The sequence below is a fragment of the Lithobates pipiens genome, unplaced genomic scaffold (assembly GCF_037356315.1).
Source record: "Lithobates pipiens isolate NorthernLeopardFrog02 unplaced genomic scaffold, aLitPip1_a1.2 Scaffold_10, whole genome shotgun sequence".
NCBI classification, from domain to species: Eukaryota; Metazoa; Chordata; class Amphibia; order Anura; family Ranidae; genus Lithobates; species Lithobates pipiens.
This window is the reverse complement of record NW_027507686.1, coordinates 103,184,699-103,256,787: the sequence shown is the minus strand read 5'-3', so window position 1 is coordinate 103,256,787 and position 72,089 is coordinate 103,184,699.

Here is a 72,089-nt window from a genome sequence, read left to right as displayed (position 1 = left end):
TTCCCCTCCTTTGAAGTAAAAGACATTAATTTCAAGGCCCAATGGGAGAAAATACTTAATAAATGTTCAAAAGAAATGATGCAGATGTTAATAGAGGCATATAGAAAAGAGAGGCTTGAACTTGATGGGGAATTGGACCAGGTCACTGGTCTTTTACAGCCCCTACAAGGCCAGGCTTCATACAATGAACGGGAAAGAAATATGATAGAACAACTGGAAAAATTTAACAAAGGGATTCTGATTAAAAAAGAGAAAAAAATGTCAAGAGATAAAAATGCATTTAGAGAGGGAAAAGCATATAAATGGCAGGCTTATCAACCTCAGAAACAAACGAACTTTAAAACAGCTAAAAATTTTGGGAATAACATGGGAGACTCTCCTTCTAAGACACTATGAAGACCCACAAGATCAATCAGTAAAAAAATCACTACGAGGACACAACACACATCCAACACCGATCTCACAGACTTCGGGCACATCTAATCTTTCGGTGACAGGTAAGTCACAGAGAGAGATCTCTGTAGAACTTTCTTCTATTTCCCCCTGTGAAGAGGCACAAGATTGCACTAACTTACGACAATACACTGATCGCAGAGACACGAACTCCACCCCTATGGCACCTATCTTTTCCTCTTCTTCTTTTCCAAGCCGCCCAAGCTCAAATATAATCAAAGGGAACAAAATAGCGTATGTGCCAACTACATAAATCACTCTATGATAATTCCTTTGAATACACAGATGAATATAATTAATTTATCTTCTTACACTTTAACTAATCTAGAAACAGAAGTACTTCTGAAGGGTCTGGGATTCTGCCCAAATGAAAATTTGAATAAATTTGAGGTAGCAAGGGACCTCAACCTCTTTATAAGAAAACTTATTTTAAAAAATATGTATAACGAGACATCTGATTCAGATAAACAACTGAGTAAGGAGGAGGAAAATGCGATCAACTTACTGGTCTCTCTCCTCGATGAAAACGATGATCAGGCTGACTTAATTGACAGCCTTGATATTGAAAAACTTTTATCCATACAAGAGGGCAATTTAGAAGAAAGGGCGAAAAAAACTAAATCCCTATTAAAGAAAAAATCAGACCAATATCCCTCACCTAGTTTTAATCCTAATGCAGTAGCCTTTTTTTCTTTTTCTTTTTTTTTTTTATGTACTTTTCTTCCCCCCTCGATTAGGTGAATTTTGGCTCTTCGAACACCATGGGGCTCTTCTGGATGGGATCCCGGCACGCTAAGGCCTATGGAGGGGAGAAGCCTGCCCTTGGTTGGCAGGTACCTTTTGTTTTTCCCCCCTGGTGGCCTTTTTTCTCGCTCATCGGTATACCTGTAATAGAAATGGGATGTGGGTCTGATCACCCCAGCTTCCCGTTTCTGTCTCCCTAGGTTTTCCACCCACGCTCGCCCTATAGACATCTCGGACGAACGTGAGGTTAAATGCGTTTACACATCCTACATGAATGTGCAGTTGCTGACACTTTTGCTGGCGCTGTGCTTCCTGGGGGATGTAGTTTAGTGAACAACACTGTCTGGCCAACTCCAGGGCTAAGGTACGATCTGCGCATGCGTGTCGGTGGGAGCCTGACGCATGACGTCACTCCTCCCACGGCGCCATTTTGGATGTGGGCATGGGGCGACGTCGTGCGCCGCACACCCGGGGACCGCGCTTAGGTGATAGGACTCACAGGTGAGTAATATTTACTTCACCTGGAAGGGGAGGGAAGGAGGTGGGGCGGTGAGATACTTTAATGGGCCAGGAGCAGTCTGTTATCAGTCTGCAATGGCCATGGAGGAGGTGACTTGCTGAGAGATACAATTTAAGGTAAGGAAATATATATATACTTTTTTATGTCGGTCTGTATGCAGCCTTATGGAAAAATGAAGGGGAATTAACGGATATAACTGTCCTTCCCCTTCCCATTTTAGGCTGGACCTCACACGTCTATCTCTGGGGGGAATCTTTTTCTCCCATAGCACCAAAATCCTTGGACTACAGAGAGATTGCGGCGACTTTAAGCCAAATAGATTGCCTTAAACATTTAAAAGAGTTGCAACATTTGGGCATCTCATTTTAACAATTCTAACATAGGAATCTCAGGTGTTTTCTCTTCGGGACACAGCAAACTACTCTATGAAACGCTTTTGGGTAAGATTTTTAAAAGATTTTGCAATATTATTATCTTTAGGAATGATCACTATGAGATAGCTTTTTTTTTTTAGATAAAGTTCCCCCCTTTCTTTAGGGGTGTTTCCCTCTTAGTACAAATGTAATGATGGAAGTCATACAAGAGGGTTAACATATAGAACCTTTATCTGCCATTATTGGCGCTGCAGTAAAATACATGCAATACTTATTTAAAATCTAGGCATGTGAAAATTTGACATGCATTTACTTTACTTGTACACCTCCTCCCTTACAGTCCGCCTATCACTGCGGTCCCGGTTCCCATCCAAGAAGGTGGTCAAACATCCCCCCCTCATTATGAGCCTAGACCTGCATCTTGGAGTGAAGATCGTATATATAGGTGGTGCGTTTTAGTGGTGCGTTGTGTTTTTTTTTTTTTTTTGAAATTGTACGTATATATAATTATTTCTTATGTTTTTTATAGATTCTACTATTTTGTAAATTTAAGTGTGCTAAAATGGATCATCCCTGAAGGGGTAAGATAACTCCGTAACGCGTAGGTTACATTGGATGCACAATATTAACGCAATTTTTTTTTTAAACAATCTTTATTTATAGGAGATAGGGTATTACAGCTTGATATACAGTAAAAGAATGAAAAAAAAAATGAAAATGAACAGAGAGGATAAACATTTGCTGTAGGTAATGCTGATACATAATACTCCAGTCGTTCCTTTTTCGTTTTTCACTTGTAGTGGGAACAAGAACATGAATAGTCAACAGTCATAAATTAACTTCGTACTGATTAGGTTACTAAGAGAGTATTTACCAGGTGACGGGTCAGCACGGTAGGTCAACTGATTGTTGGGCTGAGTAATCCCAGTCTGCAGTCTAGTTCGTGCAGTATAAACTGGTCTGTCCTCTTGTAAGAGGTTCTCACGCGTGATATGCTTGGTCAGCTTTAACGTTCAAGGTAACTCACGTGGGGCCGACGGCTTCCTAGACGACCGCGTGCTGGGGGAAGGGGGGCAGTCCTGCATAATAGCGGCACCAAAGTGCCATTTCCCTGTTCAAGTCAGGTTGTCCCATGGCGTCAGGTCGCCAAATTTTTGTTGGGCCACCCAAGTCCTCCATTCCTCACCCGTCACCTGGCACTCAACATATCAACCATCTGCCCGTAGGCAGCCATAACTATTCAAGTCATAAAGTATTAGAAAGTAGTTAAGTGAGAAAAAGAAGGGAAAAGAAAAGTGGTTTAGAGCATACCTAAAGCCTCTCTTCCGACTCCGCCTCCTCCCCGAGCCGCGTCAACCTCTCCATACATGTAGGATGATCAAGGGGGTGAGTGAAGAGAGAGAATAGCATCCTGTCTCCTCGCCCCTGATTAATAAAATGTTAAATTGAGTGTTGGAGTCTCCTCAGCTCCTGGTCCCTATCTGTAAGCCCTGGGGGCGTCCCCTTAGGGATGGCTCCGCCAGTTCCAGGAGGGCCACATCCAAACTGGATGAAATGTGTCCAGGGTTCGATATATACACTAGCCAGGGCTGCCAAATCGCAGTGAAGCGGTCATGGGCCCTTCTGCAAGTGGCAATCCACCCCTCTGCCTCCCGGATGTCACCCACCCTGCGGCGCCACTCCTCCTTACTTGGGATTTGCGGACGCTTCCAAAAAATAGGGAGCAGCCGCTTAGCTGCATTTAGCAAATGAGGCAGCACACTCTTCTTGTACTGGCTCACTGGCATGGGAGGAATGGGTAGCAGGAAGTGAATCGGGGACAGAGGAATATCTATGCCTGTGATTTCTTTGATCAGAGATTTAATGTCCTCCCAGTAAGGTCTGATCGCAGGGCAATCCCACCAAATATGCAGAAGAGTGCCCCTGTGGCCACAGCCCCGCCAACATTGATCTGACGTGGATGGGTATATCCTTGCTAGATCTGCCGGCACACAGTACCAGCGCATCAGTAGCTTGTAGTTCATTTCTTGCGTCTTGGAATCAATCGAGCTGGAGCAGGTAAGTTGGTAGAGGCAAGATATTTGGGCAGGGGTGAAAGTTATCTCCAAGTCCCTTTCCCAGGCTCTGATGTAAGCAGGCTTCACTGTGGGGGATGCAGAGTTAAGCAGTTGATAGAGTTCAGAGACCATGTGTGGTATTGGTTCTTCCGCTATGAAGAGACGTTCGTAATGTGTGAGGGAGGAGATATCCCGTATGGAGTCTCCCTGTGTTTTAAAAAAATGGTGGAGTTGCCTATACCGCCAGAAGTCCATAGGGAAGCTCCCCCTCTGATCTCGTAGAGTTTCTAGGGACATTAGTTTGCCATTCTGCATTAATTTACCACAACTAGCGTCTCCATCATCTGCCCAGGGGCCAAAGAAAGCAGCCTGTTCCCCCGGGGGGAACCATAAGTAACCCCCCAGTGGGGACACAGGGGGCGCCAGTGTCAAATTGGCATTAAGTCGGTCCCAGGTTCTCAGGGCCTGGATCGTCAGCGGGGAAGTAAAGGTGAACAGACCCCTGTATTCCCGTGCTAGCCACGGCGCATAGGTCAAATTTCTCCCTGCCATATATTTTTCAAGAGAGACCCATAATTTGGATTGAGTATGAAAGCGCCAGTTCAGTATTCTCTGGAGGACTATTGCCCTGTAGTATCTTTGGGCGTCAGGGAGGCCCAGGCCTCCTGCGTCTCTATGGCGACTTAGCAATCTAATTGCGATTCTCGGCCTCTTATTGTTCCAAACAAAATTTGATATTAGACTGGATAGCTGGGCAAAGAAGGTCTTAGGTAGGGCCACAGGTAGCATCTGCATAGAGAACAGCACGCGTGGGAGAATGTTCATTTTGATGATATTGAGTCTGCCCATCCAAGTGAAGGCTGTCTTAGTCCATAGGGCCAAGTCTTTATTCACAGCTTTTAGTAGGGAGGGGAAGTTAGTGGAGTATAGGGTGTCAAACCTGTCTGTCAGCCGTATACCTAAGTATTTTATGGATGCTTTGGCCCATGTAAATGGAAAGGCAGTACGCAACCTGTGAGTCAGAGAAGGCGTCAATTGGATAGGTAATATCTCTGATTTTGTATAATTAATTTTGAAGTTAGAAAGTGTCCCTAAGCGCTGGAGTTCCCTCATCAGATTAGGCAAGGAGATCAGGGGTTCCGTGAGGTGGAAAAGTATGTCATCGGCATAAGCCGAGAGCTTATGTTCCATACGCCCCACCGTAAGTCCCTTGATATCCAAGTTCGCCCGGACCGTACGAAGAAACGGTTCCAGCACCAGGGCGAACAATAGTGGCGAGAGGGGGCACCCCTGTGTCGTGCCATTTCTGATCGGGAAGCTGGGGGAAAGGAAGCCGTTCACTTTGACTTGGGCATTCGGGTCCGAGTACAGAGCCATAATCCAGGTAAGCATGTGTGTGCGTAGGCCCAACGTTTCCAGCACAGCACGTAGGTCCAGTCCACCCGATCAAAGGCTTTCTCTGCATCGGTAGACCGGATCAGGTAGGGGGGAGATTTGGGGGAAGCACGCGCCTAGTGAATTAAGTGGATTGCTCTGATAGAGTTATCCCTAGCCTCTCTACCTGTTACAAACCCTGTTTGGTCCGGGTGGACAATTAGTGGGATCAGGTGTTTCAGTCTGGTCGCGAGAATCTTGGCCAGTATTTTTATGTCCACATTAAGAAGGGATATGGGTCTGTAGCTCTGGGGCATAGTGGGGTCCTTCCCTTCCTTGGGAATTACAGATATATGGGCCAACAGGGCTTCACTAGGGATTGCGGTGCCATTTGCAATGGAGTTAAAGTAGTTACACATGGGTTCAGAAAGTAAGGGTAGAAATAGTTTATAATAAGCCTTGGTGAACCCGTCTGGACCGGGGCTCTTCCCGTTAGGCAAGGAGTTCACCGTGGTTATGAGCTCGGTGGCGGTGACAGGGGCCTCCAGCGCAGAGCACTGTTCGTCTGTCAGTGGGGGCAGGCCGGATGCAGTCAGATAGTTTTGAATGTCTTTCAGTCTTGCATCTTGGTTCTCTCGGGTTTGTGTGGAGTTCAGGTTATAGAGGGTGTTATAGTAGTCCCGGAAACCAGCGGCTATTTGGGAGGACCTGACCGTGTAGACCTCCGAGGAGAGGCGTAGCTTGTGTACGTGCATGAGAGCCTGTTTCTTCCTTAGAGCTCGAGCCAACATTCGGCCGCATTTATTGCCATGCTCATAGTATCTATGCGATAAGTATCGCAATTGCCTGCGTGCCTGCCTGTCCAGCAATCGAGAGAATAACTCTCTCAACTCCATCAGTTCCCTCAGAGCCTCAGGGCTGCTGTCCTGTTTGTGCTTAAGTTCCGCCAGTTGGAGTGCCTGGAGTACCCTATCAAAATCTGCTTGTCGGGCTTTCTTAAGTCTGGATCCCTGTGAAATCAGTTCGCCTCTCACCACTGCCTTGTGGCCCTCCCAAACAATCCCTCTGCTCATCCCCTCCGTGCAATTCTCCTTAAAGTAGTGGGATAGTACCTCTGTGACCCCGGAGACCACTGCTGCATCATCCAGCAGGGATTCGTTTAAGCGCCACGACCAGGCCCTACGGGTGGAATGTGGTAAAACCAATGTCGCCGTTACCGGGGCATGGTCAGAAATCGTAATGTTCCCTATAGACGAGGCCTGCAGCAGCTCCAGGGTCAAGTGGTCTACACAGATCAGATCTATGCGGGTATAGACGTCATGTACTTTGGAATAGTAGCTATAATCTCTATCTGAAGGGTGGAGAACTCGCCAGCTATCCAAGAGGCGGTGGGTTTGTAGAGATCTGCGGAAGTGTTTTAGAAAGGCATTTGAGTGGGAGGGGCGTTTGTGCGAGGTGTCCAGTTGTGGGTCTGGGCTGATATTAAAGTCTATAGCTTGAAAAGGGCAGGATTTGTGTATGGCAATAGCTGTGCCTCTAGATTTTGCTGCCGGTGAGTTACTCAAGAACCACTGGTTGTATATGTGGGTGGGTAATTTGGGTTGCGATTGAAGGGTGAAGTGTGTTTCCTGCAAGAGGACCACCTGAGCTCCTGTGCGTTTAAGTTCCCACCATAATTTGCTACGTTTACCTGGGGAGCAGAGACCGCGTACATTGTACGAGATTACCTTAAGTGATGCCATGTATGGGCCAAGGAGTAGAAGGGTCTCCCAGTGTGACTCTGGGCGCAGAGCAGGAGGCAGAGCCGGAGGCAATTCCTGTAGGAAGGTATGCAGTAGAAGGAGATAGAAAGAGAGGGAAAAAAAAAAGGAAACATGGTTAAAGAGAGCATAACACACATTCAACGTAGAGCACAGCAATAATAACAATATCGCAATTCGGAGTATCTGGGGGCCGAGCCATCCCCTACATGGGAGAGGGTCTCGAGGCTCGTCCCCACTCCCAAAAATAGAAAAAAAAAACCTAAATAGGTATGGCCTACGCGCGGAGCGCGGGCCATCACAAGAGGGAGGAGGGCAGGGGACAACCCCCACCCGCCACTAACTCTTATTCAGTAGGCAGTGTAAGGGGGGAGAGATCTCAGGAACCAAAGTTGGGGAACATAGTGCGAAACTTGAGGGGGAGCAAAATAAACCTGGGAACAGGGTATTCAAAAATTAAGGCCTATTGGTTTGGGGCTGGAACTGCAACTGCAACCTCCCAGTGTCCTCTCAGGGCATCAGTAGGAGTTCTTTAGCAGTCTCGCTGTCCGGAGCAGTTGCGCTTTTAGAGGGGTGCACAGCAGCGTACCATGCAGCCGAGTTCAGTCCAAGTCCAGGCCGTCTATCTATGTTACTGGGCAATGAGTCTCTGTAAAGTGTAGAGTGTATCCCCGCGATCAAGGGCAACAGCATTCCTCAAAGTGCAGAGAGCAGGTCAGAGGGAGGAAGTCTATGTTAAGCGTCGCGGTGACCCAGGATCCGCGGGGGAGGCAGAAGTGGGACGCCTGCGTCCTCGTCCGCGGCTCCTGCGCCTAGCCGGGAGCCAGGGCTGAGGGAGCTGTAGGTGCGGATGCTCCTGGGGGACCCTCCAATCCGGGAAGTCAACTGGCCCAAGGCCCAGGACATCCAAGAAATGTGGGAGGTCATCCTTGGTGCGCAGTGTAGCAGTTTTACCTGCTTTGGATGCCTGCAGGCAAAAGGGGAATCCCCAGCGATAGGGCAAGGCCGCTTTTTGTAGGGCCTCCAGCAAGGGTCGGAGAGCCCTGCGTTGCATGAGAGTGCGTCTTGATATGTCCTGATAAAAATACAGGTGGGCTCCATCAAAGTCAAAATACTGTCTCCCACGCATCTTCTGCATAATTCTGTCCTTCAGCGTGTATTTGTGGAGCTTACAGATGATATCTCTCGGATTATCCAGGTCCTGGGAGGGTGGTCTGAGGGCTCTGTGGGCGTGGTCTATCTCAATTGGGGCTGTGGCAGGTAGTCCCAATATCTCTCTGAAGACGTCTTCCAGGGTGGGCACAATATCTTTAGGAGCTGTAGCTTCTGGCAAACCGCGTATGCGGATATTCGCCCTCCTGCTGCGGTTCTCAAAGTCGTCTAGCTGACACAATAAGGCTTCAATCTTCTGGTCCTGGTGGCTGCACTTCTCCTGGAGCATAGAGATAGCAGGTAATACCTCGTCCAGCCTCTGTTCTACCGTCTCCACCCTGGCTCCCAGATGGTTGGTATCAGCCTTGAGCTGGGCTATGTCCTCTTTGAAGGCTTTCTCCACTCTAGTCGCAAATCTTTCAAGGTCGTCCCGGGTGGGGAGGGACCAGATATGGCGCTTAATGTCCCCTTCTCCCAGGAAGTCCGTCATGTCAGGGCCTTGATCGCGCGAGGCAGAGGATCCTGGGGAGAGTGGTGGGGCTGTGTCACTCACCAGCTGCGGAGAGGGGATCTGCGATTCCTGTTGTTGCTGCTGTCGCTGTAGCTGGGCTGCTGCTTTCTGTGCTGCCTTAGCCGCTTTCGGCGTCTGTGCCATTTTGGAGGTCGCTTGTCCCGGTCCGCAGGACGGGCCAAAGTAAGTATCCAGTTGTTCCTGTCGGGATCCCTCTGCTTTTGGTTGCTGCGAGAGTGCTCTCCGTCCCTGCGACATGCCCCCTGGTAGTGATCTCTCCCCCGTGTGGCTAGTACTGTAGCAGCGGACAGGGGTTTAGGAGATACATATCCTCACTCCTCCATATCCAGGCCGTACCCCCAGTAGGCTGCCTCTAAAAACAATAGCATCTGGTAGTAGTTGTCCAGTCTTAATGGCAGGTTGCTATGCAAAAAACAACACATCAGAGGGTCAAGGAGGCCTTGTATTACTGTGACTGGGTGTAGCAATATGGCCGCCCCACTGTGAAAGAAGCTATACTGAGGAGAGACCTGGGAGTACCAAGATGGTCACTGTCTTCAGGCCCTGATGGATCTAGGCAGTGCCAGGCTCAGGACAGTGAAATCCTCAATCTCCTCTGTCCTGCAGGGAGATAGGAAGCTGGAGGAGGCCCTTTGTTAGTGTCCCAGGGCCCCAGGGTAAGTGTGGCTGTACATATACAGGAGGATGGGGGTGGCAAGATGGCGGCCGTCACTAGGCCTCAGTAGGCCTCAGCCGACTGGACAGTTCAGGACGGCCTACGGGCCGCTGTGCCACTGTTAGGAGGCAGGATAATGTGAGGGGGGACTTGGGCTATGATCCTCTTCCCTCCAGGAGCCAGGATGGTACAGTCCAAGGGGGCACAGGGGACAGTGCGGCCGCGGGGGGGGGGGGGGCACGCAATGGCGGCCTCAATATCTCCGTGGATGGGCGGCAGAGCTCTCCAATTTCTTGCCCAGGGCCTCCAGGACAGCACTAGGGAACGATCCAGGGAGATTGATATGCTCACCAGACCTCCGGGTGTGCAGATGGCTCCAGATTGCCTTTGGGGTTCCCGGAGCTCTTCCCCTGCACATCTGCCTCCATTCACTTCCGGCCCCCCATATTAACGCAATTTGACCTTGTTTGTAGAATGCTTTGAATACGCCTATATACAATGTCATAGAAGTCTGTTCCTTTTGAATAAGATGTAGCAAGCAAATGTTTTCTGGTTCTATAAATATATGCACATGGAGGAAGTAATGTGTCCCTTTCTCCTGTTCGGAAATGTATGTTAATATATTATTCTTTGTTTATGTTGAAACAAAATAATTTTTTTATATCACATAGTGGGGAAGGGGGAAAAGGGAAAATTTGGGACTTTAAATGAGGTCATAGCCTCCATCCCTATCCATTGTAAGGCACAAAGTTAAAAACAGGAGCTGAGCGGGACTTTAAATGAAGTACGGGGTTAAAAAAGACAAATTGGTTTTTGAAAAAAAGGGAAAAATGTATTATTCGTTTTTCTAACAAGACATAATAACATGTATATTGGAGAGGTGCGCGGACAGACACATTATTGACATTAACATTTTGCTTTATACAATCATCATGACCAATATAGAATAAGTTAAAAAAGCGCACCTCCATTATATACATGGAATAACCAAATATAGTAATAGATTAGACAAATAATACAGTATAGGCAACAACTTTGAATCTATGACTTCTTGGTTGTTGCAATAAATTAGTAAAAAGAACATAATTAATGCAGTATTTCAAAAATTAATGCTGGTTAGAGTTGGGGTACCAAAATGCACGGCAACTATTATCTCTACGCGTTTCGTGGCTTACTGCCGCTCATCAGGAGAAAACTCGTGATTGGTCTGAAAATACAGAATAGTAGTAAATTAATTTTTGCAGTGATGGAACATAGGGAGGTTGAAAAACCCACCTAGTGGTCACTTACACATAGCCATGCAGTCAGAGGAGCCGTCTCGAAAGCCACCAGGCACCCAAAGCGATGGTACGGGAGCTGAGGAGGCCCATCCGGCGGCAAAGAGGCCCGCAGAATGCACACACAGGCAATCACCGGGACAACAAGGGCGTTTGATAAGTGAGAACAAAATCAGCATGTAAGTATGAGCCTAGTGGGTGAGAAAATACATGATAAGAGATACAGGTGTTATGTAAATTATATGGGGGAAAAGTGCAATAAAAGGAAGTGGGATGGGTATATGTGAGTGTAGGAGGGGTTGGCAGAGGGAGGGGAAGGGGGGGGGGGAAAGGAGTGGCCAATATATACCATGACCCAATCTGAATTCCAAGTGACAGAGTGATAGTGAAAGGAAAGTGAAAAGAAAAAGGGACACTGAAACTATTAGTGCAAAGATACCTTGTGTGAGGAGAAAACACGGAAACAAGAGGTAGCAATATATGGTAAGTGATTAGCCCCGGTCGTTCCGGTCCCGCCTGCCGCCGCCAACCACGGACACAACCACACCGCCGCCAGAAGGCCCCCAACGTCACACACTCACACACTATATATTTTTACCAAATCAATTGGTGTCACAGTCTATGCCTAAAAAGTCCCGCCTTTTTTAAGGGGAAAACTTCTATAGTATTTCATATAAACAAGTGGAGATATCTGCTCACTCAGCTGTCAAAAGAAAGCATCCCGGGCAATCTACACGTGTAAATGCAGGAAGTTTAACTACTTAAAGTCTAAAATCTATTTCTGACACTAAGTTAAAATCAATATTTTTTTGCTAGAAAATTACTTGGAACCCCCAAGCATTTTTTGGGAAAAAATACACTTCAATAAAAAAAAAAAAACAGTAAAGTTGGCAATATTTTTTTTTTTTTAGCTGAAAGATGATACGCCACGAGAATCGTGATCTTCTAAGCAAAAAAAATCGTGTTTCTCATTTTAGCCAGAATCGTGCAGCTCTAGGACTAGGCAGAACGTGTAAAACATGTAAAAACAGCAAGACTGCAATACTGCAGTACGGCTCCCCCTGCCTCAGCAGGATGGAGCAGCTGGACATTCCCTGGGAGGTCATCATCTACAAGGAATGGGGAAGCCCGCAATGGGCCTTTTCAGTCCCAAGAAGAATGACTGTGCGTTAACCCTTTGAGGAGAGCCTCCTGAAAAAATGGGTGTCTCCTCTGGTCGTTATCCAGGTTAAATAAAAGGTTAAATAGCTGGGTATCCAGGTTAAATATAGTAACCATGATTCCGATAGAAGGGATTCCTGTCTTCAAGGACCCTGCGCAGTGGCCCAGTCCATGTTTACAGTGGTACACGGCCTGGGTGTTGTGGACGCTTACAAAATTGTTCCACCATGAATTGGAGAAGCAACAGACTTCCTCGGTAAGCATAGAACTGGCAGATCAGTTGGTGCATGGCCCTAAGTATGTCTGTGATTCGGCCTGGGATACGGCCCCCGTGCTCTCTAGAGCATCAGTATCGGCAGTGGGGCTCAGTGGAAAGCATGGTCGGGGGGCCATTTTCCTGTCCTTTTGCCATTTTCCCTGTGATTGTCCCTTATACAGGGTGGCCAGCAGCCATTTTGTTGTAGCTCAGCGCAGGTTTTATCCTCAGCGCTGGTCCCTGTTGCTCAGAACAGCACTTTTTTGCTCTGGATGCCTGGGAGCTGATGAGTCCTGCGGTGGGGGCCCCTCAGTCTGCAGCAGCTAGGAGGGTGGGATTGTGCACCTGTCCTAAGTCCCCAAGGGTGGCAAACAGGGTGGGTCAACTGGTGTTTCTTCCCCAGAACTCCCTGCAGTTGCAACTGGCTCGTCTGCAAACAGTGCAGTGCTTTGGATGCTTTGTCGGAGGTCCTCGACGCGTTCCTTGCCAGGGTAGAGGCGTTGTGCAAGCTCAATGGTGTTAAAAAGCGGCCCACTAAAACCATCCTCTGGGGAGAGTTCTGACTCATACTCTGGCCCCAGCGACTGGCGGCCCCTGCTCTGATGTGTCGGATGATGCTGACTAGACCGATCTGACAGTGAGGATGATTCCCCATCCGGGTCCGCAAGACAAAGCGCTAGTTGGAGCACTTGTCACAGCTGTGCGTGATACCCTGAAAATTCAGGATACAGCAGGATCCTTTACTGAAGTAGCAGTCCCTTTTGGGTCCCGTAAGCCAGCCCGTATACCTAAGGTGTTTCCATATCTGACTTTATTTTGATAAGTTCATATACAAGGAATGGAGAAGCCCGCAGCAGACCTCCTTGGTCCCCAAAAGAATGGCGGTACAATACCCCTTTGAGGAGAGCCGCCTTAAAAATTGGTCGGCTCCTCCGGTTGTGGACCCCCCAGTATCCAGGTTAAAGTAACCACGATCCCGGTAGAGGGGAATCCTGCATTTAAGGACCTTACTGACAGGAAGGCCGAGGCAGTGGCCCGTTCCATGTTTACGGTTGTGAGGTCAGCAATACGACCAGTACTGGCTACAGCACTGGTGTCGCAGACACATATTGAATGGGCAAAACTTTTGCACCGTGAATTGGAGAAGCAGCAGGCTACTCCTGTCTGCAGGGAGCTAGCAAACCAGTTGGTGCATGGCCTTAAGTATGTTTGTGATGCAGTTGGTGCATGGCCTTAAGTATGTTTGTGATGCCGCTTCCTTTGCTCTCCAGGGCTACAGTGTCGGCAGTGGTGCTGCAGCATCACAGGTGGCAAGAGTAAGGGGCCACGCTGCAGGCAAGGGCCCTCATTTTCCGCTAAAAATAGGCTTTGTGGTCCACCCGGGACTTCGGCTAAACGCTCCTAGTCCGACAGGATGGCTACTGAGGGAAAGAAGCATCCCTGGACTCACAAGCCAGCGAGCAAATATGCTTCCGCATGAAGGTTTGCCACCCGTCCGTCACTTGGGTGGGGGGTTGCCTTCGGGAGTTTGCAGCCTGGTGGTCCTCTCTGCTGTCCGGCCAATGGGTCTGCAAACTTATTTCATCGGGCTACAAGATAGTTCCTCTTGGCCACCAAACAAATTCTTCCCCTCCATCATACTCTTACTCCCAGCTCACCGGGAGGCCCTGTTGGGGGCAGTAAGGGACCTGCTAAGCCGCGGGGTGATGGTGTCTGTTCCGGAAATGGAAAGGTGTCAGGGGTTCTACTACAATCTGTAGTCCTCAAAAACGAAGGGTTATGTCCATTCTTGGACCTAAAAGCCCTCAATTGCTTTGTAAAAGTACAGAGGTTCAGAATGGAATCGGTTCGCTCAGTTGTCGCTGCGCTCCAGGGGGATTCCCTGGCATCCTTGGACATCCAGGACAAGTACCTGCATATAGCCATATGCCTCAGGCATCAGAGGTTTCTGCGATTTGCAGTAGGGGAAGCCCACTACCAGTTTGTGGCTCTCCCCCCCTCCCCCCGAGTCTTTACCAAGGTATTTGTTCCAATTTTGGCGTTGTTGCGACAACACGGGATCGCAATCGTGGGTTATCTAGATGATCTCCTCCTGAGAGCAGCTTCTGCCTCAGAATTAGAGTAGGTTGTGGCGATCACCATGCAAACCTTGCAGGAATTTGGTTGGCTGTTGAACCTAAAGAAGTCTGTGCTTGTGCCGACTCAGCACCTGTAGTACCTAGGCTTTCTCCTGGACTCCGTGCAAGCGAGAATGTTTCTCCCTTCAGACAAACTGCAGACTCTCAGAGCTGCGCTGAAGCTGTTGATGAACCGCAGGTGGTTGTCGATGTGCTTTTGCATGCCAGTCCTGGGCCTCATGCTGGCCTCCTTCGAGGCGGTACCGTACGCCCAGTTTCATACCAGAGTCTTGCAGATGGAGATATTGACAAAATGGGAAAACTATCCATTATCCCTGGATCAGCAGATTCAGGTGAGCCAGTCAGTCAGGGACTCCCAGCTCTGGTGGCTGAGATCCCCAGCACTTCGGCCCGGGAAGTCCTTCCTACCTCTGCATTGGACAGTGATCACAACGAGCGCCAGCTTGACCAGCTGGAGTGGAGTACTGGGAGTACAGTCGACCCAGGGCCTCTGGTCGGGGGAGGAATCCAAGTTGCCGATCAATGTGCTTGAGCTCCGCGCGATCAAGCTATGCCTCTCCACATTGTCGATGAGACTAAGAGGGCGTCTGATCAGGATCCAGTCAGACAACTCTATGGTGGTGGCATATGTCAACCTTAAAGGAGGAACAAGAAGTTCGGCTGCAGCACGGGAGGTCGCTCACATCCTTCAGTGGGCAGAGCGTCATGTACCGGCCCTGTCAGCCATTTCCATCCTGGGAGTAGAAAACTGGCAGGCGGATTACCTAAGTCACCAGATGCTGGTTCGTATCCACGACAAAAGATCCTTGGGCAGACGCATTGGTGGACTCCATGGGCTCGGTACCGACTGATCCACGCCTTTCCTCCGCTAAAACTGTTACCATGTCTGCTCTGCAGAGTGGAGGCTGAGGGGATTCTAGTGATACTGATTGCCCCAGATTTGCCTTGGCGTCCTTGGTACGCCAACCTAGTACACCTGGTTGCGGACGCTCCCTGGCGGCTACCGATGCGAGAAGACCTGTTTCAGGGTCCGATTCTCCATCCTGCTTTACCATCGCTTGTTTTAACGACATGGCTGTTGAGAGCCAGGTGCTAAGGAACCGAGGCCTGTCTGACTCAGTGATTTCAACTATGTTGAGGGCACTGAAATCTTCTCTGAAGATTTACCATCGTACATGGAAAGCTTATATATCCATGTGTGAGGAGATGGGGGGGTGTCCGCAGACCTATTCCGTTTCCAGGATCCTGCTGTTCCTACAGTGAGTAGACCAGAAACTTGCTTTAAGCACCGTTGAGGGACAGATATCAGCCTTGGCTTTTTTTTTTTTTTTTCTTTTTCCAACGACCCCTGGTGTCTCACTCTCTAGTCCACCCTTGCCCCCATGGGATCTGAACCTGGTGCTATCGGCGCTTCAGAAACCGCCGTTTGATAACATCAGGGAAATTCCCTTGTTGATGCTTTCTCAGAAAGTGGTCTTCCTAGTGACCATTACATCGGCCATGAGGGTTTTGGAGCTGATGGCCTTGTCTTGCAAGTCGCCCTATCTTGTTATCCACAAGGATAAGGTGGTGGGTGTTGCGTCCGCAACCTTCTTTTTCTACTGAAGATATTTTCAGCTTTTCACATCAATGAAGACATTGTGTTATCCTCTCTGTGTCCTAAACTGACACATCCTAAGGAGACAATTGGGACCTCTTGAGCTTTCCGACATCAAGCGTCAGTCGCTCAAGTGTGTAAGGCGGCAATTTGGTCGTCCGCTCACACCTTTACAAAGTTCTACAAAGTGGATGTAAGCACATCGTCTGCCTGCTTTGGCTGCAAAGTTTTGCAGGTGGCTGTGTAATGTTTCAATTTTACACTTTTTCTAAGAAAGTTACCTTTTTGAATATCAATGCACTTTACTGGGTGGCGGACAGGAATCTGGAAGTAATATAGAGCAAAAGAAAGCACTCGCCACCCAGTGGATATGTGGGAGAGCACCCATAGTTGATTATATGCATTTGTTACCGATTACTGATGGAGGGAGAACAGTGGGGACAGCTCTAAACTTGGTTTGTTTTCTATATATTCATAATGTACTTTGCTGCATTTATTGACCGCAAGTTCTGATGCGGTTAGTTCAGATGGTGACTCCCCTGTTAGGGAGCACTGCTGGTTGTGGGTGAAGTTATGTTACTGTTCCCACCCCTCGTTTATGACACTGCTTGGGAACGTCCCTACGGTCAAGATTACTTGAGCTGTGTCCGTCCAATGAACGAAAGAGAAAATAGGATTTTTATACTCTCCGTAATCCTTTTCTCTGAAGTTCATTGACGGACACAGCACCCTCCCCTCCTATTGGTTTACATTATACTGCTTGTTGACGTACTGAGCTGCAGGAAGCAGGCTGAGGGATTATTACCAGAGGGATTGCCCCCTGGGCGGAACTATAAAGTTCTGTTGTTTTTCACATGTAGTACATGTTCTGCCTAGTCCTCTCCCAAAGGTGGTGTAATAACCCTACAGTCCGTCAATGAACTTCAGAGAAAATAATTTTACGGTGAGTACAAAAATCCTATTTATTTTTTTTTGTCCTGGATGATTTACGCCGATGAGGTGGCACTGAGATTTGGCACTGAAGGGCATTGATAAGTGGCCCTGAGAAGTGGCAGTGATGGGCACTGGTATGTTACACTGATAGGTGACACTGGCACCACTGGTGGGCATTGGCAGGTGGCACTCATGGGCGCTGGCAGATTTCAATGGCAAGGGCTACTGATTGGCATCCTCTTCGGGACCAATGTCCCTTGTCCATAAGCTGGTGATCAGCTTTTCTTTTTTATTTTCTCACCGTCAGCGCAAGAAAAATAAAAAGATTACCCAGCTTTTGTTTACACGCGTGATCAGCTGTCATTGACTGACAGCTGATCACATGGTAAGGGGCCGAGACTGGCCCCTTACTCGGATCTGTGATCACAGGGCGCGCAAGGGGGAGGTCGTCATATGACGGCCTCCCCGAAATTCAGGTCCGCACTGTAGACGTCTGCGCTATAGCCAAATGACAGCAAGAGGTTAAAGGGATGCATTTTTCTTGAGGGTTTTTTTATTTTTGCATGCCGATATACGCCGGAACAATGGCAGCGGTGGCCAAATGGGCGTAGCAGAACGGTGAGATGCCTATGTGAAATGGATATTTTGATGATAGGCAACTCCTATCCTCATATTGATTAGTGATTCCAAATTAATAACTACTGGAGTAGGGAACAGACACAAAAGATACGCTCAGCATCTTTCCAAATAACCGTTCTCCTTTATTATGACGCATTTGAAGGTTTTTATACACATGATTATGTAGGTATCACATTAATATTACAATTGTACGTTTATTGCATTACATAGGCAGGCTAATTCTAATCAGGACTCGAAAGAATGCAAAACATGTACTAAAAACATTATTAGGGCCGTGTGCACAGTGAGGGCATTGTGCAATACATATAAAATAGAATACAATTATATACAGAACCTACAAATTTCCATTAGTCTCCTCTCTTTTGATCAATATTTTGATCACTAATCATACCTGCTATCACCTTTAACCTGGAACCTCCACACGCTTAGGTGGAGGTAGTCCTGGCCAAAGAGGCAAAAACTCCATTGTGGAGAAAATAATAGCTGAGCAGCTTTTATTACAAAATTACTTTTCACTGTGAAAAACAAATGATTGATAAGACATATTTACAGAGTACTGGCTGTACACTCCTGTGGCCAGAATGGCCTTCTAGCTTAATTGCTGGTATGCTGACTTATCAGCATATGTAAACACAGACAATTCTACATAAAATGGAAGAGGTACAAAAGACAAATATGACTTCAACATGGCTAAACTACTTTTCAAATATATATATATATATATATATATATATATATATATATATATTTATATATCTCCCTTACAATTAAAGTAATTGAATCAAAAAGTACCCTAGACTGTGATCGCAAGAGGGAAACAAATCAAACACAGAGATTTCTTTCATTTAGTCATATTACAGTGTCTGGTGTGGATCCAGGTGACTTTTCCTTCCAGTTTTGCAAAACTGTACATGAAATAGATGCTGTATTGAGTCTCCAAACATTTCCTTATATATAAATGTCTCTTAACAATCCACATGTCACCTGGCTTTAGTTTTAGATCCTTCCAAACTTTTAGGATCTGGAATTGGGGAGAAAACACATAAGTTTGTCAAAAACCTTAAAAGATCAGCAACATTCTCTGTGAGATCCGAATGGAGGAGTTCAGCTGCTGAGACAAAATATAAGCAAGTGCGTAAAACACTCCCAACCCAAATCCCAAAGGGAAAGAGTCCAACATCCACTTAGGGCTTGATAAAATATAATAAAACATTCAGGCAAAGGTTTTCTAGTTTCTTACTCTACTTTGTCCGCTACATTGTAGACAGTAGGGGGAGAGTAAAATAAAACCTCAAAACTTCTAATAAGGACTCTCCTATAAAAATGATTTCCTCTGTTACTCTCTGTAGATTCTGTACTTACAAACTATTTCTGATAACGCTTTTTTACTGTGGCCTTTGCAGTAGCATTTGCCACTGGACATCCAGAAAACATGTCCATACAAACAAAATACATTGGAAACGGTGTGGTCCAATCTATCCTATGACACCTTACAGGTATAGGCACCTCATCTCCGAATTCATATAATAATTTCAAAACAGGGAAGGGGGAAAGAAGGAGAAAGCAAGAGGAGATTTTTGAACGGTGCAAATATAAATGCTGATACAATAAAGTATAATAAAAAATTCATTTATTTATCTACATAAAAGGCACCATATTATTGTATGTGGTGCCAGGAAATACAAAGAGCAAAATACGCATTTGTTACTCAACTGAAGGGATCCCGGCAAAGCAAGTTGATGAGCCAATAGCACTCGTTCCCAACATGTTTCGCAACAAGCTTCTTCAGGGGAATGTGCAACTAACAATAAACATAATATAAAATTAGTGTACAATGTAACATCAATTATGTGATCTCAACAATACACAAAAAATCATCATAATCATATGTTTCAACCCAAGCATGTGTGATCTTAAACGGAATGGCGCTTACCACCCAACAAACAGCAACCGCACACCAGGAGCCACCACTCGATGTAAAATACGTGCAGACAATCGGTCAGATCAGAGGCTGATTAGCCTTATGGAGGACACAGATGGGGGTAAGTCAGCACTAAAAAATTGAATAATGAAAAACCAAGAAATAATACACAAATATAGACAGTATGCTGTAAATAATTTTAAATATATAAACTAGCCTCCGAGACAAGAAGGGATAGGGCAAAAGCCTCACTAAAATACTCCATCCAATACTGATTAAAAAACTGAATTGAAAACAAAAGGAAGGAGAGAATTGGGAATAAGTGTGAAAACCAGGGATAAATATAGATAGATCTTGCAGATTCTAAAAAAGGGAAATATATGCTCATACCTTCAATGTTATATATAAGCTGAAACCAATAAACTGGTAGCAAACTGGAGCAATATCATAGGCTATGTACAAGATCAATAATCCAGATTTGTAAGCAGCCAGGCAGTCAAGTGAATGGTATCTGGCTGATAGACCCCTGAAAGGGCAATTCCCCTGAAAGTAATCAAAGCAAAGGAATGAGTAAGTAATAAAAAGATAAGAAAAGTTAGAAGGTTAATTACATTAGCCAAATTCTAAAATATAATTACCGATGATTAGCGGTACCAACGCTCTGCCGTTCGCAGAGTCAGTAATGCGTGCGGTGCGAGCCATGAGCAGTGCTGCTTATATGTCCCCCATCCATCGAGCCGGCGTCTTACGTCACCGGCTCGATGCGGACATGCTGGAGGATACACCGCGCATGTGTGGAGCCAGTGTAACCACCGGCCAGACTACAATTCCAATAATGCCACAGCACTGAAGGAAAGACTTCCCGGCCGGGCGAATGTCAACAAAGGTTGACAGCGGGACGATGACCAAAAACAGGTCTCAGGTGTAAGTGAGACCAAGATAGACGGGCTTAGTGTAACCTAAATCCATACCATAAATCCATTTAGGGTATAAATGGATTTATACCCTAAAAGCGACCCATTACCCGGGGTTCAATGAAAACATCAGCTTTAGATCATTCCTATAAAAATGTCTTTTTCCTGTCTTTCCTACCTCCTTCTCGGCTTTTCATGACAACAGGATTGGGAGAAAAATATCTAATCTTCCTTTTTTTTTTTTTTTTTCATATTATATTTATTTTTATTGCATTTTCTACGAATTTATTGATTATGACTGTTATTTTTGTGAGTATAATTGATTTGAATTTTTTCTTTGCTTAATTCGTGATACTATTAATTAAACCCTGGTCTGTTTGTATCTGTGAGCACGGTCATGTTGAGCATACATTTGGATCCCTGTTGCTCGCTATGACTCATGTTCACAGGGTGGCGCTCCAGGCATCATTAGCAGCCGCATCCGGGATCATTTTACACCCTTCTTTCTGCATCGTCGGTTTCGATCTGTGGAACTATTGGCCCCTTAATTTCTGGAGGACATACGGACACCCCGGGTGTCTCCCGGGCTTTCCACCCGGCGGACACCCGCTATGGTGGATCTCCGTTCGTGACCCCGAATTGGGGATTGGGCCAGGTTACACTAAGCCCGTCTATCTTGGTCTCACTTACACCTGAGACCTGTTTTTGGTCATCGTCCCGCTGTCAACCTTTGTTGACATTCGCCCGGCCGGGAAGTCTTTCCTTCAGTGCTGTGGCATTATGGGAATTGTAGTCTGGCCGGTGGTTACACTGGCTCCACACATGCGCGGTGTATCCTCCAGCATGTCCGCATCGAGCCGGTGACGTAAGACGCCGGCTCGATGGATGGGGGACATATAAGCAGCACTGCTCATGGCTCGCACTGCACGCATTACTGACTCTGCGAACGGCAGAGCGTTGGTACCGCTAATCATCGGTAATTATATATTTAGGATTTGGCTAATGTAACTAACCTAACTTTTCTTATCTTTTTATTACTTACTCATTCCTTTGCTTTGATTACTTTCAGGGGAATTGCCCTTTCAGGGGTATATCAGCCAGATACCATTCACTTTGACTGCCTGGCTGCTTACAAATCTGGATTATTGATCTTGTACATAGCCTATGATATTGCTCCAGTTTGCTACCAGTTTATTGGTTTCAGCTTATATATAACATTTAAGGTATGAGCATATATTTCCCTTTTTTAGAATCTGCAAGATCTAACTATATTTATCCCTGGTTTTCACACTTATTCCCAATTCTCTCCTTCCTTTTGTTTTCAATTCAGTTTTTTAATCAGTATTGGATGGAGTATTTTAGTGAGGCTTTTGCCCTATCCCTTCTTGTCTCGGAGGCTAGTTTATATATTTAAAATTATTTACAGCATACTGTCTATATTTGTGTATTATTTCTTGGTTTTTCATTATTCAATTTTTTAGTGCTGACTTACCCCCATCTGTGTCCTCCATAAGGCTAATCAGCCTCTGATCTGACCGATTGTCTGCACGTATTTTACATCGAGTGGTGGCTCCTGGTGTGCGGTTGCTGTTTGTTGGGTGGTAAGCGCCATTCCGTTTAAGATCACACATGCTTGGGTTGAAACATATGATTATGATGATTTTTTGTGTATTGTTGAGATCACATAATTGATGTTACATTGTACACTAATTTTATATTATGTTTATTGTTAGTTGCACATTCCCCTGAAGAAGCTTGTTGCGAAACATGTTGGGAACGAGTGCTATTGGCTCATCAACTTGCTTTGCCGGGATCCCTTCAGTCGAGTAACAAATGCGTATTTTGCTCTTTGTATTTCCTGGCACCACATACAATAATATGGTGCTTTTTATGTAGATAAATAAATGAATTTTTTATTATACTTTATTGTATCAGCATTTATATTTGCACCGTTCAAAAATCTCCTCTTGCTTTCTCCTTCTTTCCCCCTTCCCTGTTTTGAAATTCTTAAACAAAATACATACTCGTAGGATCCTGACTTGGGCATCTGGATATATCTTTTTGTTATCTCTGGAAGGGATGTTCAGCTTTTGGTAACAGGTAAAACAAGAAGTGGTATGTTATAAAAACAACTGTGGAGTACCCTGGCTCTATCCCACACTCATTTACTAAGGCAGCCATAACTACTTGTGACTGATGACACGGTCCATGTGTCAAGCTAAAGGGAAAAGAGTGTCTGGCAGACATAAATGATCACCTTTTCCAAAGTCTTGTTTCGTAAGAAGTTGCCCTCTGTGGACCACTTGTGCTTCTTGTTCTGGGGTCCTTAAAGTTGAATTATTAATCCCAGCTATACTGGGCCAGAACTAGGATGGAATCTGTGAGTTGCACAGACCCAGCAAGTGTCCGGGGCTGTAAATGCAGCATCCTAAGAGTCGCCTGGTCTGCTTCCATATATGAGTTTTACTGTTAGTATGGCTACCTCAGCAAGAACCTGGAAGGCTTAAAACAGCCGATCAAATTGACTTAGCATGCACGATTGGTTTACCTGCCGAAGTAAAAACTTCTGGCCCTTCAAATGGAACCAAAAGCTCTCTATATCTAAACTATCTATATAAATATATACTCTTTTTATAGCTCACGGGCTTTGCTAAAACATGGAGCTCTGCTTCTTGAGCTGGGGAAAAAGGATCCAATGACTCTGAATACATGGAAAATCCTTCTGGGTGATAAACTTCATCCTCGGTATAAAACCAGGAATAACACTACAAAAAAGTAAATACTCGGGTCTTCAGGGAGTGTGTCCTGCACTGGGCTCACAGCAGCTGATTCCCACGTCATCAATTTAACGTGTTTTTTCTTTGTCTCCAGCCTCCTCCAATAGAGGCAATAAGGTGGCTGGATTCAAATGTACGCATTTTTCATTGTTAGATTTGTACATAAACAAACAAAACAAATTCATATTTTGAACCTTTCATTAGACAAACAGTTAGCTATATATTTGCTGTGCATAATGTCGGACCATTAAAAATTAAATATTTGACCAAAATAATGTCTGTAACTTTGTCTAATAGCAACTTTCCATAAAGTTACAGCTCTGATATATCAGAGTGAACCCTTCATTACTGGGTCCAGCTTGCATAAATATAACAATGAGACAACTTTTTCCTGGCAATATTATAATAAATGATAAGAATACCCTGCAGTCATGCAGAGATGTCCATAAATCCAAAATATTCTTCTATTCTTCTAATACCCACTGCACTTACAAGGAAAGGGGGCATATCCTTTCAGAATCCACACATTCTGTTTTGGATTTCAAAAATAAAAATGCATAAAAACAAAAGGACCAACAATATGTATGACGGACCAAAAAGCACTTGGCCATCAAAAACTATAAACCAACTGGCTGCAGGCAGCAGCTATCCTAACAGGGTGTGTGGACTTGATGTGATGGGTCTGTTATATTTACATTTTATTACTCTCACATCATGGACCGCACATTAAGTTATTATCAGACTTTAAGATTTCATTTCTGTAGAAAAACTACTTTATGTATCCCACCCATCTTGGCTTTGTTAAACATTATTGCAGCTGTATTCAAATTAACAACCTCATCTTAATCTTTTTTTTCTCTTTCCACTCAATAAATGTAAAATTACAAAATTGTTATCTTAATCTAAACTAATTCCATTTTTACCAATTTCCCCATTAACCTGGATTTCCTTTCCAACCAAAGTTTCAATATATCTATATTTATTAATAAAATTGTTAAACTCATATTAGAAATTAATACTCATATGATAATTTCAATATCACACACTAATATATATGCACAGATAAATGTCCTTAAAGGGGGACATATTACTTCATTTTACTCAATTTCTCTCTTTTTTTTTTTAATGCACTGTTTCCACTATCAAAGGATATTCAAATTGTGTAAGGCACAGTTAAATGTAACCCTAATTTTACCATGTTTGGAAAACAGATTCATAAATAATTGTGATCACATTGTTTATCATTAGATTCGTTAACCCAGCACATTTTGTTATAAATGTTTTGTCTAAAAAACTGAAATTGGCATGGTGTCCTTCCAGCTTATCACCAACCTCTCATCCCAGCTACATTCTTTCAGGAGAGCACAAAGGAGGGGGTCACATCTGCGTACATGACACAAGCGATAGAACTAAAGGTTCCAGCATTCACAAACATACTCAAATATATCTCTAAAATCGCTTACATTATTCCCATTTGTACACAACACATGCATATCATTCTCTCACTTTCTTTTAACGCTTTTTAATACTGCCTTGCTTAAACTTCTGCTTTCTTCATTTTGTTCTGATATCCTTTGCATCCAATGTATTGTAATACCATACTTCACATACTGTACCTTCAGACGGGCAGCTATAGTGCTCATCCCATCTTCCCTCTCTGACAACATATAAAGCATTCTGTTTTAACTCTCATTACTGTTTGTTGACTTTACTAGTTGTAATGCCTCACCCCAAATTCATCCCACAACTTAACATCAAAAAGTCCCTTTCTGTCTAGTGTTATTGTCACTCTTGATCCACCCTGCTCACATAAATAGCTGTTTTTCTAGCTGTATACTGTGCATGATTCTTTGTCCCTGTGGACTTTGGTGGTAACCCAGTTACCCTTTGTGGATCCCTGTCCACTTTAACCATTAATCTAGGGGCTCAGTATAGGCGGAACCGCACCTTTGGCGCAACTGAGGTCATGCAACGTGGCACACAAACAAAACTGATGTCTTTATCCCACAAATAGCTTTCTTTTGGTGGTATATGACCACTGCGGTTTTTATTTTTTTGCACTATAAACAAAAAAAAACATAAATTTTGGGGGAAAAAAGCAATTTTTCTCACTTTTTGCTATAATAAATAACCCCCAAAAATACATAAACACATTTTTTTTCCTCAGTTTAGGCCAATATGTATTGTTCTACATATTTTTGGTAAAAAAATCGCAATAAGCGTATATTGGTTTGCTCAAAAGTTATAACGTCTACAAAATAGGGATAGTTTATGGCATTTTTATCATTTTTTTTAATATCGTGACTGCGACATTATGGCGGACACTTTTGACGCCATTTATACAGTTGAAGTAACTGATAAATGCAATCTAATATTGTTATCAGTTATGTATTACTTTGTCTAGTCCCCATAGTTTAGTTAGTCTATCTATACTCCAAGCACATGCTATCGTTAATATCACAATACTACCACAATTAGCTATGAAATCAATACACGGTCTAAGATCAATCAAATCTCATTTATTTCCCAAGGAAATAAGAAAGCTTGCATAAGGTATCAATAGAAGTTACAAGAATACATAGTATACAATCAGAGTACAATACAAGCAATACTTATCAGATCTTCGCAGCTAAGCCTCATGATGGAATCAGAGACAGAACTCATTGATGAAACCCTTTTTGATAAACACACCTCAACCACACCACATTGCCCACCCTCCTTTGCCTGTGGACCAATCAGCGTCTCTGGGGCGTCTCCTCCCCCAGGCTAACTACCTCTGACAGTCCTGCCATAATTGGCCTCTGGGGGGCACTGTGTGCCCATGAATTATAACTGCTCCGACTGGGTTCACATCTTGTGATTCGATCTTGGATGCCCTTCCCGTTCATTAATTATCTTCTTTGTCCTTACAAACAGACCGGCGTCCTCATTGTCCTAAATGTCTTTGAAGCCCCGTGCACACCAGGTGGGCTGAATAGAACTCATTCTGCTATGCAGATTCTGTCTGGTGCCACATTCCTCTCAAATATCAATATGGCTGAGTTTAGTTGTACAAACAGATGTGTAGAACTTTATATGTATTCCAACAACAGTGATCAGTGTTATAAAAATGCACCGATTACTGTGTAAATGACACTGGCAGGGAAGGGGTTAAACACTAAGGGGGGGGGGGCAATCAAGGGGTTAAGTGTGTCCTAGAGAGTGATTCTAACTGGGGGGGGGGGTGGGCTACCACTCACATGACATCGATAACTGCTCCCGATCACAGGAAGCAGTAATCTCTGTCATGTCATTAGGCAGAACAGGGAAATGCCTTGCTTACATAGTGTAATGGAAATTTGTAGGTTCTGTATATAATTGTATTCTATTTTATATTTATTGCACAATGCCCTCACTGTGCACACGGCACTAATAATGTTTTCAGTACATGTTTTGCATTCTTTCGAGTCCTGATTAGAATTAGCCTGCCTATGTAACGCCCCTTGTTACCATAAACGTACAATTGTAATATTAATGTGATACCTACATAATCATGTGTATAAAAACCTTCAAATGCGTCATAATAAAGGAGAATGGTTATTTGGAAAGATGCTGAGCGTATCTTTTGTGTCTGTTCCCTACTGCAGTAGTTATTAATTTGGAACCACTAATCAATATGAGGATAGGAGTTGCCTATTATCAAAATATCCATTTCAGGTGGCGAGCCAGCCCAGCAGGGGTTATCAGGTGACCCTGAGTATCCGAAATGAGGAGCTTGAGACGATCCGGGAATTTCTGATAATCAGCCATCTGAGGTAAGCCTTTTGGTTACATTTGAGTTATCAGACTTCCTTGATCGGTAAGGCATTTTTGGGACAAAGGGTACCTATTTTACTCCCCTTAATCGAACTGTATTGATTGGTGGTTATATGTTATGTTGTCACTGTCTACTGTCCATCAGAGTGTTATAGAGAAAGGGAAGAATACTACTGTTCACAGGTATATGTAGTACATCTGCTAGATAAAGTAGTTTAGAGGCAAAAGGGTATAGGCACACGTAGAGAACACTGGCCAGTCATTATGGGCATTAAATTAAGTAAGGGAATGACGGGTAAGAGACCCTCAAAAATGCCCAGCGCATATTTATTATATTATTATAGCAAAAAAAAAAAAATTTTTGGGGGTTATTTATTATAGCAAAAAGTGAGAAAAATTGCTTCCCCCCCCCCCCCCCCAAATTTATGCTTTTTTTTTTGTTTATAGTGCAAAAAAATAAAAACCGCAGTGGTCATATACCACCAAAAGAAAGCTCTATTTGTGGGATAAAGATGTCAGTTTTGTTTGTGTGCCACGTCGCATGACCTCAGTTAAAGCGACTCAGTGCCGAATCACAAAAAGTGTTCGGGTCAGGAAAAATTAATATTTAAAAAGTCGAATATACAGGGCCTTTAAATTTGCCACATTTTGTCATGTTGCAACCAAAAACGTAAATGTTATTTTGGATTTTTTTGTGATAGACCAATACAGTGGCACATGAATGTGGAGTTTAAGCCCTGGCACTTTTTGTGATTCGGCACTGCGTCGCTTTAACTGAGAATTGCGTGGTCCTGCGACACGGCTCCCAAACAAATTTGACGTCCCCCCCCCCCCCCCCCACAATTGGAGCTTTCTTTTGGTGGTATTTGATCACCTCTGCGGTTTTTATTTTCTTTCGTTCATTGACGGACACAGCATCTTCATCTTGACCTTAGGGTTATATCACCCCTTTAGGAGAAGACTAGGTAGAACATGTTAAAAACAGCAAAACTGCACAGTACCGCCCAGGGGGCAGTCCTGGCTACATCCGCTCACACTGCATCCAGCAGCTCAGTTTTTTCCAACTAGAGTCCACTAGAGTTCATCTGAATGGACAATAGATTCTCAGAGCTGGAAGCTCAATCCTGCATGGAGAAAAGCAGCAGACAGCTGTGTGTAGATGAATGGTAAGGTCCAGATAAACAGGTATGATGAAATACTCTTACCGGAAACGATGGACCTGTGTGTCAGCGACACCAGATCGTACGAGCATATAACGTTAATCGCTTGGAGCAGCCGATTCTGTGAGGTCCTTCACTATCCACGACCATCCAAGGGGATCGACGTCCAGGGGGATCAGTAGACCAAGAGGTTGACAGCCAAGGCATCCACAAAAAAGTACATCTCCGAATGGTCAAATAAGCATAAGGAGCAAGTAGCATGTAGAAACATAAAAGAAAAAGAGGCTCCTAATGGTGTACAATCAAAGGTATCGATGGGCGTTTTTATTGCAAAAGATGCCAAGTGCATAAAATAAGTAAAAAAATTTGATCACATGGATAAAAAGCAATCTAGAAGGCGTGAGAAGCAGCCCTATGCTTTTCGTCCAAAAATAGGGCTTCAACTGGGGCATCAAACAGCTCTCCATATTGCTAGACTATATATATGCTTATTTATTGCAATTTATTTAGTTTATTGCATTCCATCTGAGACCGTCTGGTGCGAGTGGAAGTGACGTGTGCTTCCTTTTCTGTCACTTGCGTTCCACGCCGGGTATGCGTGTGAAACGCAGGTGGCGAGGTACTGTTAGGCGGCATATTTGAAAAATCTTTTTGCGTTCCACGCCATACTGGCGGGCGGAAGGCCCATACAACCATCGCCACGTGGTTTAATGGCATCCCCTCTAGAGGACACACACTCGGACGGGGTATGTATAAGTCCACCTACCATTGGACAGCTTTAGTAGGTGGTGTGATCCAACTACCTCAAACAGGCTTTTGATTGGCCAGTTTCGATATGACACATTTTACTTTTAGGTTTATCATGATTGGGGGGAATTTATATGGTTTCTGTGGGGATTGATTGATTTAACATAGGTGCATTCTGGTGTCCTATGTCTATTACTGATATTGGTGTGTGGTTTGTCACGATTTCTCTCATTGGCTAATTAGCTCACTGACCTCTCTGGGCGTCTTCATTGGTGCATTAAGTGAGGATAAGCATATATATAGTCTAGCAATATGGAGAGCTGTTTGATGCCCCAGTTGAAGGCCTATTTTCGGGCAAAACGAGTAGGACTGCTTCGCACACCTTCTATATCTTTTTATCCATGTGATCAAATTTTTTTACTTATTTTATGTACTTGGCATTTTTTGCAATAAAAACGCCCATCGATACCTTTGATTCTACACCATTGGGAGCCTCTTTTTCCTTTTATGTTTCTACATGCTACTTGCTCCTTATGCTTATTTGACCGCTCGGAGATATACTTTTTGTGGATGCCTTGGCTGTCAACCTCTTGGTCTGCTGATCCCCCTGGACGTCGATCCCCTTGGATGGTCGTGGATCGTGAAGGACCTCAGAGTCGGCTGCTCCAAATGATTATCGTTATATGCGCGTACGATCTGGTGTCGCTGACACACAGATCCATCGTTTCCGGTAAGAATATTTCATCATACCTGTTATCCGGACCTTACCATTCATCTACACACAGCTGTCTGCTGCTTTTCTCCATGCAGGATTGATCTTCCAGCTCTGAGAATCCATTGTCCATTCAGATGAACTCTACTGGACTCTCTTTTTATTTTTATAATTATTTAGCATATATTCCTATTTTAGCTCTACATTTGTCCTTTTTGGTTTTTAAGAATTTTTGTCACATTTATATGTAGCTGCTGCACGCAACTTTTCACCGCAATTTTAGCGCAGTATTATCACATTTTTCCTTAGTGTAGGAGAAGGACCTGGCTCCCGGTGGGACCCTTGGTCCTGGGAATTTTTTTTTCTGCATTTTTTATTCCTGTGATCTACACTCAACAACCGGGCTGGGTGACAGGCTGGATTATATGGATCCTGATAGTCTTCCCAGCCTGGCCATCAAACGTGAGCAGACCTTAGCTATGCACTGGGTCGGCCACGGCATTCCTCCTCTGATACAGGGGCGGCCGATGAACTATATGCTCAGAGGCACGCATGACCGGGCTACTGCTGCCTGTATCAGTGTGCCGTGGCCAATAGCTACGCCGTACTGCTTAGGTGATGGGTCTGTCAGTGGAATGCGTCCAGCAGTCCCTACAGGAGTGGTAAGTATGGTTCCACCTGTCTCGGCAGGATAGAGCTGCTGGGCATTCACTGGGAGGTCGACTAGGGGGGTCTCTCTCTCCCTGTCCCTCCCCTCCTCTCCATGCTATGGGCCGCTATGTGACTGAGCTCATGGGGGTGCAGTGCACTTACCTGGCAGGGGGCTTCGCTGGGTGTTGGGGGTCTGCTTGTCCCTGTTTCTTGGCCACAGTGGGGTGTTTTGGTGTGTATGCCATGTGGGGAAGCTGTCGCGCTTTTCGCAGCCATTTTTCTGTAGACACGGGCAGTTTTTTCCTTTCGGACATTTTCTGGAAGTCCGGCGGACATTTTCCCGGCGCCCTCAGACATCTTTTTGATGAGGCGGCCATTTTCTAGTAGCCTCAGCTTGTTTTGCCTCTAGCGCTGTGTGCTTTTCTTTCTAGAACATTGCACTTTTTACACACACCTCATGGGGGGAAACAGCAGCACAGAGCAGTACCTGGGTCGGGGGGGGGGGGTGGGGGCGCTCAGTTGGTGGCAGTCAGGAGGGTGGACGTTTTGTGTGACTTGCCTTGGGTCCCTAAGAGGTGACAGCCGAGTGTGGATCAGCATGGCATCATAAGCTGGCGCTTCTTCCCCAGATATCCCTGTTATGGCAACCGGTTCCCCTGCACCTGCAGTGCCTATGGACGCTCTGTCGGCGTTCCTGGAGGCCTTTGTTGCCAAGGTGAAAGCGGCGTGCGGGCTCAAGGGAGGTAAAAAAAAACGCACCCTTCCCCCACTGTCTTCTGGGGAAAGCTCTGATTCAGACTCAAGCCCCGCTGTGGCAGGCGGCCCCTGTTCGGAAAGCAAGAATGATTCTGTGTCCGAATCAGATTGTAGGAGCACTTATCACAGCGGTGCGGGATACCCTAAAGATGGAGGATAAGGCTGGGGCATCTACAGAGGTGTCGGTCCCTTTCAGGTCCCAGCACGCACGGCTAAGGTGTTTCCTTACCCAACTTATTTTGATACGTTTATTTACAAGGAGTGAGGAAGACCGCAGCGGGCCTTTTCAGTCCCAAAATGCATGGCAGTGCATTACTCCTTTTGAGGAGAGTTTCCTGAAGAAATGGACATCTCCGATTGTTGACCCTACCCCCCCCCCCCCCGGTAACCAGGTTAAATAAGGTAACCACGATTGCGGTGGAAGGTACCCCTGCTTTCAAGGACCCTGCCGACAGGAGGGCCAAGGCGGCTGCCCAGTCCATGTTCACAGTGGTGGGGGTCAGCATTGCGGCCAGTGTTGGCCACGGCCCTGATGTCATAGACGCTTACTGAATGGGCTAAATTGTTGCACTGCGAGTTGCAGAAGCAACAGGCTTCACTGGTCTGCGTAGAGCTGGCGAACCAGTTGGTGCAGGGCCTTAAGTATGTCTGTGATATGGCCCCCTTGCTCTCTAAAGCCTCAGTATCAGCAGTAGTGCTACGTTGCCTGATTTGGCTTAAATGCTGGTCTGCGGACCAGACATCTAAGAAAGCACTGGCGGATTTGCCCTTCCAGGGAGAGAGGCTATTTGGAGCCTCGCTAGATGACACTATTAAGAATGTTACTGGGGTAAGAGTATGTTGCTCCCACAGTCCAGGATAGGTTTGCCCCCCGCCCAACTCGGGTCGCCTTCGGGAGTTTGCAGCTCAATGGACCTCCCTACTTTCCGACCAGTGGGTCTGCGAACTGGTTTCATCAGGATATATGATAGTTTCTTTTTTGTCTGCCAAACAGATTTTTTTTCCCTCCAACCTTCATCTTCTTCCGGCACGTCGGGAAGCTCTGTTCGGGGCAGTACAGGACCTGCTGCTGTGCGGGGTGATAGTGCCTGTACTGATGCCAGAAAGGTTTCAGGGATTCTACTACAATTTGTTTGTAGTCCCAAAGAAGGAAGGGATCTGTTGATCCTGGATCTCAAGGCCCTCAACAGCTTTGTAAAAGTGCAAAGGTTCAGGATAGAATCAGTTTGCTCAGTGGTCGCTGCACTCCATCAGGTGGATTTTCTGGCGTCTCTAGACATCAAGGACGCATATTTGCATGTCCACATATGCATCAAGCATCAGAGGTTTCCGCGATTTGCGGTCGGGGAAGAGCACTACCAATTTGTCGCGCTCCCTTTTGGCCTGGCGGTGTCACTGCAGGTTTTCACCAAGGTGCTAGCCCCAATTTTGGATTTGCTAAGGCAGTAAGGGATCGCAATTGTGGGTTTCCTGGATAACCTCCTTCTGAGGGCAGCTTCCGCCTCAGAATTAAGAGAGGATGTGGCAATCGCCATGCAAACGCTTCGGGAGTTTGGATGATTACAGAAGTCTGTGTTGGTGCCGACTCAACGCCTGGAGTACCTGGGCTTGTTTCTGGACTCCTCAGGAGGCGAGAGTCTTTCTCCCTTCGGACAAGCTGCAGAATCTTCAAGCTGCGGTTAAGTTGGTGGTGTCCCGCAGGTGGTCGTTGCTGCGTTTTGGCACGTGAGTCCTGGGTCTCATGGTAGCCACTTTCGAGTCGGTACCATATGCTCAATTCCACACCCAAGTCTTGCAAAAGAGATACTTTCCAAATCGGATAAATCTCCGTTGTCCCTGGATTGTCAAATTCAGGTGAGTCAGCTGACTGGTTGGCGCGGGGGGGGGGGGTTTGGGGCATACAGTCGGCCCAGGGTCGCTGGACGCAGGAAGTATTCCACCTGCCGATCAATGTGCTGGAACTTCGGGCAATCAAGCGGTGCCTCTCCACATGGACACAGAGGCTGCAGGGGTGTCTGGTCACGATTCAGTCGGACAATGCCACGGCGGTGGCGTATGTCAACCAACAAGGAGCTCGGCTGCAGCACTGGAGGTCGCTCACATCCTGTGGGTGGCAGAACAGCTCGTGCCAGCTCTGTCGGCCGCGTAAATTCTGGGCGTCAAACTGGCAAGCGGACTACCTAAATCGTCAGATGCTGGACCAAGGGGAATGGTCGCTACATCTGGATGTATTTCGGCTCCTTTGCCTAAGGTGGGCCACGCCAAATGTGGATCTTCTGGCTTCTCGACTCATTCGGAAAGGTACATAGTTTTGTGGCCAGGTCAAAAGATCCCTGGGCGGATGCGTTGGTGGCTCCATGGATGCTGATTTATGCCTCCCCCCCCCACTCAAATTTCTACCACGTCTGCTTCGCATGGTGGAGGCCGAGGGGATTCCGGTGATTCTGCCCCAGATTGGCCTCGGTGTCCGTGGTATGCTGACATAGTACCAATGGTGGTGGATGTTTCTTAGCGGCTGCCGATGCGAGAGGACCTTCTGTCGCAAGGTCCAATACTTCATCCTGCTTTACCGTCACTGGCTTTAACGGCATGGCTGTTGAAAACTAGGTACTAAGGAACAGAGGTCTGTCGGATTTGGTAATCTCAACTATGCTGAGGGCACGGAAGTCTTCTCTGAAGATTTATCATCATACGTGGAAGGCCTACATCTCCATGTTTGAGGAAATGGGGTGGTGTCCGCGCACATACTCCGTTTCCAGGATCCTGCTGTTTTTGCAGCGAGGAGTGGATCGTAACGTGCCTTAAGCACCATTAAGGGGCAGGTATCCGCTTTGGCTGTCTTTTTTTTCAGCAACCCTTGTTGACTAATTCAATGGTGAGTACGTTTGTTCAGGGGATTCGACATGTGGCCCCTCCGGGTCGACCACCGCTGCCTCTGTGGGATATGAATCTGGTGCTCTCGGTGCTTCAGAAACCGCCGTTTGATAACATTAGGGAGATTCCCTTATTGACACGCTCTCAGAAAAGTAGTCTTTCTAGTGGCTATTACATCTGTCAGAAGGGTTTCTGAGTTGGTAGCCTTATCATACAAGTCTCCCTACTTGGTCCTCCACAAGGATAAGGCGGTGCTGCGCCCACAGCCTTCCTTTCTTCCAAAGGTTGTTTTGGCTTTTCATTTAAATGAGTAAATTGTGCTTCCGTCCTTATGTCCTCGGCCGTCACACCCCAAGGAGGTTGCTTTGCATTCCTTGGATGTGGTCCGGGCTCTGTGGGTTTATCTGTCTGCTACAGCTCCTTTTCCTTGTGTGAGTGAGCAAAACGTTTTCACCGCAAATTGGGAGAGCAACAGGCCTCTCCTGTCTGCGTGGGACTAGCAGACCAATTAGTGCAAGGCCTTAAGTAGATTTGTGAAGTGGCCCTGGACACTCTCCCCCTGTTGTCCAGGGCTTCAGTGTCAGCAGTGGTGCTGATGTGCCTGATTTGGCTAAAATGCCGGTCTGCTGACCAGGCATCTAAGAAAGCCCTGATGGATCTTCCCTTATTTGGCAACCGGTTCTTTGGAGCCTCATTGGATCATATTATAAAAAATGCCAGAAAACAGATTCTTCCCCTCCAGCATACCCGTACTCCCGGGAGGCCCTATTGGGGGCGGTTAGGGACCCGCTGAGTCGCAGGGGTGATAGTACCTGTTCTGGAATCAGAACATTTCCAGGGGTTCTACTCAAACCGGTTTGTAGTCCCCAAAAAGGAAGGGGTATGTCCAATCTTGGACCTAAAAGCGCTCAATTACTTTGTAAAAGTACAGAGGTTCAGAATGGAATCAGTTTGCTCAGTAGTTGCTCAGAGCATCTTTCGCCTCAGAGTTAGAGGAGGATGTGGTGATCACCATGCAGACCCTGCAGGATTTTGGGTTGCTGTTGAACCTAAAGTCAGTGATTGTACCGACTCAGCGCTTGGAGTGCCTAGGCTTACTGCTTTACTCCATGGAAGCAAGCGTTTCTCTCCCTTAAGACAAGCTGCAGACTCTCAGAGCCGTGGTAAAATTGCTGATGAACCACAGGTGGTCATCGCTGCGCTTCTGCTTGCGAGCCCTGGGACTCATGGTGACCTCCTTCGAGGCAGTACCGTACGCCCAGTTTCACACCAGAGTCCTGCAGAAGGAGATTTTTACAAGGTGGGACAAATCTCCGTTGTCCCTGAGCCAGTTAGTCAGGGATTCCCTGCTCTGGCGGCTGAGGTCCCCAGCACTTCGGTCCGGCAAGTTGTTACCTCTGAAATGGACAGTGATCACAACGGACACCAGCCTAACTGGCTGGGGTGGAGTAATGAGAGTTCAGTCGACACAGGGCCTCTGGTCCGTGGAGGAATCAAAGTTGCCGATCAATTTGCTCAAGCTGAGAGCGATCGGGCTATGCCTCTCCATATGGTCGATAAGACTTCAAGGGCGTCCGATCAGGATCCAGTCAGACAACGCCACGGCGGTGGCATACGTCAATCACCAAGGAGGAACAAGAAGCTTGGCCGCCGCACGGGAGGTCGCTCACATCCTTCAGTGTGCAGAGCGACATGTACCAACCCTGACGGCCATTTACATCCCGGGAGTGGAGAACTGGCCGGTGGACTATCTAAGTCGCCAGATGCTGGACCCAAGAGAATGGGCGTTGCATCCGGAGGTATTCAGGCTACTGTACCTGTGATGGGGCACACCAGACGTGGATCTTCTGGCCTCCCGTCTCAATCGGAAGGTGCCGAGATTCGTGTCCAAGACAAGAGATCCTTAGGCAGACGCGTTGGACGCGCTGGTGGCTCCGTGGGATCAGTACCAGCTGATCTAAGCCTTTCCTCCACTGAAACTGTTACCACGCCTGCTTCGCAGAGTGGAGGCCAAGGGAATTCTAGTAATACTGATTGGCCCCAGCGTCCCTGGTATGCAGACCTAGTGCACCTGGTGGCAGACGCCCCTTGGCGACTGCCATTATGAGAAGACCTTCTGTCTCAAGGTCCGACTCTTCATCCTGCTTTACCATTGCTGGTTTTAACGGCATGGCTATTGAGAGCCAGGTGTTGAGGAACTGGGGTCTTTCAGACTCTGTGATCCCAACTATGCTGAGAGCAGAGAAATCTTCTTCCCAGAAGATATATCATTGTACCTGGAAGGCCTACATCTCCATGTGTGAGGAGAAAGGCTGGTGTCAGCGCTAATTTTCTATATCCAGGATCCTGCTGTTTCTACAGCAAGGAGTAGACCACAAATTGGCTTTAAGCACCATTAAAGGACAAATATCAGCTTTGGCTGTCTCTTTTCAGTGACCCCTGGCGTCTCACTCTCTAGTAAACACTTTTGTTCAAGGGGTCTGACATGTAGTTCCTCCAGTGCGTCCACCATTACCCCCCTAGGATCTGAACCTGGTGTTATCGGCACTTCAGAAACCGCCATTTGAAAATATCATAGAGATCCCTCTGTTGACTTTTTCCCATAAAGTGGTCTTTCTAGAGGCCATTACTTTGGCCAGGAGGGTTTCGGAACTGGCGGCCTTGTCTTGCAAGTCGCCCTATCTAGTTATCCACAAGGATAAGGTCGTGTTGTGTCCGCAACCACCTTTTCTGTCAAAGGTGGTTTCAGCGTTCCACATCAATGAAGACATTGTGTTACCATCTCTGTGTCCTAAGCTGACACATCCTAAGGAGGTGGCCCTTCATGCCCTGGACGTCTGCTATGGCTCCCTTTCGGAAGTCAGACTCGATGGCTGGTCTGAAAAAAGGCATGGCGGTCTCGTCGGCCACCATTTACACCATTTACAAGTGGATCAGACAGATTGTGGTAACCAGCAACCTTGATATTTGAGCGTATGGACGCTATGTTGTCCATCTATTGACCAGGGCTACATGTGTGGATACATTTATGCAAATGAAAGTCACCCTTAGAATGTGAGTAATTTACAGTCTTTTAAATGGTCAGCTACTGATCAGGCATACAGGCGATCACTGCTTTGACTGCTTGACTAGCTTATCCGAGAAGCTGTTTGCCACCCCAGCTATGTGAATACTACACATCCATATTATGATTTAGAATGAATATACCACTTGTCACTCTGCTGTATAGCCATCTGGGTATTGACTTAATTGCGTCTATTGGCCCCTCGAGGTATATATCGGACTGAATTGTTAACATTGGACATACTGATCAATGGTTTGTTTGTGATAAGTGAATATACATGGGTGACTTTTTATTACATCCCTGGAATGTTTTTATGGACAGTTTGATAATATATTTAGTTGGTTGATAGATATATAGGCGTGTGTGTGCTGAATCGGCTAAGCTCTTTGGTTGTTAAGTTTATAGTTACCCTCCCACTGTCTAATTCCATTGGGCCATCATTCCGCACACATTCTGTCTTTGATTACCGACTCCGCCCCTTTATAGGTGGGCCAGTTTTGGGGATTTTATAAATTGGATAGCAATGTGGTGGGTTCCAATATGCCCCTGTTGAAGACATATTTTGTCGAAACGCGTCGGGCTTGCATCTGGCACCCCACATTGCTTTTATTCTGTACTTTTTTTTGTGATCACATGTCATAATTTTTGTTTATTTTTATGACTTTTTAAATAAAACCCAATGGTTACTCTCTGACCTGCACCATTTGGAGCTTTCTTTTTCCTTTATTATATTTTTGTGGACCTCCTTCCACATTTGGGGTTGGAACCCCAAATGCGATACACTTGATCTTGATGAGAAGTTGGAAGAAGACCCCCGGCGCTGTCTAATAAACTACTAAAAATCGGTGTAGTGTGTTTTTATTGCCACTTTTTCCCCAAGGTGAATGGGTAGGGGGCCCCCCTAATAAAGGGGGCTACCAGATGCCGATAAGGCCCCCCGTAGACCCTAACAACCAACGGCCAGGGTTGTTGGGAAAAGGCCCTTGTCCTCATCAACATGGGGACAAGGTGCTTCAGGGTGGGGGGGCCGCAGGGCACCCCCCCTTCCCCAAAGCACCCACCCCCCCATGTTAAGGGCATGCGGGCTGGTACAGTTCAGGAGGGGGGTGCGCTCGCTTTTTCCACCCCCTTTCCTGACCGGCCTGCCTGCCCGGCCGCCCGCCCGCCCAGATAGGGGTCTGGTATGGATATTGGGTCCCCCACGCCGTTTTTCGGCGTGGGGGGGTTACCCTGAAGATCCATACCAGCCCTAAGGGCCTGGTGTACAGTACCCTGTAACCAAGAACCAGTGCGATAGGATCGGGCTGGAAACATTCTCGCGGGCAGGTGCTATAGTTGCTGTTGCGTCATAGTTGGTCCATAGGACCAGCATACAGACGAGCGAACTTCCCGACAGGAACTGGGTCCGGCGGAAATATTTAAAACATGTTTTAAATCTAGGTCTGCCGGACTTTTGGGAAGGAAAAGTCCACTGGAGCCCCCACACGATTGAATTGTCCGGCGGAAAGTCCGATTGTGTGTACGGGGCATTAGATTATGCAAAAGACTTGAGACTGAGAGGGAGGCTCACCTTCAAGCAGGACAATGACCCTAAACATACAGCCAGATTTAGGATGGAATGGTTTAGATCAGGGATATGCAATTAGCGGACCTCCAGCTGTTGCAGAACTACAACTCCCATGAGGCAGAGCAAGACTCTGACAGCCACAAGCATGACCCCCAGAGGCATGATGGGAATTGTAGTTTTGAAACAGCTGGAGGTCCACTAATTGCATATCCCTGGTTTAGATCAAAGCATACTCATGTGTTAAAATGTCCCAGTCAGGGCCGGCGCTACCACTAGGCGGACTAGGCAACCGCCTAGGGCGCACTGCCGCCTAGGGCGCCCGGCGCCCGGCCGCTGGTTATTTTTGGCTGCATACTGTCCTTGCAACAACTACTACCGTCAGTGCTATGTCAAGCAGCAGCGCCATCCGCCCTCCCCCCGCCCCGCTCTGGCTTTCCAGTAATCCTCCTCTCATCTGCTATCACCTCGCTCACGCAGTGAGCCAGTAACGATCATATGTCCAGTCACTGTTCAGTAACCTACAGGGCACCGCACCGCCTCTCAGTGTCAAAGGCATCAGCCTCCCCCCCCTCTTCCCCTCCGCTCTCTGTCAGACTCAGTCCTCTGTGACATTAGTCATCATGATGATGACACACACAGCAGCAGCCGTTGCCCCCTTCACTTCAGTCCGAATGTATGTGAAATTGTTGTGACACACAGGCAGGCACTGCAGCAGCCGCCCTCCCCCCCCCCCCCCCCTCAGTCTGACGGTCTGTGAAATTAATTATGAGGCTGACACACAGGCACAGTAGCAGCCGCCCCCTCCCCCCTCCACCCCTCTGCTCTCTGTGACATGACACGTGCCATTTGATAGCACAGAGCCCCTGGCCCCGCCCCCATGCTCTCCTGGAACGAAGGATGGATGGAGGATGGATGCAGCATGCATCATCATGGGATACTTCAGGTCAGGTACGTGCAGCCTGGAACAGGAAGAGAAGAGGCACCACAGGAGGCAGGTACACAGGCTGGCAAATACAGTAGAGTTAGTGCCAGCAACAGGCGTTACTGGTGTGACCGTGAGGTAAGTAAAAAACTGTTGCTTTCTCTCTGTTAGGCCCCTTTCACACTGGGGCGTTTTTCAGGCGCTACAGCGCTAAAAATAGCGCCTGTGTAGCGCCTGAAAAAAACGGGCCCTTTCACTCCAGTGTGAAAGCCGGAGTGCTTTCACACTGGAGCGGTGCGCTGGCAGGACAGTGAAAAAAGTCCTGCTAGCCACATCTTTGGAGCGGTGAAGGAGCGGTGTATTCACCGCTCCTACCCATTGAAATCAATGGGGCAGCACGGCTATACCGCCGGCAAAGCGCCACTGCAGCAGCGCTTTGTGGGCGGTTTTAACCCTTTTTCCGCTGCTAGCGGGGGTTTAAAACTGCCCGCTAGCGGCTGCAGCCCGCCGCTAAAACAGTAAAGCGCTGCTAAAAATAGCGGCGCTTTGCCGCTGACGCCAGCACCGCCCCAGTGTGAAAGGGGCCTTAATGTGAATGACACTATGTGAATGTGATGACCATGAAATGTCATTTTAAAATGTGAGTGTATATATATCTATTATATTGACTGTTGACTGATCTGCCAAATGTCCCCCCAAGTCTGTAATTTATGGGCGCTGGTGAAGTGGCATTAATGGGCGCTGGTGAGGCGGAATTGTTGCGCGCTGGTGAAGCAGTATTCATGGGCATTATTGGCCGCTGGTGAGGCGGCATTGTTGAACACTTGAGTACTGGTGAAGCGATATTGATGGGCACTGGTGAGGCGGCATTGATGGGCACTGGTAAAGCGGTATTGATGGGCACTAGTAAAGCGGTATTGATGGGCGCTGGTGAGGCGGCATTGATGGACGCTGGTGAGGTCGCATTGATGGGCGCTGGTGAGGCTACATTGATGGGCGCTGGTGGCAGGGGGGGGCTGGCAGCCTTAGGCCTGGGGGGCAAGTCCAGTCAAGTGGCCCATTTAACTACCAAATTAACTCCACATTGCCCGCACAGAGAGAGAAATCGCTTCACATTGCCCGCACAGAGAGAGAAATCGCTTCACGTTGCCCGCACAGAGAGAGAAATCGCTTCACGTTGCCTGCACAGAGAGAGAAATCGCTTCACATTGCCCGCACAGAGAGAGAAATCGCTCCACATTGCAAGCACATCGAAAGAGAGAAAGCGCTTTACATTGCCCACACAGAGAGAGAGAAATCGCTTTACATTGCAAGCACATCGAAAGAGAGAAATCGCTTTACATTGCCCACACAGAGAGAGAAATCGCTTCACATTTCCCGCACAGAGAGAGAAATCGCTTCACATTTCCCGCACAGAGAGAGAGAGAAATCGCTTTACATTGCCCACACAGAGAGAGAAATCGCTTTACATTGCCCACACAGAGAGAGAAATCGCTTCACATTTCCCGCACAGAGAGAGAAATCGCTTCACATTTCCCGCACAGAGAGAGAAATCGCTTCACATTTCCCGCACAGAGAGAGAAATCGCTTCACATTTCCCGCACAGAGAGAGAGAGAAATCGCTTTACATTGCCCACACAGAGAGAGAAATCGCTTTATATTGCCCACACAGAGAGAGAGAAATCGCTTTACATTGCCCACACAGAGAGAGAAATCGCTCCACATTGCCCACACAGAGAGAGAGAAATCGCTTCACATTGCCCACACAGAGAGAGAAATCGCTCCACATTGCCCACACAGAGAGAGAGAAATCGCTTCACATTGCCCACACAGAGAGAGAGAAATCGCTTCACATTGCCCACACAGAGAGAGAGAAATCGCTTCACATTGCCCACACAGAGAGAGAGATTGCTCCATATTGCATTTTCTCTGTGGAAGCAATGTTGAGAAGTCTCTCTCTCTCTGTAAAGGCCAGTGCACCAGTCCCCAGGGTCAGATTAAGGGCACTGTGGGCCTGGTGCAGCAGTGAAGCAGGTTTAGGAGTGGCAGGGATACGATGTAAATAACGTCATATCCCAGCTCTCCTGTTACTAGGCACCATGCTGCATCTCTAGGAGCCTGTGCTGGCTTGTGCCCAGACTTAGTCGCAGCTGCACAGGTGTAATGCTAGGGAAGCCTGGCATTTGATTTACCAAGCTTCCGTAAGAGCCGTGTGTGGGTGTGTGCTCTTAGGTGAAGGTTTCCGAGCCATCTGAATACAGTGATCACTGCTGGCAGCTATAGCAGCCAGCAGTGATCGTCAAAAAAAAAAAGACACGCTGGTTGTACTGAAGTCAGTTGATCTTTCAAATTCTGTACAACCAGTCTGCCCATCAGGGCCAGTGCTACCACTAGGCAAACTAGGAAGCCGCCTAGGGCGCACTGCTGCCTAGGGGCGCCTGGCCACTGGTGTTACTACTCTGTTCTCTTTGCAACAAGCAACTAAGTCTCAGCATCAGCAGGCAGCCACCGCTCAGTTCGTACATAGCGTCGGAGGCGCAGTGGCGGCGGAGGACTGTGTCTGTGTCCCAACTCCTGAATGAATGGAAGCAAGCAAACATTCATTGATGGGCACAAGTAGGCTGCATTGATGTGCACTGGTGAGGCTAAATTGATGGGCGCTGGTGAGGCTGCATTGATTGGTGCTGGTGAGGCTGCATTGATGGGCGCTGGTGAGGCTGCTTTGATGAGCACTGGTGAGGCTGCTTTGATGAGCGCTGGTGAGGCTGCTTTGATGAGCGCTGGTGAGGCTGCATTGATGGGTGCTGGCGAGGCTGCATTGATGGGCGCTGGCGAGGCTGCATTGATGGGCGCTGGCGAGGTTGCATTGATGGGTGCTGGCGAGGCTGCATTGATGGGCATTGGTGAGGCTGCATTGATGGGCGCTGGTGAGGCGGCATTGATGGGCGCTGGTGAGGTGGCATTGATGGGCGCTGCTGAGGCTGCATTTGATGGGCACTGGTGGGCTGCATTTGATGGGTGCTTCATTAAAAAGGTGGGGTATACATGGGCAGGACAAAGGGGTGAAGTCAGGGGTGGAGCCGGGGGGGGGGCGGCAAAATGAGGTTTCGCCTAGGGTGTCAAAAATCCTTGCACCAGCTCTGGTCCCAGTCAAAGTCCAGACCTAAATCCATTGAAAATTTGTGGCAAGAAAAAAAATTGCTGTTCACAGAAGCTCTCCATCCAATCTGACAGAGCTTGAGCTATTGCTTTTCATACATCAGGGGACACAGAGCCATAGTAGTTACTATGTGGGTTATAGGCCACCTTCAGGTGATGGACACTGGCATGCCCTAAGACAGTGATATGCAGTTAACGGACCTCCAGCTGTTGCAGAACTACAAGTCCCATGAGGCACAGCAAGACTCTGACAGCCACAAGCATGACATCCAGAGGCAGAGGCATGATGGGACTTGTAGTTTTGCAACAGCTGGAGGTCCGCTAATTGCATATCCCTGCCCTAAGACAAGAAGTGCACTCCTTATATAAACCCTCCCACTACTGGGAGTACCTCCGTTTTTTCACCAGTGTCTAAGGTGTTGGTCACGGGTAAAGATGTGCTGTGCTCCACTTGGTGCAATCCTTGCTGGGGCTAGCAATGCTGACCAGATCCATTCAAAGTGTCCTATTTTGGGCCAAATTGAATGGTACCTGGGCCTCGTATCCAAAGAAACAAGGTTTTGCCTATAAATGCTTCTCCTTTTACAGAGCTGGAACCTGGGATCCAGTACTTTTTGGTAATGAGGCCATAAAGTTTTACTGTCAGGGTGCTGTTGCAGGTCCAGGATTGTGGGTTTCCTCTAGGGTTCCCTGCTCCTGAAGGTTTAACGGAACCCACCATGAAGGGTGAAGATTAGTGATGGACGAACTTCCAACTGGACATTTCGCAAACTCGTCCAAAAGTTTGCAAACCCCATTGACTTTAATGGCAGGCGAACCTTAAAAACCTCCAGGTCATATTTTCAGCCACAAAATACTTACTAGCTGTGCACAAATAGTCCCACAACATGGACACTGACATAATAAAAGTATTAAGTGAATCTGGGTTCGATAACGACAATCATTCTTTTTTTTATCTGTGAAATTTTGACAATTCAGGAGCGCATGAAGGCCATGGAGAGGCAAGGTCAGGTCAGGCTATGAAAGGGGTGCAGGAGATGATCAGTGCCACAGTCAGGGAAGCGCAGTCCTGTGCCAGTGTGCCAACCTGTGCTTGAGCCCCTCCCTCTGCCCGGCCCTTACCCCCACCTATGCAGGGCTCCATTGCGGTGGTCTGGAGGTGCCAGTCCAGTGCTGATCCTCAGCCATGGTGCTGCCACTGCCTGCTGATTAGCTTCTCCACTGCTATCTCCCTCACTGTCTGAAACCAGCACCACAATAGAGACTGAGCACTGACACCAGCACCGTGATAGAGAGCACTGACACCAGCACCGAGATCGAGAGCGCTGACACCACACCAGCACCGAGATAGAGAGCACTGATACCAGCAACTCGCTGCGGGACCCAAAAATATGACACCGCTCAACCTCTTCAAACAGGAGGGTACGGGCATATAGTACAGTGTGCTTTTTTTGTACAAGGAAGTGAGCCAAAGGAAGAATAAAGGTCCATGTGCTAAATTAAATAAATCATTTATAGCGTTATGCATATACATGGTCTACTGGTCACATGTGTTGAATTCCTCCGAGATCCATGCCTCATTCATTTTTATAAATGTGAGGTAGTCAACACCGTTGTGAGCTAGGCGAGTGCGCTTATCGGTCACGATCCCCCCTGCTGCACTGAACGTCCTTTCGGACAGGATACTGGATGAGGGGCAGATCTGGCTAGAGGTCAAGCCTGCCCACCCAGTAGTCCAGGGGTTCATCACTTCTCAGAGCATCCACATTGGCCGTTAACCCGATGTAGTCGGACACCTGTCGGTCTAGGCGTTCCCTGATGCTGGATCCGGATGAGACCTGTCGATGGGTCGGCTGAAAGAATTACCTCATATCAGAAGTCACCAACACATCTTCAAACTGCCCTCTTCTTGCAGGCGCTGTTGGATTGGTACCCGCAACTCTTTCTCTGGGAGTGGGAATTCCTCCTCTGCCAGCGCACGCAAAAGCAGAATGTAGCATTTCTCGAAGCAAGGCCTGGAAGTGCTCCATTCTGACAGCCCTCTGTGATGGTGGTAACATTTCCGCCATTTTTTGTTTGTACCGGGGGTCTAAGTACGTTGCCACCCAGTACTGGTCCTTCACCTTTATGCTTTTTATACGGGTGTCCCTGTTAAAACACTGGAGCATGAAGGCCCCCATTTGCACTAAACTGGAAGTGGTGTGGTGGTCTGGCTACTGCTCATCATCCAGGATAATGTTGTTCTCTCCCCATCCACGCACAACAGGGATCCCAGAAAGGTTTAAAGCATGCTCTTCTTGCTCCTCCTCATCCGCCCCGGCACCATCCTCCTCTGACTCCTTAAAGAAGGCATAAGGTACGATGTCACTGATGGCGCCATGGCTGCGACTGACCAGTTTGGTGATCTCATCAAATGGCCGCAGATGTCTACATGCGTTGCACATGAGCAGCCACAGCCACTGGCGCGGTGAAAAAAAAAACAAGTTCCCCAGAACCTGTTCTGCCGCAGAGTTCGTTATAGGCAGTCGTTAACTGCACGTTTTTGCTGGAGCAGCCCATCAAGCATATAGAAGGTTGAGTTCCATCGCATTCACAAATAATACGTCTGACCGGCAGATTGTGTCGCCGCTGAATGTCAGCAAGGCGAGCCATGGCCATGTAAGATCTTCTGAAATGAGCCGAGATTTTCCTTGCCTGCCGCAAGATGTCCTGGACCCCAGGGTATTTGACAACGAATCGCTGCACGACCAATGTTAAGACGTGTGCCATGCATCTCACGTGTGTAATTTTGCCCTGTTTCAATGCGCTAAGCAGATTGGCACCATTGTCACACACCACTTTACCAACTGTCAAATTGAGCGGTGTTAGCCACTGATCTGCCTGTGAACACAAAGCTAAATGGAGTTCAGGGCCAGTGTGACTCTTGGCTTCCAGGCACAACAGACGCAGCATGGCAATGTCTCACCTGACATGTCGAATAGGTTCTGGGGATCTTGGGCGGCGCAACGGAAGAGACGCTAGCAGCGGAAAAGGAGGAGTCAGCCGAGGAGGAGAGGGAGGAGGATGGAGTAGGAGGAGGAGAAGAAGAGCCAGGCCTGCATGCAATCTGTGGCGGTAAAACCAAATCTACACGGGTGCCATGGGTTACATGCTTGACGGCCCTCAGAAGGTTCACCCAGTGGGCAGTAAAAGTTATATACCTTCCCTGCCCGTGTTTGCTAGATTACGTGTCTGTGGTCAGATGTATCTTGGCACCGACACTGTGTGCCAGAGATACATTCACTTGCCGCTGAACAGGGCCATATAGCTCTGGGATGCCCTTCTGTGAGAAATACTTCCTTCCTGGGACCTTCCATTGTGGTGTTCCAATGGCCACAAATTTTCGAAAGGCCTCCGAGTCCACCAGTTTATATGGCAGTAGTTGGCGGGCTATCAGTTCTGACAAGCCAGCCATCAACCATTGGGCAAGAGGGTTATCCGGCGTCATCATTTTTTTACGCTCGAACATTTGGCCCACGGAAGCCTGCCTTTTTCCAAAAAAAACGTGAGGACGGCATGATGGAAGGTGGAGTGGAGGACAATTGTGAGGACAAGCAGAAGACGAAGTTGGACAGTGAGAGCCTGGCTTTGTGGGTTCCATTTCTCCCACTGGGCTCGGTGATGACAGCTAATGTACCTTCTTAAGGCGGTCGTCCCTAGGTGAGTGTTGGGCTTACCATGACTTATGCGTTGACTGCAAAGATTGCAGATGGCAACACTATTGTCAGCAGCGGACACGTTAAAAAAAGCCCACACTGCGGAGCCATGTGCCGGCGTCCTGGGAGCGCCAGATGTACATGGTTGATGCCTCGCTCCTGATACATTAGCAGTCTGCTTTGTCCCTCCTGTGCAATCTAAGTTCCGCCTGCTTCTCCTCCCTATCTGCTGGTCCATATCTCCCTCTGAACTCCCCTCTTCTTCCTCTCTGGTGGGCACCCACGTGACATCACTAGACACGTCATCATTGACGTCACCTTCCCCACCGCTATAATTAGAGATCTCAGAGTAGGCAGCAACACGGGGACCAACCTCCTCCTTGGGCTGATCTTAGTACTGTCGTCAGACTGCTGAGTGGCGGTTGTTGCTACCTCCTCTTCCTGATGCAATGCCAAGAGTGGCTGCGCATCGGCAATGTCTTGTGATGGATCGGAAAATAATTCCTGTGACTCAAGCGAAAGGTATATGGTGGTGGTGTTGGTGGTAGTGTCTTTGGGGGTGCATACAGCAGAGAGTGAAGATGAGCGTGCAGATCGAGAGGGTGAGGAGGGTGCAGAAGAGTAAGGCTGAGTGAGCCACTCAACCAAGTCTGGTGCGTCCTTTGACGAAATCGAACGCACCTTCTGCAATTTGCCACTTTGGCTCAAGCCTGTTGCTCCTGCCCTACCTCTACCACCCCTGCGGAAGGGCCTGCCTCTTCCTCTGCCTATCATTTTTTAAATGACCCTGTGACAAAAGTCTCTAGAGAAGTGCAATATGTATGTGGAAGAAGGTATATAACACCCCGCTTCAGTCGGTCGTTTTGGGGGGCCACTGGTCTATCACACCAGTTATAATACTTTTTTTTTTATTGCGTTTATCACTCTTTGTAGTATCGCTGCAGAACCACTCAGCAGTCACAATGCTGCACAGTGGAAATGCACTATACTATGCTTTCTATATTTGCAAGTATTTTATACGTGTATTACACCCCTATATACTGCACACCAAATAGTACACCTATATCACTCCTTAAAAGGACCTTTGTGCACCTAATAGTAGCTAGCTAGTAGCTAGTGAATTGCAGACTGTCCCTGCTCCAAGCACCAAACTGTTCCTCCCTACACTGAGAAACGACAGCTGCAGAATCGGTCAGCAGTGCAGTGCACTATAATATGCTTTCTATATTTGAAAGAAAGTATGTTATACATGTACAACCCTATATACTGTACACCTATACCAGTCCTTAAAAGGACCTTTGTGGACCTAGTAGCTAGTGATTTGCAGACTGTCCTTGCTCCAAACACCAAACTGTCCCTCAGTCCCTACACTGATAAAAGACAGCTGCAGAATTTGTCAGCACAGCAGTCAGCAGTGCACCATAAAATACTTTCTATATTTGAAAGAAAGTATATAATATGTGTACAAACCACAGGGGAGGGCTGGGCCAGGGGGCAGGGATGCAATTGCCCCCTGGGCTGCTCTGATATGCGGTGGCAAAGGCTGCTGTGTCGTCAGCTCAAAACCACAACATGCACAGTTCTTGAGCTGGCCAAGTCCAGTACTGTGAGCCAGCGATGTCTTCATGTCAGGGCTGACAGTCTGTGTTACACAGCACAGCCCCGCCCAGCCTCTCCCTACTCCACACCATTGGCTGGCAGAGGCTGGACCTGCTCTCTGCTCAATCTGAGCAGTTGGCTGGAATTCAGTGAGGCTCCTGGGAGGCTGGGACCATCCAAGTAAGTGAGCTTCTCCTCTCTCCTCCTCTTTGCAGCCAAAGAGTTTTTTTCTAGCAGCATGTGCCAGTACCTTGCCCTCCTAGGGCTAGGTGGTATGATGAGGGCTCTCACTGACATGCTGCAGTTTGGCTGCAGTGCTGGTGTACTGGCAGTCATCCTGCATGTTGTCCCTGGGACATAAAGGATGCCATTTTTACTGCATGTTCTGAAAGTGCACAAAACATCCTGCATGCTGCATGTTTGGTGCACTTTCAGAACATGCAGCAACAATGAGTAACCTAAAAGAAGTCTGAGGGGGTGTGACACCCGCCAGTACACCCTCACTGCAGCCAAACCAGAGCACACCAGTGTGAGCCTAAATGCTTGTATTCACTTGCAGCAGCCACTGCCACTCCTCTGAAAAGTGATCCATGCTCAGGTCACTTTTCAGAGGCATTTGACAGGCAGTGAATAGTTGATATCACATTTCATCCCTGCCTGCTTTAACCCCCCTAAATGCCAATCCCTGCAGGTAATAACCCAGTTCACTTTGAACTCCACCTTATTTCCATTACTCTCTGTAGGTATTAGATGTGGTCTCACCTTTTTGTTTGCACATCTAATACCAAAGGGTACTTTCACACTGGGGCAATGTGGGCGGTAGTGGTACAGTGCTGCTCGTTTTAGTGGCGCTTTATCATTGTTTTAGTGGTGCTAGCGGGGCACTTTTAACCCCCACTAGTGGCCAAAGAAAGTGTTAACAACGGCCGTGTTGCATTCATTTCAATGGGCTGGGCACCTCTCCCAAACCGCCCCAATAATGCTGCTTGCTGGACTTTTCAGAATGTCCTTCAAGCGCACCGCCCCAGTGGGAAACCTGGGGTGGCATAAGAAGCGCTTTACAGGTGCTATTTTTTAGCACTAAAACGCCTGTACAGCGCCTTCAGTGTTAAAGGACCCGAAAGAGAGTTCTGGAAATAAGGTGGAGTTCAAAGTGAATTTCTACACCTAAGTGGAGCCCCCCTTTCAGAAGATTTGAGGATATTATTAAACCCAGAGACTGGTGGACTTAGGCCACAATAGACAAATTGAAATTCTGCCGATTCAGCAGACATTTTAATCTATCTCTGTGCAGACTGGTTGTACAGAATTTGACTCCATTAACTGACAGTACAGACAGCGTGTCTTTATGTTTTTTAGCGATCAGTGCTTGCTGCTATAGCTGCCAGCAGTGATCACTGTATTCTGATGGCTTGGAAACTTTCACCTCAGAGCACACACCGACACACGGCTCTTACGGAAGCTTGGTAATTCAAGTTCTGGGCTTCCCTAACATTACAGCCCTGTGGGGCTGTGACCAAGTCTGGGCAAGAGCTGGGATATGACATTACTTACCTCATATCCCTGCCAATCGTAAACCTGCTCCACTGCAGCACCAGGCCCACAATGCCCTTAATCTGGCCTGTGCTCCGGCATGCTCCTGCATGTGCATTTCTTACTATCTGCAATTGAGACAGGAGGAACCTGCACCCTGGTGAATCTGGTGTTCATGCCGGGGAAACAGCAGGACTTGTGTGTTTAGCCTGCTGCGCTCACTGTGACTCTCAGCTACTCTGCTTGCTTGGCTTGCCCAGTGGTGTGGTGCTCACTCACCAGAGAAGCTCCGGACTCCACAGGTAGTGCTTAGTGTGGTGGCAGTGACAGCACAGTCTTTAGTCTTCATCTTCCTGCAGTCTCATTGGTCTGTGTACTGGGTGTAGGGAAGGGGCTAGCTCTTTTACTCAGTCTCTCTGGGGGCAATCATGCAGTCTTTTTCTGAGAGACTGCTCCATTCTCTGAGAGACTGCTCCACTTTACACTGCCTGTACAGAGACTGACTGCTTCACAGTGCCTGCACAGAAAGTGACTGCTCTCTCTGTGCAGGCAGTGTGAAGCGGGGTCTCTCTCTGTGGAGGCAGTGTGAAGCAGGGTCTCTCTCTGTGGAGGCAGTGTCAAGCAGTCTCTCTCTCTCTTTGGGGCAATGTGGAGCAGTCTCCCTCTTTCTCTGTATGGGGAATGTGGTGTAGATGGGTGGTGAGCTGATTCAGTGGTTCAATGGGCCACTTTACTGGACTTGCCCCCCAGGCCTAAGGCTGCTTGCCCTCCCCTGCCTATACCAATCCTTAAAAGAACCTTTGTGGACCTAGTAGCTAGTGATTTGCAGACTGTCCCTGCTCCAAAAGACCAAACTGTCCCTCAGTCCCTACACTGATAAAAGACAGCTGCAGAATTGGTCAGCACTCAGCAGTGCACCATAATATACTTTCTATATTTGAAAGAAAATATATTATACGTCTACAACTCTATATACTGTACACCTATACCAGACCTTTGTGGACCTAATAGTAATAGCTAGTGATTAAACTCACTGTCCCTGCTCCACACAGCATCCTTTCCCTACACTGACAAAAGACAGCTGCAGAATCGGGCAGCACAGCAGTCAGCAGTGAACCATAATATACTTTGTGTATTTGAAAGAAAGTATGTTCTAAGTGTATTACAACCCTATATACTGTACACCTATACCAGTCCTTAAAAGGACTTTTGTGGACCTAATAGTAATAGCTAGTGATTAAACTGACTGTCCCTGCTCCACACAGCGTCTTTTCCCTACTGACAAAAGACAGAATGTAAAATGGCCACCAGATCAGGTTTATTTATAAGGTAGGGGGTATGTCCAGTTGTCGATGTGCTGAAATGTCTCAGTTGGCTGTCCTGTACCCCATGATGGATGTATCATGGGTCAAAGTTCTTCACAATGTAAACACATATGGCCGCCGCGCGAACAGTGAGAGAAGTCCACCGGTTTGGCGAATCGTGAACGACCAAAATTCGCCGCAAACTGACTGCCGAGCGAACCACAAGGCCATCTCTAGTGAAGATTGGGTCTGTTGGTTTACCACAGAAAACCCTATGGCGTGAAAGGTAAGTGGAGTTTTCTAAGAAATCTCTTGAATGTCTCCTTTAAAAATAATAATGTTGTCATGCCTATGTGTCACCGCTGGGGGTTGTATTGAGCACTCACCGCCTCATGCTGGAAACAGCGCTGTGTTAGGAGCCGAAACCCTTCCTCCTTCCCCAGCCGAAGCAGTAGAGCCTCCAGTAAACCTAAGGGGGGAGTTGTCTCCCCGCCTGTTGCCCCCCTATGCTGGGATTCCCCTCCTCCTATGTGGAAAAGTGCCCGGATCCATAAAAAAAAACTGAAAACCAGCGGCCACTTGGGGGCTTTTGTAACCCCCCCCGCCATGCTTACTCTGGGTCCAAGGGTACCTGTAGTCCACCACTGGCACAGGAAAACCTGTCTTTTTGAAAATTGGGGGTGGGGCTAACGGCATCAGCATTCTCAGATGCCAGGTGCACATAGAGGCAAGCTTTTAAAAGCACACTGTGTGCTGCTGCTGGCTATGGAGGAACACAAGCAAAGAGGTGGCATTTTTTCCTTTTGACACATCGTTACTGTTTCAGGATGGGCATCAATGGCAGCAATTTGTTGCTGGACTATAGCCCTAGCAGTGTATGCATTCTTTCTGGTAGTGCCTCTACTTTATCCATCAGGCTATGAGTGGAAGAGGGACAAGCAACGCCTCAAAGGGTTCTAAGGGATTGATTGTTTTACAACAACCTAAATCCATGTCCAAAAAAAGTCATCCTCCTCTGAGAGTGATGCGGCCGGACAGAGTGAGCCATCAGGGGAGACGTGTTGCAGCAGCACTGGACACTTCAGCCCATATATTTTATATCATATATCACCCAGGAGTTTTTTTCTTCTACCATTTCAAGTTTGAAACAGAGGATTGATGCTATGATCACTTTCCATAGTGGATCCAAGCGTAGCAGATCCCCATCCAGTGCTCAGGACCCTCATCCTGAGGTGCAAGGGGCAGGGGATCAGGAAGTTCTTCCCAAAGATCAGGAAGACGCTGATATCTCCTCTTCTGAGGATTTTAATATAGAGTGTGTAGTCTCAAAAGAATGTTTGGTGGTACACTCTCTTACTAAAAAAAACAAGTTGTACCGGCACTCAACCTCCCCCTTCTGTGCTTAAGGGTCCGCTGCAATCCCAGTCTTGGTCCTCCCCCCAGAAAAACCAGGGTAAGTGAATGATGTGTGTGTGTGTGTGTGTGTGTATATATATATATATATATATATATATATATATATATATATATATATATATATATATCTCTTTAGGGGATTGCGCCTCCCATTCACTATTTATACTACCCCCTTCTCAATAGAGTATGCTTAATAATACTTATATTCACTAAATAATCACTGTGCCCCATATTATCCAAAATATATACACAAGACATTAATTTATAATTGCAAAAAAATAAATTAAAAATAAAATATATAACGTCCTTATTATGCGATATTTTAATTCGATTGCTCCAACTGTGCCGTCTTAATCACCGTTTATCTTCTAATCAAAAGTCCACTTGTGTCAACTAAAATAACCAAATCTGTGCTTCCTGACGACGCTCAAATGCGAAACGCGTAGGAGTTGTGGGAGACACACGGTCCTTGAATACAAGCCAGGAACAGGTCGGCCCAGTGGAGGGAGACTATCACCACCTGCGGAACATCAGTGGCTTGCCCAATTTTAGAACGGTTTTCTCATTGCTGGAAAGGCTTGGTGTCGGCCAATAGACACATTGAAATGTGAGTGCAATACGTTTTTTTATTGATTTTTCCATTAAAGTTAAAACGGTTTTACACTATATTGGTTCCATTTAATTTTGTATGACTATATGGACGTTGAGGAAGTGCTAACGGGAGGAATGCGTTGTGGACTGGTTATCCGTTGAATGAACCAAAGGCTTACTGATTGGGTGAGTGGCCATTCTGGCTTGGCGACGGTGGCACAGATTTGGTTATTTTAGTTGACACAAGTGGACTTTTGATTAGAAGATAAACGGTGATTAAGACGGCACAGTTGGAGCAATCGAATTAAAATATCGCACAATAAGGACGTTATATATTTTATTTTTATTTTATTTTTTGCAATTATAAATTAATGTCTTGTGTATATATTTTGGATAATATGGGGGCACAGTGATTATTTCGTGAATATAAGTATTATTAAGCATACTCTATTGAGAAGGGGGTAGTATAAATAGTGAATGGGAGGCGCAATCCCCTAAAGATATATGTATATGTATATGTATATGTATATGTGTGTATATATATATATATATATATATATATATATCATTCACTCTCTTACTAAGTTGGTTCATTCAACCTTTTTGCTGCCTGCAGCGCAGTCTATTGATGAGACCACCTCTGGTTTGGGATCATTGAAACCTGAATCTGGGGATGCCTTTCCTATTCATGCATGGCTAATGCCGTGTACACACGTAGCCGACTATCCGGCGGACTTAGTCCGGCGGACTTCCCACCGGACTTCCCACCGGACTGTCCGTCAGACTTTCCGAACGGGCTACTTGCCCACACACGGCACTTTTTGCAGCGGACTAATACAGCGTACTAAGTCCGCCGTACTATCCGCTGTACTTTTTAAATGAACGGACTCGCCCACACTCGCGGAGGAAAGTCCGCTCATTTTGAGCGCGTCTCCAGGTAGATGGGGCTCGCGAAGGAGACGTCGCTGGCCCAGCCACCTGGTATGGACTTAAAGGGGAACCCCAACGCTGAAAAAAATCGGCGTGGGGGTTCCCCCCAGGTCCACATCAAACCCTTGTCCGAGCACGCTACCCGGCTGGCCAGGAAAGGGGTGGACGAGCGAGCCGCCCCCCTCCTGAGCCGTACCAGGCCGTGTGCCCTCAACATGGGGGGTGCCTTGGGGAAGGGGGGCCGCGCGCTCCCCCCACCCCAAAGCACCTTGTCCCCATGTTGATGAGGACAAGGGCCTCTTCCCGACAACCCTGGCTGTTGGTTGTCAGGGTCTGCGGGCGGGGGGCTTATCGGAATCCGGGAGTCCCTTTAATAAGGGGGCTCCCGGATACCGGCCCCCCACCCTATGTGAATGAGTATGGGGTACAATGTACCCCACCCATTCACCTGTAAAATAAAGTACAAAAAAACACAACACACAAGGGTTAAAATAGTTTATTGCACAGCTCCGGGGGTCTTCCGTCTTCGGGGGTCTTCTCACCGGACTCCTCCGCTATCTTCTTCTAGCTCTTTTACTAGCGGAGGAGCCCGGCTTTCTTCCTCACCGCCGCCCTCTTCTTCTGACTTCGGGGGTCTTGTCCCCCTCTTCGGTTCTTCTGCCGGGCCACCGCCCCTTCTTCTAGCTCTTTTACAGGCGGTGGCCTGGTCTTCTGTCGCCGCCTTCTGTTCTTCTCTTCTTCTCTTCAGATGTTGCCTCGTCGCATCATCCGCTCACAATGGCTCCGACACGATGCACGGCGATTTATATAGGGACATCACCGGATGATGTCCCCGCCTATTATGATGTCACAGTCCCAGCATCCTCTGGGACTGTGACACCATAATGGGCGGGGACATCATCCGGCGATGTCCCTATATAAATTGCCGCGCATCACAGTCCCAGCATCCTCTGGGACTGACACCATAATGGGTGGGGACATCATTCCGGCGATGTCCCTATATAAGTCGCCGCGCGTCGCATCGGAGCCATTGTGAGCGGAGGATGCGACGAGGCAACATCTGAAGAGAAGAACAGAAGGTGGCAACGACAGCGGCGACAGAAGACCGGGCCACCGCCTGTAAAAGAGCTAGAAGAAGGCGCGGTGGCCCGGCAGAAGAAACCGAAGAGGGGGACAAGACCCCCGAAGTCGGAAGAAGAGGGCGGCGGGGTGGAAGAAAGCCGGGCTCCTCCGCTAGTAAAAGAGCTAGAAGAAGATAGCAGAGGAGTCCGGCGAGAAGACCCCTGAAGACGGAAGACCCCCGGAGCTGTGCAATAAACTATTTTTTAACCCTTGTGTGTTGTTTTTTTTTGTACTTTATTTTACAGGTGAATGGGTAGGGGTACATTGTACCCCATACTCATTCACATAGGGTGGGGGGCCGGTATCCGGGGGCCCCCTAATTAAAGGGGGCTCCCGGATTCCGATAAGCCCCCCGCCTGCAGACCCCGACAACCAACGGCCAGGGTTGTCGGGAAGAGGCCCTTGTCCTCATCAACATGGGGACAAGGTGCTTTGGGGTGGGGGGCCCGCGTGGCCCCCCCTTCCCCAAGGTGCCCCCCATGTTGAGGGCACGCGGCCTGGTATGGCTCAGGAGGGGGGCCGCTCGCTCGTCCCCCCCTTTCCTGGCCGGCCGGGTAGCGTGCTCAGACAAGGGTCTGATGTGGACCTGGGGGGACCCCCACGCCGATTTTTTTCTGCGTTGGAGTTCCCCTTTAAGTCCATATCAGGTGGCGGGGCCAGCGACGCATCCTTCGCGGGCCCCGCCTACCTGGAGACGTGCTCAAAATGAGCGGACTTTTCTCCGGGCGGAAAAAGTCTGTTCGAGAGTCCGGCGAGAAGATTGGAGTGCAAAACTACTTTCTAAGTCCGCCTTACTTTCGGGTCAAAAAAGTCCGCCGGAGGCTACACACGGGGGGATTGTCCGGCGGACTTGAGTTTGCCGGACTTTTCTACCCGATTGTTTGATCGTGTGTACGCGGCATAAGGAAGCTTATGTATGTTGAAAAGAAAAAAAGGGAAAACACTGCGCTAAACCCTAAAAACTACATATAACGCTATGTGAAAAAGTGTATATAAAAATGTTTTCTTATAATATGAATACACCCAATATGTGAATGAACACAGCTAAGCTGCTGACACACAAACAAACCAAGTTTAAACACGAATATAAATATAAAGTGCGGGGGTCACGTGGCCTGGATGGCAGTGGAATAGGACGTCTGTGGTGAGACCTCAGCTTGCCCACTACATCCTGAGAAATATTCTGCCCTAATCTTAACAGCTCCATCAGCAATCACCTGCCAGCGACCCTGCCATACTCCCAGTGCAGCCATCAGAGCTGTACAGCGCTCTAAAGTGCTGCCCATGGCCGCAGCTCCTCTTCCCCCATCCGTGGTTAGTCAGTAGGAAAGGCTGGGGATTCGGCCTAACTCCCGGAGCGGCGGACGCTCCAACAACTCTAACTCTCCCTCCTGGATGCCCTGAGCCTGATCCCTGCCCCATATGTACACCGGATGGTCTGGGCTCCTATTGTGGTGGATTTCTTGTTGATGGTCGCCTGAGGGGCGGTCTGGTGGCCTCGGTCTATCTCCCGGCGGCCATCTTGCTACACCCTCTAAATGCACTGATAAGCAATTATAGGTATTCTGTACTGGTTTTGTCCTTTTTACTGCCACTGAACCTAGACACTAACTGACTGGCACCCACAACCTCCTTTGGGACACTCCTAGACTGAGATCGAAGGAGGCTATTAAGGACCTAGCCTGGTAAACAGCGGCCATCTTGGTGTACCCAGGGATTCTGCTGCTCCTCTCCTGAAGTATGTCTCCGCCAAAAAAGAGCTCTGAGACTGCTGACAAACTTGCCAAGTACCGCAGGCTTGGAGAAGACCAACGGGACAAAGACGGCGCAGGCGCATCCTCGGACATGGAGCGCTCCGAGGCGGCCACCAACAAGGTCCTTGATGCTATCGCCTTATGCCAGAGCATGCTTACCACCAAAATCGAGGAGGTTAAAATTGATGTATCTCCGCCCTGCGGGATCATGTGGCGGAGGCAGAGACCTGTATCAGCAGAGCGGAAGATATTTTGCACCCTCTGCAATATACTACTGACGAGGTGCATCGTCAGCTACAGCAGCTTAGTGCAAAGCAGGACCACATGGAGAATCGCCTTCGGAGATGTAACCTCCGAGTTCGGCCTTCCCGAGAATGCTGAGGACAACGACCCGGCAAGCTTCCTTGAAAACTTCCTGACATCCAATTTTGGCAGAGATGCATTTTCGGTGATGTTCGCAGTTGAGAGAGCTCATCGCATCTCTGCCCATCCTCCTCCCCAAGGAGCTCCGCCGTGCACCCTGGTAGCAAAATCCTTAAATTTCAGAGATCGCGACAAGATCCTCAGCCTGACCAGAGAGAAGGGAAATATCCCCCATGCCAACGTTCATGTGGCCGTCTTCCCGGACTTCTCAAATGAGGTGCAGCAACAACGGTCCAGGTTCCAGGAAGTTAAATGTCGCCTCCGTGTTCTACACCTCAAATATGCCATGTTATACCCTGCAAAGCTTTGTGTATAGTGTGATGGCCGAACCCATTTCTTTGAGGACCCTGAACTGGCATCCATTTGGATCAATCAGAGGGATCACCAGGCCTGAACGTGCCATACTGTATAAAAGCTGTGAGTGCTCTAACCCCTCCCCCCTCCCTTCCGCTCCTCTCCTATACTCGCTATGCTGTTCGACTTTATTCTACGGTTTACCCCCTTAATGAATGAATTGCATGCACGTGTCCTCTAGAGGAGCGGGGGGACAGCTATGGCAAACTCTTTTCCATACCACACCGGATCTCACAACATGTTGGCACCATTCGGGTGACTTTGATTCATGGTCCCCATTTCCTCGACGTCTGAGAGAGACTGGCTGAGGATAACATGCTGAACGATGAGGTGAATTCCTTTTCTACCTTAATTATTGCTCCGCTGGCAAGCGGGACCTCTCCCTGCATGACTGTAATGGTGGTCCACTGTTGTGGCTCCTACACCCCATGCGTTTCTCAGAGAAGAAGTCGCCCCCCTAGGATCTTTGTGAATTTGCTCACCCCCCGTTTACCGGACTATTTTCTATTCCTCTTTTTTTTTTCTTTTTATCTTGGGTATCTATGCTTCCTTGAAATTAAGTCCCTTGCCTCCAATGGGCCTTACCCGTTGGATGTCCCCCGTTGATACCTGGTTATGGGATACTATGTCCATGCCGCGTTGGGGAGGCAGTGGACTGGGAGGGATGGGAAGTTTTGTGGGTATTCGTTTTTTATACCAACATATCTACAAATGTTTGTTTATGCTAAAGGTACTATGTTATTGCCATATATGCACTATCAATATTGGTTGATAAAGAGGTTTATGCTAACAGATCTGTTCGTGTCTGCTTGGCTGGTCCTAGTTCAACTGCGGTCTATTACACACGCCCTATATCCGCCATGAGCTCCCTTGAGAGAGGGACCCAACAGGGCTGTCCCCTTTCTCCTATGCTGTACACACTGGCTGTGAAGCTGTTGGCCATCATGATTCGGGCACACACTAATATCCGCGGCCTCAAGATTGGTAACCTGTAAGAAAAGATCAGGATGTATGCCGATGATACACTCCTATACTTGGCAGACTCGGATCCCTCTCTGTACGCTGCCCTTCACTTTATAGAACGTATCGGTAGCCACTCGGGTTTGAGTATTAACTGATCTAAATCTCAGATCCTTCCCATTGACCATTTCCCCCCCCTCGTTCACGTCCCCGCCTCTGACCCTCCCAATGGTCTCCTTGATTAAGTACCTTGGTGTGCAGGTAACCAGATCGCTCGCAGACTACATACTCCTTAACATTGAACCCCTATGTGCCCTGATCAAGACCAAGACACAGACTTGGACCAGACTACACCTGGGACGCATCAATTTAGTCAAAATTATACTCCTACCAAAGATACTTTATCTAGTGTGGCATGCCCCCCTATATATACCACAACATTTTTTCAAAACAATTGAATCTATTCTTAACTCATTTATATGGGGGCATAGCAGACATAAATTATCTTGGAAAATCCTGAAGAGCCCGGCGACGCTGGGAGGAGCTTCTTTTCCAGACTTTCAGGAGTATTACCTTGCTTCCCAATTATCCCATTTTTATTATTTTGACAAAAGCGAGCTACTACGATACCAGGCACTAATCTGTGGGTACCCTGACAACCCAGCTCACACCCAACTTCAGGCAGTCCTCAGGGCCCCCTTGACGGGATTTTCACCTCGCCACAAAACGGATATGCTGACACACCACTGGAGGGTGTGGGGGGTGGCACTGCAAAAACTTGGGATCCCGCAGGGTCCACTCCCACACACCTCTCTGGTTCAACATGCACCTACCTGAACTGTTGTCCACTCCAGATCCTGCGGTGTGGATACGCCACTGGATCTTGTATATTTACCAGGTCATGACTACTACGGGAATTAAAACATTTCAAATGCTAAAGGACGAATTTTCCCTCCCTAACTGTCTCCATTTTAGATACCTGCAACTTCGCCACGCTATACAAACCCAATTTATTGGCTCTAGCCCATCCTTGGCAGTCCCCTCTATAGTGGACACAGTTACGGGTACTGAGCCAGGTAAACTAATCTCCACCCTATACTCCACTATCCGTCTCTCTGGTGTCATGGCCTTGGCCTATGCTGCTAAGACCAGGTGGGAGGTGGACAGGGGGCTTATTGAGGATGAGGATTGGGATGAAATCTTGGGGGATGTGAAAAATGTATCCCCCCGGCTATCAGACCGCCTCAGACAGATTGCCGTCAATGTGGTCATACCCCGGGCTCCTTCTACCACCTTATATGGACCTGCTCAACTATTCAAGCATACTGGATGCAAGTGATACATTTCCTGCATGACCAGATGGGCTCTCCTGCTACCCTAGACTCCAAAATATGCCTGCTCGGTCCGATGCCTCGCTTAGAAGCTGATAAACCTCTTCGCACCTTTTTGCATGAGACCCTATTCCTGGAGAGGAAAGCGTGGCTCAAAGGTGGATGCAGGCCCGGCCCCGCACAATCCAGTGCTGGAAAAAAGAGAAGCTGATTTATGGACACAAAGGGTGTTCGCCTAAATACGAAAAGGTCTGCAGTAGATGGTTAGCGGATGGTGAAACGTGTACTTGATATACTCATCCTTCATCTCCCCCTTCCCCTCCCTTTTTTGTTTCTCTTTTTCCTTCTCTTTCTTTCCCCCCTTTTTTATTTTTTTTATATATACATATATACTGTGTGATGGCTTCACCTCTTTTGGGTATTTTGCTTTATGCTATACAGACACTTTAATGTGTTTATGTATGTGGTATTGTTTTGGCCATGTTGGTCTGTGTCAATTTTATGTACCATGCATACGTACTTCAATAAATTATTTAAAAAAATAAATAAATAAATATATATATATATATATATATATATATATATATATATATATAAAACTACACCTAAGAATTAGTGTAAAAGAAAATGTGGGAAATATAACAGTGATTTGAAGTCCAAAATAATATAAATGTCCTCTAATATCTATTCAAATCAGAGGGGCCTGATCGTCCAGCATCAAAAATTACGGCAAATCTTGCACCAAACTGCTATAGCATATTGAACAGAAGATGGGTACTCTTACCAAGTGCGGCGCTAAGGTATAACTACACCTAAGAATTAGTGTAAAAGAAAATGTGGGAAATATAACAGTGATTTGAAGTCCAAAATAATATAAATGTCCTCTAATATCTATTCAAATCAGAGGGGCCTGATCGTCCAGCATCAAAAATTACGGCAAATCTTGCACCAAACTGCTATAGCATATTGAACAGAAGATGGGTACTCTTACCAAGTGTGTTGGACAAATCTACCCTATGGCAATGCGTCATACGAGCTTATAATGGCTATGGTAGCTGAGGCCACTGGGCATCCGGCTGAATCTTCTCCCCCTCCAAATGGATCCGATCTTTGACACTCCCGTCAGAGGTCCGTGGCTCCAAATGGCATGTGAATCGACAGCTTAAGGCTCCAACTTGCAAGGCTCAATCCGTGATGATTTAATAAAGGTCAGAGCATAAAAACAGAGAAGCACATGGAGACGCTCCACATTGTGTAGGTTAACCAATAAAGGTTTATTGTAAAAATTATAATTCCAGCATTAAAAAAACACCAAACAACTGGTGGGGCGAGATAAAAATCACGTGATATAAAATAAAAGAAAAAGCAATATGGGGAGCAGAGTATGCTTTCCCTATGCGTTTCAACCGCAAAGTCTTCTACTGGGGCATGCCTCCATGTGCTTCCTTATGAAGGGGCGCCCCCGCTCACTTGGGTGGGGGGAAGGCTCCTGCAATTCTCAAGAATCTGGCAGGAAAAATGTCAAGACAGATCGGTGGCTTCCGCTGTTTCCCTAGGTTACAAACTAGAGTTCCTAGATTTTCCGTCTCCTTGTTTTCTAAAGTCAAATGTTCCCAAGGACCCAGAGAAAAAGAAGGCTCTCCTAGTGCTGGATCATCTATTATCCAGGTCGGTGATATCAGAGGTCCCCTTAGTGAAACAGGGCACAGATTTTTATTCAAAATTTTTCACGGTTACAAACGGAGAAATAAGACCTATTCTAGATCTCAAAGATCTGAATCGGCACTTGAACATCTGATCCTTACGCATGGAGTCAATCCGATTGGTTGTTGCCATCCTGCAAGGAGGAGAGTTTTTGGCTTCTATCGATACCAAAGATGCATATCTCCATGTGCCAATATTTCCTGCTCACCACAAATTTCTGCACTTCGAGTGTTCTCCACAGCACCACGAGTGTTCTCAAAAATTCTGGCACCTCCTTTAGCCAGATTAAGGACTCAAGGCATAACGGCCCTAGCCTATTTAGACGATCTGCTTTTAATAGATCATTCCGTTTCAGGTCTAAACCAGAGTCTGGTCACGACTGTAAACTACCTGGAAGCTCTAGGTTGGATTCTTAATCTAGAAAAATCCTCCTTAAATCCATCAAGGAGATTGCAGTACTTGGGTCTGGTCATAGATACCATACAAAAAAATGTATTCCAGACAAGAATCCGTTCCATTATAGAACTAATTCAACTCATCAAAGCAAAGAAAAATCCTTCCATTCGGTTGTGCATGAGATTGTTTGGGAAAATGGTGGCCTCCTTCGAGGCCGTCCCTAACGCGCAGTTTCATTCAAGACTGCTACAAAACACAATCATGGCAGCCTGGAACAAAAAAGCTCAGGCCTTGGATTTTTCAATACGATTGGCTCCCGACGTATGTCAGAGCCTAAATTTTGGTGGTTGGCATCCAGCAACCTCAAGGGAAAATCGTTTCTATCAGTCTCCCGGAAAGTGGTGACAACAGATGCCAGCCTTCTAGGCTGGGGAGCGGCCTGTAAGAAGATTCCGTCCAGGGGAGAAGGTCCAAGTTGGAGAGGACCTTGCCTATCAACATTTTAGAGATTCGGGCAATCCGTCTGGCTCTAAAGTCTTGGACGGTCAGACTAAAGGAATTTCCTGTTGCAATTCAGTCCGACAATGCCACGGCTGTGGCTTACATCAATCACCAAGGGGGCCCTAGCTACGCGCTGGGTCAGCCACAACATGCCCCATCTGATCCAGGGGCAGCCAGTGAGCTATATGCTCTGGGGCGCACATTTGACCGGGCTACTGCTGTCTGTGTCACAATGTGCTGTGGCCAACAGCCAACCCGTACTGCTCCGGTGATGGGTCTGTCTGTGGAATGCATCTAGCAGTCCCTGCAGGAGGGGTAAGTATGGATCCACCTTTCTCGGCAGGATGGAGCAGCTGGGCATTCCCGGGAGGTCGACTAGGGTGTCTCTCCCTCTACCTTTCTTCTCTCCCTGTCTCTTCCCTCCTCCCCATGCTATTGGCCGCTGTGTGACTGGGCACATGGGGCTGCGGTGCATTTACCTGGCCAGGGGTCCTCCAGGGGGGCTCTGTGTCCTGGCAGTTGGCTGCGCTGGGTGTTGGGGGTCTGCTCGTCCTCTTCCCTCTTTCTGGGCCATGGTGGGGTGTTTGTGCACACAGACACCTCATGGATGACAAAGGAGAGAGAGGAAAGCATCACCGCCGTACCTGGGTCAGGGTGGTTGAGTCCTGCGCGGGGCCCCTCAGTCTGTGGCAGCTAGGATCATCGACTTTTTGTGCGGCTTGCCTTTGGTCCCTAAGTGGTGACAGGCAAGTGTGGATCAGCATGGAGTCGGAACCAGACATCCCTGTTATTGCAACTGGTTCCCCTGCACCTGCGGTGCCTATGGATGCTCTGTCTGCAGTCCTGGAGGCCTTTGCTGATTTTCTGGCATCCCTGGACATCAAGGATGCATACTTGCATGTCCCCATATCCATCAAGCATCAGAAGTTTTGCGGTCGGGGACGAGCACTACCAATTTGTAGCTCCCCCTTTTGGCCTGGCGTCGGCACTGAGGGTCTTCCCCAAGGTGCTAAACCCAATTTTGGCTTTGCTAAGGCAGGGAGGGATCGCAATCGTGGGTTACCTGGACATCCTCCTTCTGAGGGCAGCTTCCGCCTCAGAATTAAGGGAGGATGTGGCAATCACTGTGCAAACTCTTTGGAAGTTTGAGTACTGAACCTACAGAAGTATGTGTTGGTGCCGACTCAACGTCTGGAGTACCTGGGCCTGCTTCTGGACTCCTTAGAGGTGAGAGTCTTTCTCCCTTCGGATAAGCTGCAGACTTTTCAAGCAGAGGTGAAGTACTTGGTGTCCCGCAGGTGGTCGTCGCTGCGTAATTGCATGCGAGTCCTGGGTCTCATGGTAGCCACTTTCAAGACAGTACCGTATGCTCAATTCCACACTTAAGTCTAGCAAAAGGAGATCCTGTCCAAATGGGACAAATCTCCGTTGTCTCTGGATTGTCAAATTTGGGTGAGCCAGCTAGTCAGGGATTCCCTGCTCTGGTGGCTGAGATCGCCGGCCCTGCGGTCTGGGAGGTCGTTCCTTCCTCTTCATTGGACGGTGATCAAAACAGAAGCCAGCCTGACCGGTTGGGGGGGAGTTTAGGGCATCCAGTCAGTCCAGGGTCGCTGGAACCAGGAAGAATCCGCTTGCCGATCAACGTGCTGGAACTTCGGGCGATCAGCTGGTGCCTGGCAAGCAGACTACCTAAATCTTCAGATGCTGGACCAGGGGGAATGGTCATTACATCCGGATGTATTTCGGCTCCTTTGCCTAAGGCGGGGCATGCCAGATGTGTGTCTCCTGGCTTCTCGACTCAGTTGGAAGGGTACTTAGGTTTGTGGCCAGGTCAAAGGATCCCTGGGCGGACGCGGCAGACGCATTGGTGGCTCCATGGGTGCATTATCGGCTGATTTATACTTTTCCCCCACTCAAACTTCTACCACATCTGTTTCTCACAGTGGAGGCCAAGGGGATTCCGGTAATTCTAATTGTCCTCGGTGCCGTGGTACGCCGACATAGTACGAATGGTGGCAGATGTTCCTTGGCGGCTGCCAATGCTGTTTATAAACATTAGGGATATTCCCTTATTGACACTCTCTCAGAAAGTAGTCTTGCGTTCCTTGGCTTTGCATTCCTTGGGTGTGGTCTGGGCTCTGCAGGTGCATCTGTCTGCTACGGCTCCTTTTCGGAGGTCAGACTCACTCTTTTGATCAGTGGCTGGTCAGAAGAAGGGACTGAATCAGATTGTGGTTCAGGCTTATGCCATAAGGAGGTGGGCGTCTCCCTTTCCGGTCACAGCACATTCTACCTGGGCAATTTGTACCTCTTGGGCTTTCCGACATCAAGCATCTGTTTCTCAGGTGCGTAAGGCAGCGACCTGGTCGTCCGTTCACACTTTCACTAAATTTTATAAGGTTGATGTGAGCGCATCTTCGGATGCTTGCTTTGGCCGCAAGGTTTTGCAGGCAGCTGTTTAAGGTTGCAACTCCTCTGTTGAGGAGCTCTGGTTATGGGTGGAGTTATTTTCTTGCTGTCCCCACCACTTTGACACTGCTTAGGGGCGTCCCTAAGGTCAATATGAAGATGCTGTGTCCATCAATGAATGAAAGAGAAAAAAAAAAGGATTTTTGTACTCAACGTAAAATCCTTTTCTCTGAAGTTCATTGACGGACACAGCCCCCACCCCTCCTATTTATGTTTGTACTGCTTTTGACAAACTGTGCTGCTGTATGCAGTGTGAGGGGCTATAGCCAGTAGGACTGCCCCCTGGATGGTACTGTGCAGGTGTTGCTGATTTTAACACTTGCTGCCTAGTCCCCACCCTAAAGGGGCGATATAACCCTAAGGTCAAAATGAAGATACTGCGTCCGTCAATGAACTTCAGAGAAAAGGATTTTACGGTGAGTGCAAAAATCCTATTTCTCTTACGTTCACTGGCTGGCACAGCTCCTCTCTTAGACCATTGGGTTGTTACGCCACCTTCAGGAGAGCCTAGTGAAGGAGAAGGACCTAGGAACCCTACGGACCCATCGGTCCATGTTTTTTTTCTGCAGAAGCTTTGCTTTTTGCGCAAGATTAAATATCCTGTAATCTGCTATCAGCAGCCAGCTGGGTGACAGGCTGAATACTTATACTTATCCTTGTAGTCTGCCCAGCCTGGCCAGCGAACGTGTGCAGACCAGAGCTCCGCGTGGGTCGACCACGGCATGCCTCAGCTCCAGAGGCGGCCGGAGAGCGTAATTGCTCCAGTGCACACATATGACCGGGCTACTGATGTCTGCATCACAGTGTGCTGAGCCAGCAATACCCCGTACTGATCGGAGAGTGAGTCTGTGATGGAATGTCTCCCAGCTCTGCAGAACTGGTAAGTACAGCTCTCCCTGCCTCAGTGGGGCTGAGCAGCTGGGCATTCCCTGGGAGGTCAATTCGGGGGGTCCCTCACCTCCCTCTCTTCTCTCACTGTCCCTATCTTCCCTCCCCTCCTTCTCTGTGGTGAATGCTGCATGGGCTGCTGAGCGGTGTATGTGCCAAGGACAGGGGCTCTCTGGGGGGGCTCTCACCGGTGGGGGGGCTGCGCTGGCTGGCTGTGTGTAGGTCTCTCCCTGGAGGTGTCTGGAGGCTATGTCTGTTGATCGCTCCAGCGCTGTTTCACTGCCATTTCTCTGTTTTTCACTGTCCCTGATGGTATAGAGTGCTCGGCGCCCATTTTTGGTGTGACCAGGGAGCAGCATGCTCTGTCTCCATCTTCCTGTAGTTCGGCGGCCATTTTCCCTATGATTATGTCCTTTATACTGGACGCTCGGCAGCCATTTTCTTGAAGCCTGAACATGTTTTTGGTCAGTTTCAGCATCATTCAGAGCTCAGTGTGGTCTCCTATGCACCTGGGAGCTGGCACAGGACACAGGCACTATTAGCTGGATGTCGCAGAACCAGTCAGGGTGGTGAGTCCTGCGGGAAAGAGCCCCTCAGCCAGCAGCAGTTAGGAGGATGGGACCATAACTGTCCTAAGTCCTCAACAGGTGGCAGACAGGGTAGGATCAGCATGGCTTCAGAAACTGGTGTTTATTCCCCCGAAATCCAGGCAATTGCAACTGGTTCACCTGCAGACAGTGCAGTGCCTCTGGACGCTTTGTCGGTGGTCCTTAATTCATTCATTGCCAAGATGGAGGTGGTGCTGGGTCATAAAGGTGGTAAAAAAACAGCGCCTGACCCCAATCCTCTGGGGAGAGCTCTGACACAGACCCGGGCCCTGCTGAGTCTGGTGACCCCTGTTCTGTCGTTTCAGATGACGCTGACCAGGACCGATCGGGCAGTGAGGATGAGTCCCCGTCTAGGTCTGTGTGCGACAAAGCATTGTCGTTGTCGTGTCTGAGCACTTATCACAGCTATGCGTGATAACCTGAAAATTCAGGAGCCAGAAGAACCCTCTGCTGATGTATTGGTCCCTTTTGGGTCCCGTATACCAGCCCATTCACCTAAAGGTGTTCCCGTGATAAGTTCATTTACAAGGAATGGGGTCGACCGCAATGGACCTTTTAATTCCCCAAATACATGGTGGTGCGTTACCCCTTTGAGGAGAGCCTTCTCAAAAAGTGGTCGGTTCCTCTGGTTGTGGACCCCCCAGTATCCAGGTTAAACAAAGTATCCATGATCCCGGTAGAGGGGACTCCTGCCTTTAACGGACAGGAAGGCTGAGGCAGTGGCTCGTTCCTTGTTTACAGTTGTGGGGTCAACTATGTGACCAGTACTGGCATCCGCACTTGTGTCGCAGACACTCACTGAGTGGGCAAAACTGTTGCACCGCGAATTGGGAGAGCAACAGGCCTCTGCTGTCTGCGTGGAACTAGCAGACCAATTAATGCAAGGCCTTAAGTAGATTTGTAACGCGGCCCTGGACACTCCCCCTGTTGTCTAGGGCTTCAGTGTCAGCAGTGGGTCTGAGGCACCTGATTTGGCTAAAATGCTGGTCTGCTGACCAGGCATCTAAGCCCTTGTACACGCGGTCGGAGATTCCGACAACCAAATCTGTTGGAGTAATTCCGACGGATTAATTCCGGAAGAGGTCCGGAAGTTATGTTGATACACACAGTCAGACTAAGTTGTCGGAAAATCCGATTGTACATAACGTGATGACGTTATTTTGTTACGACGGGACTACGTTCAGGCTAGTAGCCAATAGCTTTGGTCTAGGAATTTGATCTGAGCATCCGTGGCACTTTGTCCGTCAGAGTAGGCTACACATGATTGGAGTATGTTTCCGATCGGAGCATTTTGTCGGAAAATGTTACCGGTAAGTTGGAAAAGTTGGTCCGTCGGATATTCAGACGGAAACAGTCCAATGGAGGCCACACACAGTCGGAATATCCGACAAAACGGTCCGATAAGACACATTCCGTCGGAATCTCCGACCGTGTGTACAAGGGCTAAGAAAGCCCTGACAGATCTTCCCTTCCTTGGCGACCCGCTAAGAGTACACTACTCCCACAGGCCAGGAAGGCTAAGGAGCCACGCTGTAGGCAAGGGCCCTCATTTTCCGCTCACAAACTGCTTTTTTGTCTGCCCAGGGCTTTGGCAAAGCATCCCCAGCCCGACAGGACGACCTCTGAAGGACCATAGCATCCCTGGAACCACAAGCCTGCAAGCAAAAGTGCTACTGTATGAAGGTTTTCCCCCTGCCCGCAACACGGGTGGGGGGGCGCCTTTGGGAGTTTGCAGCCCGCTGGACCTCTCGGCTGTCCGACCAATGGGTCTGCGATCGGATTTCCTCAGGCTACAAGATAGAGTTCCTCTCCAGCATACCCATACTCCCGGCTCGCCGGGAGGCCCTATTGAGGGCAGTAAGGACCAGCTGAGTCGCGGGGTGATGGTACCTGTTCTGGAATCGGAACGTTTCCAGGGGTTCTACTCCAACCTGTTTGTAGTCCCCAAAAAGGAAGGGGTACATCCAATCTTGGACCTAAAAGCCCTCAATTACTTTGTAAAAGTACAGTTCAGAATGGAATCAGTTCGTTCAGTAGTTGCTGCACTCCACCAACGGGACTCTCTGGCGTCTTTGGACATCCAGGATGCGTACCTGCACATAACCATATGCCTTCCGCATCAAAAGTTTCTGCGATTTTCAGTTGCAGTTTGCAATTTGTGGCTCCCTTTTGGTTTGGCTTCAGCCTCCCGAGTCTTTACCAAGGTATTTGCTCCTGTTTTGTCGTTGTTGCGGCAACACAGGATCGCGATTGCGGGTTACTTAGACGATCTCCTCCTGAGAGCATCTTCAGCCTCAGAGTTAGAGGAGGATGTGGCGATCACCATACAGACCCTGCAGGAATTTGGGTGGCTGTTGAACCTAAAAAAGTCAGTGATTGTACCGACTCAGCGCTTGGAGTACCTAGGTTTATTGCTGGACTCCATGGAAGCGTCAGTGTTTCTCCCTTCAGACAAGCTGCAGACTCTCAGAGCCACAGTAAAACTGCTGATGAACCACAGGTGGTCGTCGCTGCACTTCTGCAAGCGAGTCCTGGGACTCATGGTGGCCTCCTTCAAGGCAAAACCATCAGGGAAACAATTTGTCAGAAGAAAACATCCAACCTCAGCCAGCAAATACATAAAGAGGATGTCCGCACCAACATACCGCAACCGCCAAAATTTTTACTATCCCCAATTACCGTAGACACCGCAAAAAACATCATTAATAAACTGCGTGACAGTACCTCACCTATTGACATCATCCCCACAAAACTACTGAAAGAATGCTCCGACATCGTGGCTCCAACCATAACCCACCTCATAAACCGATCATTTCACGAAGGGATTGTTCCTAGCATCCTCAAACAAGGCATCGTCAAACCTCTACTCAAGAAACCAAACCTGGACCCTCAGGATCCAAACAACCGTAGGCCGATTACAAGCCTCAACACCATTTCTAAGATCATGGAGAAAGCCGTAGTACATCAGCTACAACTTCACCTGGATACTCACAAACTCCTGGACCCGCTGCAATCAGGCTTCCGCCCGGGTCATGGAACAGAAACGGCTCTCCTCAAGATTTGGGATGACGCCCTCGAAGCAGCAGATGACGGAGAGCCGTGTCTCCTCGTACTGCTAGACCTAAGTGCAGCGTTTGATACAGTAGATCACAATACTCTACTCGTCCGCCTCACAGAAGTAGCCGGAGTCCAAGACATAGATCTCCATTGGTTCGCGTCCTTCCTAGGAAATCGGTCACAGACAGTGAAACTAGGAAAATTCCTCTCTGAAACTTGGGCAGTCACCTGCGGAGTCCCTCAAGGCTCTCCGTTGTCACCAGTTCTCTTCAACATTTACATTCGCCCACTCCTTCAAATCATCAGATGCTCAGATCTTACGCTGACGACACGCAACTTTATTTCCGGATCAATGGAAAAAAAGATCACCAACAACAACTTGAAAACTGCCTCAAATCAATAGAGGACTGGATGACCACCAACTCCCTCCAGCTGAACCAATCAAAGACAGAGCTTCTTATCTTACACCAAAATCATAAGCCTGCAACCAAAACCTCCTGGTCTCCACCAACCGTCTTTGCAGTGGCGGAACTACCACCATAGCGACCCGTGCGGTCGCTACGGGGCCCGCAGCTGAGGAGGGCCCGGTGAGCGGGCGGCAGGTGAGCCGCCGAGCTCCCTGTCCGCTCGGCGCTCGTACAGTCACACTGACTGTACGAGCGGACACAGCCAGGTGACGCGGCGGCGGGGGGTTGTTGGGGAAGCTGCGGGGAGGCTTAGTGGGTGGCCAATTAGCGGGTGGCGGGGCAGAGAGATGACATCATCTCTCACCGCCCAGCGCCCGCCCTGCAAACTGCCAGCTCCGCTCTCACTCACTGTGCAGGCAGCAGAGATTACATCCTCTCTCTGCTGCCTGACTCAGACTGGCAAACAGAGCGACTTTAACAGGAAAGTGACAATCCGCAATGTGTGACAGGTGACATGGCAAATGGACAATCCACAATGGATGGCAGGTGACATGGCAAGTGGAAAATCCGCAATGTGTGGCAGGTGACATGGCAAATGGACAATCCGCAATGGATGGCAGGTGACATGGCAAGTGGAAAATCCGCAATGTGTGGCAGGTGACGTGGCAAGTGGACAATCTGCAATGTGTAGCATGTGACGTGGCAAGGGGACAATCTGAAACTTGTGGCATGTGACGTGGCAAGGGGACAATCTGAAACTTGTGGCAGGTGACGTGGCAAATGGACAATCCGCAATGTGTGGCAGGTGACATGGCAAGTGAACAATCCGCAATGTGTGGCAGGTCACGTGGCAAGTGGACAAACCGCAATGGGTGGCAGGTGACATGGCAAATGGACAATCCGCAGTGGGTGGCAGGTAACGTGGCAAATGGACAAACCGCAATGGGTGGCAGGTGACGTGGCAAATGGACAATCCACAATGTGTGGCAGGTGACGTGGCAAGTGGACAATCCGCAATGTGTGGCAGGTGACGTGGCAAGTGGACAATCCGCAATGTGTGGCAGGTGACGTGGCAAGTGGACAATCTGAAACTTGTGGCAGGTAACGTGGTAAATGGACAATCCGCAATAGGTGGCAGGTGACGTGGCAAGTGAACAATCCGCAATGTGTGGCAGGTCACGTGGCAAGTGGACAAACCGCAATGGGTGGCAGGTGACGTGGCAAATGGACAATCCGCAATGGGTGGCAGGTGACGTGGCAAATGAACAATCCACAATGTATGGCAGGTGACGTGGCAAGTGGACAATCCACAATGAGTGGCAGGTGACATGGCAAGTGGACAATTTGTAATGTGTGGCAAGTGACAATCTGCAACTTGTAGCAAGTGGACAATCTGAAATGAGTGGCAGGTGATGTGGCAAGTGGACAATCCACAATGGGTGGCAGGTCATGTAGCAAATGGACAATCCGCAATGGGTGGCAGGTGACGTGGCAAATGAACAATCCACAATGTATGGCAGGTGACGTGGCAAGTGGACAATCCACAATGAGTGGCAGGTGACATGGCAAGTGGACAATTTGTAATGTGTGGCAAGTGACAATCTGCAACTTGTGGCAAGTGGACAATCTGAAATGAGTGGCAGGTGATGTGGCAAGTGGACAATCCACAATGGGTGGCAGGTCACGTGGCAAGTGGACAATCCGCAATGTGTGGCAGGTGACGTGGCAAGTGGACAATCCCCAATGTGTGGCAGGTGACGTGGAAAGTGGACGATTTGCAATGTGTGGCAGGTCACGTGGCAAGTGGACAATCCACAATGGGTGGCAGGTGGACAATCCGCAACTTGTGACAAGTGACAATCTGCATCTGGTGGCAGGTGACACACTCGAGGCTCCCACTGATTCTGCATTATGGTGAGTTGAACTATTTAATTTTCTATAACAATGCAATAATAGAAATAATGTGTTTCAATCATCCTGACACCATAACACAAATGGTGCCGTGATAATTGAAGTGCCAACATCAGCCATTGCCCCAATAAATTGCCCCCATAAAAGTATTTTCTATCAGTGCCCCTCCCGAGACTAGAATCTGGATCCACCCCTGGGTGGGGGGGGGGGGCCCATACAACATTTTGCTATGGGGCCCTGTGATTTCTAGTTACGCCCCTGCGTCTTTGGGAAGATTATCTCCCCAAAGACCAAAGCGAAGAGTCTCGGGGTTATTTTAGACGCACAAATGTCAATGGATGCGCAAATAGGATCTGTAGTCAGTCGATCTCACCATCTGCTGCGCATGCTTTGCAGACTCATCCCTTTTATCCCAAAGAATGACAAAGCAGTGGTAGTTGGAACAATCATTAATTCACGACTGGACTACGCAAACTCGCTTTACATAGGATTACC